Source organism: Rhyacophila brunnea, unplaced genomic scaffold (genome assembly GCF_057557595.1).
Source record: "Rhyacophila brunnea isolate RB1 unplaced genomic scaffold, BYU_Rbru_1.0 scaffold_2, whole genome shotgun sequence".
NCBI lineage: Eukaryota > Metazoa > Arthropoda > Insecta > Trichoptera > Rhyacophilidae > Rhyacophila > Rhyacophila brunnea.
Window position 1 is genome coordinate 25,636,880 of NW_028232859.1, and position 72,089 is coordinate 25,708,968.

Here is a 72,089-nt window from a genome sequence, read left to right on the forward strand (position 1 = left end):
AAGATTATAACATAATATTTCAATACTTTGATTTGGACCCAAAAAGACGAAAGGTAGAAAGAGACCTCAAAAATTATCCTAATCTACATTGTAAAATTATTTAGAATGTTAAAGTTAATTATAACCATGAATAGGTTTTGTTATTGTAGCCTAAATAGCAAAGTAAATGAATTGCTTTAAATCAATACGGTTTCTAAGTAAGTGGGTATTATTCTTGAATAATTCCAAGGTAAAGGAAAAGGACCGTGCCGTCTTATTCTGTAAGTTTTATACTACATAAAGACAAGTCGTTTTTCTTTGTAATTTTGATAATTGTGTTTAACAGAAATAGCTATCGACTTAAATATATCATGTAGAATTTGAGATAGTTTATATTTACCATTTTGTAAAATGAAACTCTACTAATAAATGCTAATATAATTAATTAACACTATAGCCACTGTCAGCTAATAAAATAATTTTAACTGCAAGATAAGATTTCTCATCTTTATAATAAATATTCTTTTTAATACAATAACAGACCTACACGCCCAATGGCAGAAGTGCAGTTTAACAGTAGTGTGTATTATAGTAATAGAAGTGAAACAATTACAAACACCCAGGCTTTGAGAAATTCATATAAATATTTATTATATCCTCACCGGGTCGAACCCGGAGCTCCCGGATGAAACTCCAGCGCCTTTCGTACCAACTCGGAATATAAAAATATAGGCTTCTTATAGTGGTGTAATGTAGTCGACACCTAGTTATTGATTGATTTTATTTGTTGTTATATTTTTAAAGAGCATAATATATTTTAGTTCTTATATACCATTTTAAAAAAACCTCTCAAAATGTAGAATTTTTCACATTCAACAGTCAGTAACATTTCCACTCTGGCGCTCACCAATCGATTTCGTTTGGCTACTTTTCCACTATTTCAGGCATGAGCTGATGTTCATAATTTAAATTCCTTTGCAAGTTTTTATTTTAAACTTCACGAGGAATTTTATTTAAAATACCAAAAAGCTTTTTCAAAAATAACCATGCAACAACATTAGATCAATGACCTTATAAAAATGTTCGCAAACTTTAAATGCGTTTATTTAAAATTTTATCGTGTACTTTTATGTAAACATGTACTCCATCTCATCATCATTATTTTTTAATCCCAAGTTTCGTCATAGTTGATTTTAAGAATAACGATAAACTATTTCAATAGCTTGTTAAAATAATTATAAGTGTATATTAATTTAATTTGTACTACTAGTTCAAATTTTCGTCAAAATACATTATACATAATAAAAAAACATAAATATGGTTTTTTGTTTTGTTAATTATTACAGTATTTTTGGGTATGTACTTATTTGATTTCAATAAGATTATATTAACGTTGGTAATGATTTGGATACCTTACTATTTTTAGGATTACAAAAAAATATTACACACATATTAAAGTAGGTACCTGGGTATCTTATTTATTAGAAGTATTTATCATTACGTAGTTACTGTTACAATTTCCATAATTTTACTTAATGTATTTTAATTTTTATATTATCATCAACTGTATTAATTTCTATTAGTAATTTAAAGTATTAAAAACCGAGCTTGGTTTAATACTAATCATAGACGTAGTAAATAAATAAATGTTCATCGGTACACTTAATCGTGGTATGTGTCGATAATGGTTGATCAGTGACATTACTATGCCAGTCAATACGATTGATATGTTTTGTGAGAAATAATGAATGTAATAATTATTTATTTTATTTTGGAAATTTGGAATGCACATTCGTAACAATTATCATCATCCACGTTTTTGAATGGCCAAGTGTGATTTTTTATTCTTAGGTTGTTTCAGATTAGAGATTGAACCTGAATATAATATGCATTTTGATATACAGGGGTAGAGTGAGATTCGGGGTAGCAAAGCTTTAATCCCAAGGATTAAAATTTAACAATGCAATGAAAACTACACTTATTTACGATATCTGTGATTCTCAAAAATTAGCACACAATCAATTTCCGTTAATTTTTGTATTAAGGGACGTATCTACGTATTTTTTCTTTACAACAATGGACATCCAAAAAATATCGCACACGCCTTATTCTTGTTATTCTTTAAATAAAATTTTGGTCAATCATTATACTGATTATTTTTTTATTTTTTCTACTTCTTCGTGCAAACCTTTTCTATGCTAGCAAGTATTAATTTTCAACCAATATAAATTATTATTCTACGATTATTCATCCTCCATTGAAAGGTGAATGTTTTATGATGCTGTTTCTCATGCGGTTAACCTATTTTAAAATAATTAATGCAAAATATTTTTCTTTTTACCATACCATCCCCTAGCAGAGGTTGGCCACCATTTAGACGATCTTTACCTTATCGTATGATATACGAAATAGTTTGTTGGAACATTTAAGCCACAAAAATTGGCGTCGTTCTCTGCTACGCTTACCGTTATTCTTTCCAAAAAATGGGGACTACTTAACTAAATTTTTAACCTATCATAATGTGGTGTAGTTATTCATTCAAGGGGTTACCATTATTTGTAGTTGCTCAACTACTAAGTTTAATTTTTTATAATATGTGGATCATGGGCCCTACATCCTGAAACGGGCCCCCAGGCTAGGATCTTTTGCGGACCCCCTACCTATCGCTAAGAATAAAGGCAGTGTGACGCTCTACAGTAATGTTTTTCTAATGGTGTACGCGGTAAAATTAATGTGTACCTATATTCCATTAATATACCATTTGAATTATGGAGTTGTCGAGCATTAATACACAATTAAAATTGCATCGTACAACTACATTACTTTAAATAATAACATTATCGAAGGAGAATAGCACCGCAGGCGATTTTTTGCTATTAAAGCAAATTTGTGGTGTGTGTTTATCTCACTTATCTGGTCGACTCGCCACGCCGGGCCCCTCCTGAGCCCGGGCCCCCAGGCTAGAGCCCTGTCAGCCCCCCGCTTGTGGGGGCCATGATGTGGATACATTACGTAATTAATTGATAGACAGAACTGTTTATAATGGTTATTTTATGGTATTCACTTGTACACTGCATTACAATTAGTGCATACAGCATTTGAGGATGTATATGTTTATAATATTAATAAAGTTATCTGTATGAATTTAGTATTTAATAATTTTATGTCATATTAGGACAAACACAATAATATTAGGTAGGTATGCGCAGCACGACTATTTAATTGAGAATTTAATTTTGAGCAGCTTGTTTTAAAGGTTTAATATCGAATAATTAATATGATTTTCAAGTGACTAGTACTCAATTATCGTCTGACCACGTTAGTTATAAAACGTTGATAGATGTTATTATATTGGTTTTGATACTAGGCATAACTAATCTCGGTCCTTTCCCATATTCGATTGAGAACGTCAAAATCTGTCACTCGGTTAGCTCAAGAAATTTTGAGAATACGTCTGTATCTCACATCTCGAGAGCCTTAACTCTCCGTAACATTGCTTGGACGAACCATGTACAGTCTCACATCTAGGTTACGGTATCAATTGTTTAGGAGGTGCTTCATTTGAGAAAGGCTCTCTTTAAGATTATGTTTGCTCTAATAATATTATTATAACATTCCATATTTCCTAATATATTTTAATGTAGGAAGTCGATGTGATAATTAAGTTAGTTAGGTACATATTATTTAATTAGTTTATTAATAAAATTCTCTATAACCCTTTATAGGGCAAAGGTCAAAAACGGTTTATTTATCGACCACCTAATTTATGAGCTATTAGTCATACACTAAATATGGAAATATCAACCTTAGTGCTTTAAGACGTTATCGAGAACATTCTCTGGTTACGACATAAGCCATCTAATATATAATGTACGTCAATCGCTCGCAAAACATTATTTCAACGATTGGTCGATGTATCGGCCATTGCGCATTTGCAGTCGGGACTCGAGGAATTCGTGAGTTACACTTGATTTTGCAAGTCATTTTGTTCCCATTTATATTATGTGTTGTGAAAAAGGTTATATACATAATTATTTAATATGATTTTATTTATCGATTTACATTATATTTTTTACAAATATATTATTTTAGAGTACTTGTTTTATCATTCTATTGTCAAGCGGGAAGTACATAACCTCAAATTTGCAATTCGCACGGCTAACTTCTAGAATTATTTTAAACATAAAAAAACGGCTAAGGCAGTTGTGTATAGTTATATTTTATTGTGAATACAGTATACTATCATAAATATATTTTATTTTTACTCAGAATATTTGGGATCGGAAAAATTCTCAAAATATCCGAGAAGAAATGGTGTTTTTTTGTTAGTTGTGACATCAATAATTGAATGCTAAAGTACTCAATTACTATCAAAATCGAACTTTCATGGAGTTGTATTGTATTATATTTGACTGTAGAAGTAACTTCATCATCATCAGCGGGGTCTATCTACTGCTGGATGAAGGCCTCCCCCATCATACTACATTTTTCACGGTCATTTAGTGATATGGTAATGTTGTATGTCGGTAGGTACTGTTTCGATCATATTATTACGTTTTATTTTTTCAGTTCATTATGAGTAAATCTAAGAAAAAGAGCGGTCGATGTGCTTCTAGTACGGCTAGAGAGCCAAAACGCATATCTTTTTTTGTAAGCAATGTAATGTACTGCTTTGCATACTATGTTTTGAAAAGTATTACGTAAATGGGTATAAATTAAATTGTAAAAAATTGAATTGTAACTTTTCTTATGACTAAATAAATAATATTTATAACCATTATTTATTTTTGTTTTATTTGAAAAAAATATATCATAAAATCAAAAAAAAAACACCTGAATGGGCACTGGTTGATAAAAAAACCACCATAAATTATAGTTTTTCCAAATTTCTGATAGATATTTTTTATTTTTATACTGAAATTGTTTTAAGATATGAAATATCTGATGGAAAATTGTAGAGATCGGTTTGAAATGAAGAAAAAAATGCTTTGCCCTATAAAGGGATAACCAATGTTTCACTTCTTTATTGTATATACGCATTGTATATTTACTGTTCTTTGGTACAGTGTTATAATGGTGTTTTATGAATGAAACTATATAACTGGTAATAATTAGATTTTCTTTTTAAATACATAAATAAAAATTGAGTGACGATGGTAATTATATAATATAATTTAAGCGTTAATGTATCAAAGAAAAAAATACCTATTGTCTATGCAATCGTTCTTACTTACGTTATCGGCTTAGTTGTGCCGGCACTGTTGGAAAGTAAGATTATTAGGGTAATCGTACTGTACACTTTATTATTATCATAAAAACGTTAAACCAGAGCGGATTTTTCCAATTTTTCGTATGAAAAAATCGCAGAGGTAATTTTGGTGAAAGCTACGATAAGCTAGTATATTCAGCACAGTTCGTTAAGTCTGCGACGCGGCCGCTCCACGAGTATTTATAACAGTAGGCTCTTGTTGTTTCTGGAGCGGGAGCAGTCAAGATGTTATGTAGAATCAAGCTTTTTCTTTGAGAAATAACTTCTATACCATAACATAACATAATATTAAGTGCAAAATATCTCGTCATAAGCGTATTTTATGAATACTCAATTCCACGCTCTTTGTGACATTTCGATCGTTCTATTAATTTATTATTTTTATATTTCATACTGGATATACATAAGGATTAAGAATTGTATCCCCTTATTAATTAGTGGAATTTAAAGCATCTCAGTTAAAACGTAGTTATAAAAAATAATTTAGCTTAGAGACGAAACTACTAACCAGGAAAGTGTAAGACGTTCAAACGCTACCAAATCTAACTTTATTATTATGTAGGTTTTTTATAAATTATGTTGTTTTTTTATTCTATAAACATTCAGAAATAAACAAGACGTATATTATGTAATTATTTAGGCTTACTTTGGATGAATGAACGGTTTACAAAGAACAGCCTAAATGGTGAATTATTTTGGATTTAAATGTGGTATGTGCATAAAATGGCCGCCGGAACGCAGTTCTCAAGATCTATTTTCATAGATTCTTCTCGCTGACGTTGAAGATCAGATCGATTTAAACTTCATATTTACATTTTTTGTCAGGGGATTCATTTGTTTACAGTCTACAGAGTGGTATAATTTGGTTTTAGGTATGTTTATTTTACAAAAATTATACCTACGCGATTATGAGGCAATATTTATTTTTTGGACACCATTACCTAGGTCCTAATACTTGGCGACTTAGTTGCCGAATGTAAAGACGTAATTCTACTCCAAAAATATGTATATCTTCAGCCGCCTATTTTATAATATTTTGTAAATTTGGTTTCATTTAAAATAACTATTTCCAATACTTTTACGGTTCGCGTTTTAATCAAATTGGCACGCATAAATATAATGCTAAATTGATTTTCATACTATAGGGAACTGAATAATTTGAAGAGATTTTCTCTTCTGTCCATATATTATTTTCTCAGTAAATTGAATTATTGTAGATTATCAATTTACTTAAGAGTTTAATCATCCTTCGAAGATGTTTGTGTAACAAATTTAACAAACCCTTGTCTAAACAACATCAGCAAAGTTAAGTTAGACAATATCGTTAAAACGGCTTCCTATTGGTAAATATTTAAATTTGATGACGCTTTTAAACACCCACCCTATTTGTTCTAGACGAGTTTCGATTATAATATAGGTATTAAAATTAATAATTCACATTCCAAGAACATTAAATTTTGGTAATCACGAGTACCTCCTCTACTTATAAACGAGAAGATTTTGTTATAAATTGTAAACTTAATGTAAAACATTAATATTTTTAATCTTTTCAAGATCACTTAGTGATAATATTTATATTAAATACTTGTTTGGCTCAAATGCAAAATACCTATCAATATAGATATTTTTTTCACTACTTGATTATAAAAATAATGAGCATTTAAATGATTTATTATATTTTTTTTTCATAGTTAAAAACACATTGATAGACAAATTATAGTTAATTAATTATAGTTGTTATTTGAATGGATCCTCCCACATTTTATTACACATTCTAAAAGTTTTTAAATCATAATATATCATTAAAATGAAGGGAAAAAATATGATGTGCGATATAAATAGAATTTATAGATACCGAAAATAAATCATAGGAAAAAGTATGAGCACGTAGTGTAGCTTTTCAAATTTTTTTTTTGAAATCCCAAAAAAAATATTTAAATTAGCATAATTTTTTTTAAATTAAATTGTAGACTATAACCGTAAACTTGATATTATTGACTTTTCAAATAAAGTATACTGTTTTTACTTTTCCCCAAAAATTTACCAGAACCTTTGAAGGTCTGACGTGTTAAAATAAGAGAAATTATTTATGAAATATACCTACTTACATACCTAATAAAAACCAATAACAGAATTACAAGGAATAGTTCTTAGCTATTCTCTCAACTATGCTAACGTAGGTGATAGTATTTTGTTTAAAAAAAATATTTGCTATTTTAATATATTTTTTATATATTATCTAAATGTACAATTTTATTCGTGTCCAAAAATTTAATCATGTTCATCATACATGATAATATTATAACCGTTGAACAATGATCAATTTTCAGGGTAATCGCTATAATAAAAAAAATGTTTTTTCAATATCTTTACGGAAAAAAAATAGTTACGTAGGTTATATTGTTTTGTTATTTTTATTATGTTAAGTCTTGAGATACAAAAAGATATCTAAAGGTACACGACTATCCAATATCATCATATTGTAATATTAATTATTCAAATTATAGCATATTAAATTGTTCTTACAAAATAATGTATGCTTGAACAGAGTTGTTAGTCATCCATAATAAATGTTTATATAAATTTAATACATAGTACATTTAAATCATTTCTTTTACAAGATTTTGAAATCGCGACACATTCAAAGTTTTTGCAATTATTTTTATGCATGCTGATATTTTACATTCACAAATTGAATGTTCATGAGAAATGAAAAAAATAATTTTAATGATTAAAATAATTACAAAGTGCTAAGTGGAATTATAAAACGTTATAAAATGGGAATTAAAAAAATCTTAATTCGTTTTAAAATTGAAGATTTACAACATGAGTGCTAAAACGACGTGACGGGAGAGAAATTTTATGCAAACTCAGCCACGCGTTCTTTTAGATTTTGAAGCTGCCGTTTAATGTCTTTTCTAAAAATTCTTATAACATTACATTTTTTAATCTTATTTTTGTTAAGGGTTTAAATTTTATTCTTTTTCATAATAAGACAATTTATATAAGTTTGCTATTATAAAGTATAGATTTTTTATATGTATTATAAATATAGCAGCCGTTCCAATTCAATATACTGTTTTCACTGCGGTTCCAACAAACCGCCCGAACATTGCCGCCCAGACATTGCCGCCAAAAAAATATAGAAATGAGACAATCTTTATTTTTACATAATATTATAAAATTTTACATACACAAATAAAAAAGATATACACATAGTTGATATTCCAGGTATTCCATTAGGGAACTCAGGTCAGGTCAGAACCTATGCAGCTGCATTTAATTAAACTGGTATTAATTATCGGCAATTTTTTTGTACTAAAGTGTTAAAAGCTGATGATTTTAAGTTATTACTTTACTAACAGCTGCAACGGATTAAAACTCAAATTATACTTTATCGTAAATTTCTATCGATACGCAATTCAATTTTTTTTTCAAGCGGATTTGTCCGGGCGGTATTGACGAGCACAGGTACGGGCGGATTTGGTTTGGCGGTAATGTTTGGGCAATATTGAGCGCTGACAACATTAAAAATACGGTTAGAAATGAATATTTTTCACAAATCAACAACACAACTATCAAAATAACTGATCAATTTGTACGAAAAAAATAAATAGTTTTCAGTTGTCAATTTAGATTATTGTATCTAATTAATAACAACAACACGAAAAGAATCGATTCAAAGAAATAATTATACACTTATTTCCTCTAAGGAATTTATAATTATTGTTCCCTATTATTAGATAATATAATGTAATATGAATAAAAACGCAAATATTATAAAAATATATATTATAGTGTTAAACTGTTTTAATAAATTTTATACAAAATAATATGATATGGTTATTTGAACTTCATATCATCATCATCAGCCGGGGTCAATCCACTGCTGGATGAAGGCCTCCCCAAGCTTTCTCCAACTCTCTCGGTCCTGTGTCGTTCGCTGCCACGTATTTCCGCCGAACTTTACCAGTTCATCAACCCAGCGGCTTTTAGGGCGACCCTGTGGCCGTTTCGTACCCCTTGGGTACCATTGGATGACGGCATTTGTCCAGCTGCCGTCCTTTCGGCGAGCAATGTGCCCCGCCCATCTCCATTTCAGCTGTTTGGCAACGTCTATTACATCGCGTACTCTTGTCTGCTTCCTAACCCATTCGTTTCTCTTGCGGTCCTTTCGCGTGATGCCCAACATGCACCTCTCCATGCCTCGCTGTGTGACTCTTAGCCTTTGGACATTTCTCGTGTTGAGGGTCCACGTCTCGCAGCCATATGTCAGCACGGGTAGCACACATTGGTTAAACACCCTACGCTTAAGACATAATGGTAGGTCACTCTTGAAGACACTATTCAGACGTCCGAAAGCACTCCATCCCAGCTTTGTTCTTCGAGCAATTTCATCGTGCATGCTTCCGTCTATGGACACCTGCTGTCCGAGATAGACGTAGCTGCTGACTTGCTCGAGTTGGGTGCCAGAAATACAGATAATCGCAGGGTCCGAAAAACAGTTACTCATCACTTTTTCATTCACAATTCACAATCATCATTCACAACTTCATATAAATGCAGGCAATCTATTGACAAATATCCACAGAATAAATTCGTCTATTTTTCTTCACTTTTTGTTAATGAAAAAATGACGATTAACAGGATTAATGTAAAAGATTTTGACAGTTCTGATAGTAAAACATTCCATAGTGCTTTCTAACAATTTTGTAATAATGTGTAATTTAGTTATTAGTTAATATATTTCATTGACAAGTAAAACAACTTTTACTCGTACCATCGTTTAAATTGATCATGATAGAATTTATCGTTAATTTGTCAAAACCATCCATTTATTAATGTTTGAAATTATTTTTAATTAAATGAGAACTATTTTCTAAAACTTTGAATATTTTTTAAGTGAATTTTAAGTAATGAAAATATGATAATTCTCACCCGTTTTATTTTATTGATATTATTGAAAAGCCTAAAATTTTAAGTTTCCTTTCGATACTTTTTAACAAAATAGAATTTACCAGTATTACAGTTCCATGGTTTTCTATTACAATATAATATAATATAATGGATAAAGCTATATATAAATAAATTAAATACATTATAGACATTACTGAAATTTCTAACCGTATGCTGAATTCCACGAATATATAGTTGAAAACATGCCTTAGTAATTGCTATTACAAATTTAGTCTTCTATAGTGATGAATAATATAGATCCCCACATTATATGGTTATATTAGTCTTTTGCTTTAAATTATCAATCAGTATTGTTTTAATTTCACAATTTAAGTCTATACCTCAGCTGAGGCATGGTCTAAAAAGATCGTGACTAGGCGATGCGCGGATTGTTCAAATGACGCGAGCCGAACGAAATATAATTTGTCATAAAAATTCAACATGCGTCCTTTTTATGTTATGTGTATTATTATATTAGTACATTCATTGACTGTTTTTTTTCAAGTACATGAGGAACGTTTTTTAGTCATCTTTACACGAATTAAGAATATATTGCTCCGACGCCATCACAAAACAAATTGACGTGCAAACATGTCGACTATCGCTCTCCAAATAGCAACGTGGCCGAAATTTCGTTCCACATACAGTTGAAAATTATTTGCCGTTTCAGTTATGTACGCTCTTAATAAATTAATGAAAATATTATACTTATTATTGTGATAAATTATTATTAACATAAAATTGTCAATGATTGAAACTAGTTTGGAAATATTGAAAGATACTGTAAACTCAATCGTATCAGCCAATTTTTTTCAAAGAGTTTCGGTCACTCCTTTAACGAAATTCTTTTTAGCACCGGATTTTTTTGAAACATACACACATTTACATTTAAAACTATAATAGATGTACCTAGTTTTTAAATTATAAATTTTATTTTGAAACCAAAACAACTTAGAATTACGCACTATATTTCTGACCATTGTTATAAAGTTAAATAAAATAATAATTAGTAAGATGAATGAACCTGATATTGTGCTACCAAATTGTCCATAACAGTATACATTATATTTCTTATTGAACAATCGGTCTATAATGTTTTACTACCACTGGGGCAATAAACGCTCCCCTAGTTCCCTCCAACGCCCACAAAGAACGGTAGCGTCCGCTTTAAGAAACTATGATCAAAGCGAATGAAATCGATCTTGTGTATTATTAAATTATGTGGATTGACTTATATGTATAGTATAATATATGTTTTATTATTAGATATTATTATCTTCACTTGGAATACATATTATGGTGGTATATAATTATATACTATACTAGTGAGACTCTACATCTTCGAAGACCCAGCTGAGGTACCCCCCCCCCCATCAAGAAGCTTCATCATCCGACTGTCTATGGACCCCGTCCTCCAACTCTACATTATATTTTTACTCAATAAACAACGATAAATACATCACATCATACACAAATACTTTATTATCTAGATGGGGATATAGAGAATTCTGATAAATTCTAATTGAAATATTATAATTTAATTTTACTTACATATTTACGATTTTTGCGGATTAAATTTTATCCTTTTTTAAATATTATAATTTACAAAATTATTATAAAGATTAATAGCGTATCATCTATGAATTAATCATACACTAGACCCTTTAAGTGCTTTTAAAAAATCTATCTAAAATCGAAGCCTTTTTTTAAGCTTTCTTTTCAATTTTATTTAAAATTTCAGACCAATTTGTTCTTTTATCTAAATATTTCGTTTTTTGTCACTACGCGTCCTTTTGTACTTTTTTTAAATTATAGATTGGAATTAACGAACTTTACTATAGGTATTCACCTGCATTCTTCATGATATGCCGTAAATACTTCGCTTAGTACTATAAAACATTCAACATTAGACAATATTATATGATTATTGAATTTTTAGTCAATGTATGTAAAATGAATTCATAAATAAGTCTGCGACGCTTGTACATGAGCTTGCCATACTATTATGAAGTCTCCCGCTACTAAATTCAATTTTCAGTTGGCAGACACTCCCTGCAAAAGAATAAGGTGAATTCCTATACCATAAAATATCCGTTTCGTTTACTGTAATAATACTTTACCTTGCATTTCAAAGATATTTTATGAAAAGTTCTTTCAAATAAAAATGGTTTCGTAATTCATATCACTAAATTAAATAATAAATAATTTCAACTAGGTACAGTATCACTAAGGCCTGTTTCAGACGGGACACCGGTGTCGCGCTCGTATAAAATAAGGAGGCCTTTTTATTCGAATAAAAGGGCCTTTGTATTATGTTTAAGAATGCCCTAGAGCTAATTATTCAACGCTTGTCTGGTACACTTTTCCGTCGGCCACTATATTCTCAAGCCGCCGATACACCTGTTTTTATTATCGCAGCCAGTTTTATGTTAACGTGAAATTATGCGTTGACTCATTAGCTCTGTGGCGTTCATAAACATAATACAAAGGCCCGTTTATTCGAATACAACGGCCTCCTATGTTATATCGAGCGCGACACCGGTGTCCCGTCTGAAACGGGCCTAACAATCATTTCAGAAACCAATTTCTACCACATGAATATAAATTTTTGTTTTATTTCAAAGCCATATTGATTTTTGTATGTAAAAGAAAGTACATCAAATTTAAATGGTTAGTCACTCGTGACTAGTATATCATTTTATATGGTCTTTACTCTTTAGTGATCAAACCATCTGCTTCCGTACAATTTTTCTAATGATATTTACCGGTAGACACACACACCATACTTTATTTGTTTTTTTTTTTAATAAATGAAACATTCTGCTTGTAGAAAATCAAATATCGCATTTTAAATAGTGCTTCAATATAATATTTCCATTTTAAATAACTTTATAGGGATTCCTCAAGAAATATAGGTGTTAAAAAAAGGTTTGAAAACTCTTCTGTAGATAAAATTATAAATCTAAATAAAAATACTCTCTATAATTTTTTTTAAATAATTCTATTAAATTAGGGCACCTGAGTATTAAATTTATTTGTAGTTATAAAAATAATGCTCAAAATTTGTATTATTTGCACGATATATTTTGTTTTGTATTAGTTTAATGGCTATATATTATGATCCTTGTAGTGTATAAATGTGAGTCTTGGCCACCTTTTGATGAGGTTTTTTTACAATTTTTTTTACAATAAATGGGCTAACAATGTAGTAGTTCTATGCTCTCGAGTCAAATACACAGTGAAGAAAAACATTAGTTATACGGATGCTGGATTCAAATCCGCGGTTTTAAAATCAGATACTGTCACTCGCCCACCGTAGGTTTTAGAATATATTTCCATAAATAATTATTGACAACCAATTTCATTCAAGTGTATAATTTTATAATATGCATAACTTTATGTGTATTAAAATAATGATATATACATTTTAAAAATTTTTACAAGTTTGATTAAAAGTTCGTAAATAATTACATACTTTTACGAGAATTTTAGGTAGGTAAGTATATTAACACCCACGGTGGCTGCGCGGCTTAAGCGTTGGACTATAACGCCGTGGGTCTCAGGTTCGAATCCTGGATCTGGCAAGTACACATGTTGTTTTTCAATTTGTGTCTGTCAGGGTATGGACCTAATAGGTTGAGCTAGTGGCTGACATCCATTTTTCCTAAAAAAACAAAATCTGTTAATCCAAACCTCTACTCTGTGGAGGCCCATATGATCCAATTAGAATCGGACATGGTCGAAAAAAAAAAGTATATTTATTAGACGTATATTAAATATTGAGAGATCCCAATGCCACCAATAAATTAAAGATTACACCAATTATAAATACTGAGATTCAAACTTATAAAATAATGTGGTTGTTTATATTTGGGAAATTTTAATTAACAACAAAGCTGTTTTATTTTATATTGATTGCATTGATTTGAGCTTAATTGGTAAAGCATAATACTTGGATTACAATGGTTATGTCATATCCTATCTGCTACATATGCTATATTGCTATATGGATAAGGTGTTCTAAATTATTTATATAATGATGCATACTTATTTTTACGATATTTTTCTATGTGATGAATGTAATTTATAAGTATCTACCATATCTACATATTTTTTGATGATTTATATATTTTAATATATTATTTTATATCAATATTATTAAAGCAAATTTGCAGTATTTTATTGTTTAAGTATTACGAAAGTAGTATGAGCGAACGTGATAGCAAGCTTTATGGTCGACAGAGCTTTATACGCCAATTGCAAAATACATAATTGAGTTTTCAATTCGGGAAAGTTATTCAGTTGACGAAGGTTAACCAACGTAGCAAATGCTTTAAACGGAACTGGTTGAGTGCATCTAACAGATTTTACTAGATAATATGCTAAATAGTTTCAATATTGGATACATAGGTTTGACTGTTACCAAACTGAATTTATAATTCAATTTAATTCACAATTTTTTATTGAATAAATAGGTACTTTTCAGGTTATCGTGTATTGAATCGGACTTATTATTTATTCTTTTTAGTATATTAGGTACCTATACTCTTTGACAAGCATATGAACACCACACACCTTCTCAGTTCATGCAGTGTGGATATTATTAATTTAGCAGTCATTCATGAAAACCGAATCTATGTCAATATAAAGCTAGTTCGACATCCATAATACGTGATCAAGCCATATTCAACTTTATAGTTCCTTCAGCATTAAGTAAAAATTATTATTTAAATTTAAAACATTTTTATATCACATTTTCGACAAATTTACTTCAAATTTGTGCTTATTATGAGTACCTACATACATCCAATATTTACCTGCTTTCAATGTTTTTAGCTGATATTCTGCTACATAGTAATTCTACCAAATGTAATGGCACCGTTTACGCCACACAAAAGGGTGGATATATTTCTCATTCTTAATGATGCTTGCCACATACTAACGGAATGCTTGAAACTTACCCTAGTTACAAAACTGCGCATTATGGCTGAAATCGCACCACTGAATATATGTAGGGAAATAGCTGCCGATATGCATCATTCTTCCCAAATGTATGATGAAATACTCCTATTGTATAAACATACACCGACACAGTCAAGTCTGAAATCCAATAAAAGCTTTCTTAGGTCATCCAAAGAGATCCAGAAGCCGTATATAGTGGAAAGAATAGCAAAATGCACAGCCTTCTTAGTGATGACTGACAAGAAGCTACCACCTGGGGACACGCAGGATTTGTAGTTATTTTGTTACGATTTTTTATCATTAAGTTATTAACAATCAAAATTACTAATACTATAAAACATATTATCACTATGTCGATTTATTTAATACAAACGATTTTCTCACAAGATTGATTTATCAGATTTGGTTTTATAGTCATTTTTGAATGAATAACATCTACCTAATGAAGACACGCTTTGATAATTTGCTGAGAGAAGACTTTAAAATGGTTCGCTTTTTCTACGTGTCCCTAGAGGACCTATGTATGTGTATGCCCGCAATATAAGTAACCGTGTTTTGAAATTCATTTGCAATAAATCTCTTTAAGTGACGGCTAGAGAATGGTTTATTTCAGCGCGTAATTATGAATCATGTACGAACGTAAAAAATAACTATGCAAGAAAAGTTTAAAGCCATATTGTAGAAAGCCTGCATTATCTACATATTCTCAAAACTTCTTAAAAATTATGTGGTTATATAAAAGCGTTTATTTTATATGAGAATATGTAATTCAACTATAAATTTTAAAAACCTTTCGGTTATACATTTATATCATTATCAGCCTGAATCTATCCACTGATAGATGAAGACCTCCCGAATCTGATTCCACTTTACTTGGTCCTGTACATTACGTTGTCATGTACTTCCGTAGAACTTAATCATTTCATCGATCCAGCGGTTTCTAGGTCCACCTTGCGGACGTTTTTTTTACCTCTTGGGTAACACTGGGTGACTAGATATGTTCAACAATTGTCACTTATTTTAGCTATATATCCAGCCCATTCCCATTTGAGGTTTATAGGAAACTCTAATACATCGCTAACCCTTATCTATTGATGAGGATCTCTTTTTGGCCCGCAAAGCAGTTGAACATCACTTTCGTCTTTATTACAACATTTTACCGACCATGTTCACCAATTTAAAACAAGCGTTTTTAATAATATTATTACACACTTATTATAATTAAGTTATATAATTTAGTTAGGTATTAGCTTTTTTTTAATAAATTAATTAGCAATCTGATTGCAAAAAGTAAATAATATTTCCAATGTCTTTGGCGTTTGGATGTTTTTGGTGGATTATAGACTATAGATATAACCGACATTGAATTGATTGCTTTATGTATATTTTAATGTTGGTCTGATTAACTATAAAATTTACTGAGCTGATATGAAACCATCTATTCACCCTTGCGAATAATAATTATTATTACGTGTGTATTACCTAGCCGACAAGATACGAACCGCAAACTCTTGTTTCTATATGCTAAGAGCAATATCCATGTTTTATGGTGATTTGCAATAATTTCCAATCGTCAACAAATAAAAATATAAAATTAAATTCATCAAGTATAATAAATAATTTATTAAATCGTTTTATTTATCTTTAGTAAAATCTAAAGTAATTGGTGGTTCTTTGGAATTAAAGCTAATACATTTCCATAACTGTTGTAAATAAAAATTTTAATATTATGTTATAATAATTCATTTTAAAAAAACTTTTCATTAATTTGTATGTAAGTAATTGTTCATTTTAATTAAAACAATAAAAATGGCACTAAGCAAAGTTAATTCATGTTAAATCTACAACGCTTCCGAAACGTTCGTTTTATGGCAAAAACTTTGGAAGTTGATTATTTTTCTTTGCAGAACACGTGTGGGTATAGGGCAATAACAATATATCAAGCTACAATTTTTCCTGATAATCATTGTGTTTTCCACGTCATCGTTGCATGCAAGAGGTAGTCAAAGCTAGGCTTTATTTCAGCAAACGAATTTCCATTTTTAACCTCGTGATTTACGGCTTTCTTTGCATGCTTTTGCTCAGATTTAAGATGCAAAGTAGATAAAGGTGGCGTTAAAAGCACGCAGCGTTTAAATATTACGCATTAGCATATTTTGAAAACAAATAAACTTATACAGACAATTTTAGACATGTTGCTATTAATGAAAACTTTTACTGTAATAAAAATAAAATTATGGTCTCTGTAAATTAGAACTTCAAAATAAATTAAATTCCAGCTAAGAAATAATTCTTCTTTAGCTTACGAATTTATTAATCGTTTTTGTAGATAGAGGAATTAATTATATATAAATTTGGAATAGAATCCGTTATGGACGTCTAAATGAAATATATAAAAGTAATTCCTTACTTTTCTTGTAACTATAATTGTTAAACCAATATGAACCGAAAATTAAAAAGTTTCAATAACAAAGAAGAAACATAATATACAACTGTAATAAAGATATATATATATACACATAGCTTTTTTAATACAATATATGCCATAAGATATCCAAATACAAAAGTGAAACAATTATTATAGAATCACCTAGGCTTGAAAAACAACTTAGTTTATATAGTATTTTCACCTTACCAGAAATCAATTCCGGAACTTCTGGTATGATAAACTATCTTGTCTTGCGTATTGAACTACGAAAGTCGTCAAGTATGGCATTGAATGCAAGGGTTTAAAGTAATGAAATGGGTCAGGGAGGGAGGGGATTAGACAAGTATTGGATAGGATACAAAGCATAAAGACTTATAAATGAAAATGGTAAACCTACTTTTGTCGAAGAACAACTCCTCACTCGATAAATCTCATGATCCAGTACTACTCACTCAAAATACCTAAATGCTAATGGCTGAATCCATAAAATAATCAAGTTTAGCATACGTAGAACGAACGAAAGATAAAGGATCAAAAATATGGATAAAGCAAGAGAGACCTTCATCCAGCAATAAAGTTACTGAGATGATGATAAATTATTTTATTTTATCACTGGTCAAAGTTTATTAGTCACCTCCGTACATAATATCTGTGACGTAATGTTTGCCAGTATATATTACATTACAAACAAAATTTTAATGATTGTATTTCTCTCAAGAAAGAAGAATTAAAAAAGAGAAACTGGGTAACAAAATATATCTAAAAATGTTAAGATGCACATACTAGTTTATTATTTTAAATAATGTTATAAGGATAAAATATAATACGTTAAAGAAAACTATCGGCACTTTAACCCAATATGGATCATGGACGCGTCCAAGGAACATCTCCACTCCCCTATGTCTGCCGCGAACTCCTTACACCGTCATAGTCTCATATATACTGTATCTCTTTCTATATAGTCTAGTTCCGGTAATATAGATCTCCCTGCCCTCATTTTTCCTTCTGGTTTATTAAAAATAAGCCTCTTTGGTGGTTGGGTATCTTTCACCCTTCAGACATGGCCGGCCTAACTAAACGGAGTCGCTCTGCTTTCACGTGTTAGGCGATAGGGAGATCATCGTAACATAATATACATATTATTTAAAAATGTTAACCGTAAAAAACATTTGATTGAATAGTTACATAAATATCATACTAATCGTTTGGTTTAACTTAGTCCAGCCAACAGAGAAAATAATATAACCATAGTTTTTGTATGCAGTTAGAAAGTTTAGTGACGTATGTTTTTTGTACGAATATCCAAAACTTAAGTGGAGTTTGCGAGTGTTGCTAATGCTGCAATATATCTTAATCATACAAACTTATTCGATTATTCTTTTTGATTGTTAAAGAAAAAATATTTCACTTAAGGTGCGAAATTTTTCATAGTGTTCATGGTTCGACAATAAAACTTGTCAGGTGAAAGTAATTGCCCTCAAAGGGCACTTTATCGTTGGTAGCAGCTCGCCTTGGGGGTATATTACATGAGACGTGCAAATTCAAAAACAGCCGTTTCGTATTTTTCTAAATTACATATTTATTTTTATACTCACATTGATTGTACTTTGAAAAAGTGTTACAATCTTTTTCATGTTGGTTTATAATATAAAATTATTTAAGAAAGATGTAAATTATAATATATATTATGCTTATCATATATTTAAGAGAGATTAAATTATAGTAGACTACTATAAATAGTAAATACTACATAGTATAATTTTCAACACAGTGATTTCATAGAACAGTGGTCGATAACATGTATATTTGGACGCATAAGGTTTTATAGTGGCATGGCCTAGAATCTAACGATAAATGATATTTATCTGCAGGTACCTTGATAAAAATATTTTATTGTACCAGTACCTATCGAATTGGACCACAAGAGCCTGTTTCAAATTAATATGAAGTTTTTTAATTTAATACGCCTGTTGTGGATCCAGAGCATGGATAGAACAAAATTGAGTTTTTTCTAAGAAATAATCATTGTAAAACAAATATTCTAACACATATCTACATCGTAATATTCTCCATCTTGGATTTTAACTGGCTCTATACTTTTTATTGTCAGATTAGTTTATGAAGAATCGCTGAATAACCTATAAAGGCCTATCTGTATCCAATAGTGAATACAATATACTGCATATAAAACTAAATGAATCTATTAACTTTATTTAGTTATCGTGTCACATAATTATTTAATATACGCTATAAGAAATATCCGAAGAGCTGCATATTAAATGAATCCAAGTGTTCCTATTTTGTAACCATGCTAAATACATCAATTTCAATATTTGTGTAATCTAGAGATATATAAGTTTTTATATAGATATAAATACTTACATAACTATCCGTGGAATATCATTACATGTGTAAATATTTTAAACGATTAAAATTACTATATGGTGATATGAAAATTACTCTTAACTCACAAACTTCTCAGTAATTATTAGTATCCTAATGCAGTACATAGTAATATAATATATTATATTTAAAATTTACTATAATATTTATTGTGTGCTAATAAATATTAGGTAGTTAGTAAACACACATTTCTATACAGTGAACTATTAAGGGTAAAACTAGGTACCTACCTATATATACTTATAATCATGTTTCAATGCGTAATTTGTTCTTTGCCATTATATTGCCATGTATGTTTATATAGCTAATACAGACTAAAGGTTATCTGTAACACCCTATCTTGATGGTTAATACGATATGAGGGTCTTTCTATTGGATGTATATTTCACCGGCTTATCGTGTCTTCCATCCTGACTGAATACCGTTGACGGTTCCGGAGATACCACGAAACACCACCTTTGGCTTCAAAGGCTTCAGAAATTCTCACATTCTTATCTCAAAGATGACAACTCACCTTATCAGTATTTTATAGAAGACGGATATCAAAGGAGTGGTGTTTCATCTGTCATCAACGTGTTATCACGTATGTATCTGTATTAAGAATTTCCTAGTAATCTAGATTTCTAGAAGATTAATATTTAACAATATATTACTACGATATTAACTATAAACTGGAATATAACGTAAAGTTATTTTTGTATTAATTTTATGATAAAAATACTTATGTAACGCATATTATCATAACAGCTTTGTAGAATTTAAGTTTTTTTCAACTAATTTAGTTAGAAAACAACCCAAGTCCTACTACAATAGTCAAGGATGTGAAATGAAACTCTAAACTTCGATGGTTGTGGTAGTTATTACCTATTAATTTGAATGCAATATTGTAAACTAATTATAGAAAATGATGATTGATGCATATTTAAATAAATGGTAATAATTTTAACGAAATATGCAATCAAAAATCTTCATCTTCAAAAAGGTTACTGCACTGCGTTAGAAGAAATCAATAACTATCACTACTATCATAATTCGCAATTCAGTGCCACGGCCGGAATATAGTCGGTCTAAGAAATTACCGATAAGCTCTGTGTATTATTAATATCGGTAAAATACAGTACCTCAGTTATATTATGTATAGCAATTCCTAGCTCGTTATCTAAGGAAAAAATAGCAGTAAACATAGTACGTCACCGTATTTCACGGCTTAAAAACCTCCGTGATTGGTACTAGTGATACTTCACCAAATTACTCCGATTAACACCTGATGATAAAGAAAAGGTCCATCTGATGGTGGCTGAACTCCAATAGTGGATGGCACAAGAAGAAGAATAACTGCAAGATAATATATTTCTCACATTTAATATTTTATTTTGTAACGATATTATTCAAGATTGATTACCTGTTATTTTTATACTGTAACAGGCCCAATTAAATTAGGGAAACACATCATAGAAATACTCAGGCAGAAAATTAGAGAGCTAATATATTAAAACTAAAACCCCTGATAAGAGAAGCAATTTGCCTTACGCATTGGTCTACAAGGGCAGCAATAAATAATATAGCACATCTAGACTATTATAACGATTTCACATCACCTCCCTTTTACCTACAAATGCCAAGAAATAAATACTTATAATTATGATTATATACAAGTATATTATATTGTCATATTATTAATTATTAGCATCAAATTCTCTTCATTTATTAGTTAATAATTAATAATATTATTATTATTATTAATATACTATGTTATGTGCAGTATTAAATTTAATATAATGTAACGTAATTAAGATAGCAAGCAAGTAACGTGTTTTTAAAATACACAGCTTTTTCTTTCTGGAGCACATTTATTCGATCGGCTAGATTCGATGGCGAGATTTCCACGTCCATAAAAAAGGCGATCGCTTACATTCAAATTTTATATTAAAAATCGTAGCTTATTCACTTGGTCTCATGATATGTAGAATTTTAATTAGAAATGGTCATGAATAACAGTCTAATTTTTGTCTACGTTTTACTTTAAAATACAGCTATTAGAAAATTTATCTAATAACTTATTATTAATAAAATATACACATCGAATATAAGAACAATATAATCTAAGGTTACCTAAATGTCAGGTAAGACGAATTTTAGACATTTATTTTTTTTATAGCGAGCCTACTGTGTTAGGTTGTAGACAACTAACGAGTTTGTATAATTCATAAAAAATATTTGACAGTGCATACCTTATATATTATTTTAACGTTTGGATAGGGAAATAATATTATAATCCTACTTGAATATGGAAACAACTCAGATACTTTTTTCTAAATACTATAGCATTTTTTGCACAGAATCTCACTTCAATTTAAAAGCAATTTGACTTTTTTCTTGGTTCATAATAAAAAAAATTAATCAAGAAAGGATATTTTAATTTGACGTCACATTCAAAAAGTTTTTTACATGTGCCTTCCTTGAATAAAAAAACATTGTTTTTTTCTGTTATTTGCACAATATAGATAGTTTTGGTCACAAGATAAATATATAGTTAATGTTATAATATAATAACACATTAATTAAAATAACGATTATTTATATGTATCTATACAATATAATATATTTTTTAGTATTGTTTCAGCTTTTGAAAAATAATATCTTATTTTTAGCAAACCCTATATCTAGATCTCATAATCTAATAAGTATTATTTTTTCACATTATATTGAAAATAGCAATTTTTATTTCATAAAATGTTTTTATAGAGTTTCATAGAAAGTGTTAATCTGCTGACTTGGCAAACCGAAAGCAATAAAAATATACAAATAAAATATTTTTTTCTCAAGCACACTTTTATAAAGCGCAAGAATTCTCTAAGCTCCTTATAGTTCGACTGGCAGTCACAGATAAGCATTTCTTAGCTCGAAAGTACGAGTATATTGCCATTGCTCCCAGTGAATACATCTGTGAGCATTCTTATGATAGTCAATAGACGTGAAAGTAAGTATATAGATGTACTAGGATTATCAGACCTTAAGAGGATGAATTGATATTTATTCAAGGCATACAAATACTGCATTCTTCTAAAATAAGCAAAATTTAATAGTTAAGTAATACAGATTGATGAGTTTTTTTTTTGTTTTTAAAACAATTATTCATTTACGTGTAAAGGTATTATATTATTATCACTAATCTGGATAATTTTTAAATAATAATAATATAGTACTTATAAATACAGCAAAGACCAAGGTTTTAAAACCAATTTTTATTACTTTATTATGATCGGACCATAAATCGCAAGAAATAGAAAGGGCACAGACTTATAGACATATTCTTAAATATAACCAATATTGAATGCGCGTTCCGTTTATAGAAATATGGTCCTAAAATTTTACCGAAATACCAGTAATCAAATTTAACTATATTTACCGGTAAACCGGATAACCGAAAACCCATAATTTATCTTCTAAAAAGTACCTATTGATTTTGCTGCATCTAATAATAATTATCTCGTCTTATTTTCGAACTGATTATTATTAAATTTTATATATTATAATATATATAATATGTGTATATTAATAATGCGAAAATCGTCCCTTGTCAATCTCCAAATAAATTGATTATTTTTATTTATACTGTATCTCAACCGCACATGAAGCATACTTGCATGATGTGCATACATGATGCAGAAGTTAGGATTACATCGGTATTCTATATTAAATATGGAATACCGATGTAATCCTAACTTCTTTTGAGTGTGGTGCAATCAAAGTCAAAGAGCATATTGTTGAAACTCGTTGCCTGTACAGTTTACATCTTTCCGGGGAACATCCCGCTATTCATAAGACTGATACCGGAGGTCGTGGCCATAGACTGTAGGAACACATTTCTTTAGTTTATGCTATGCGACGTATAAAAGCATAAACTTTGAGATTTTGAATAAAAATCTTAAGAGTAGTTTTTATGATATTAACCTACTCAAAATTTACTATTAATTTTATTTTAATTTTAAGAACTCTTATATTACAAAATGGTAGAGCACATTTCAATTATTGTTCCTAATTAATATCTGACTTGATTGATTTTCAGTTTAATCATATTTTCTATGGTGCTAAATACCAATGTTAACTTACACTTGACATTTTAGAGATTACACGCCCATAAAATACCACGATGGTGGTCAAAATTAAAAATTTTCAGATTTCAATTTTCAAATTAATTTTCACAATGATTTGTCTCTGCCGCTGGTTTAAAATATAAAAAGTATGTATCGGAAATGTGTAATACTGCTTTCGAAGTATCTTATTTACGACGTAAGTATTTTTTAGTACTTCTTACAGGTAGTTTTAATCTTCACGGTTAAAAATTAACAACAAAACCTTGTTTTGTATTATTTTTCTTTTGAATTGTATTGATTTATAAATTTGAATCGATATGCGAAAATTATTAGAGATCAATCAATATGGTTGCGGATATGAGATATAATATAATTAAATTATAGCTTTCCTAAAATATGAATACAGCCATCGCAATCGTGCTTAATTCCAATATTTCTCAAAGGAATATGAATATTGAACATTAATGTTATGTCACTTACAAGTACATAAATTTAAATGCCAAGTATCTATTATAAAGCACCCACAATGATCTAATTGATAGACTGTCATCTCCGACTAGTAGGATGCAGGTTCGAACCCTTGTAAAAATGAATACTATATTTTCAATTTATATTAAGTTAGTTAAGTATAGTTAATAGTAAGAGCTGATATATCTTCATAATATTGAAGTTAATTTGCTTCGTTTAGGACCAACGATGATAATGTACTCTTTATGTACATACATATTTGTCATACTAGCTTTATTAGATTACTTTGTATTAGAATTTGTTTGACCTGGCGATTCTGTGTTTCTCTCTTTTATATTGTACTAACCATTCATGTATGATAATGTATTAAATTTTTATTTAGTGATTGCAATTTATTGTTCTACTCCGTATAAGGTGTCATAATTTTGTATGTTCTGATTATCAGTGTAATTCGTCAAAATAAATAATTTAATACCTGAGAATTAGACAAAAGTACCCAGTGACGTCCCATGGGGGTAGGCAGATTGAGAGTCACTTGGGGGCGGTAGTTACTCGAAGTGCGGCAAATCGAGGACAATCGATAGGTATATATAGAAATAGCTACCTAAACTTAGTAATAACGGAAATATCGTTTAATTAAAAAATCAGGTCACCGGTTAGAAACAAAATGTATTAATTAACATACATGATTTAACAGGACTGTATTTTTTTGTTGTGTTAGCGATGTCTAGTTTACTTCCGTTGTCCTTGGAGGTCACGTCCTTGGTGACCAGCAATGACACATGGAGATTTTATGCAAATATTTTTGCCAGTCACTCGCGAATTTTAGAAGCTGCCAGGTGTATTTTTAAATGTATCTGAAACCGTAGACTCACAATATTTCTATTGGAGCAGAGATGGCATTTAAATTTTATTTAGTGAGTAGTATATATTTTGTCGGTAATTTATATCTATACAACATAATTCTTAGATATTTTAGTCATGAAATGATAATGAAAAATACTGTATAAAAATGGGGCGGTATTTTGTCTAGGGACGTCACTGAAAGTACCTGCTTAATTTATGATTTTTTTTTATTATTAAGTATGATATTGTTTTTCCTATTTTATCCTCATGAAAAATAATTTACTGATATTATTTTCATTGAATAATTACTACAAAACCGGTAAAAACTGTTAATTTTAATAACTGTTAGTACATCATTTTTGAAACAGCAGTAAATCAGCTGCCAAGAGAAATTATTATTTCAATTCTCGCAGTACTTTCACAGAAGGGGTGAAATAATAATCCTTCCATAGCAATGAATGGGGTGTTTAAGCATTTTCACTTAACGCAAAATTTATTGTTCCAACCTCGTCTCTAATTGCTCCGCGCAAGATCCAAGCTAGAGACGCCTCGAGCTCTGTGGGTCATTCAATTATTTTTTCATCTCCTTTTTGTTAACATAAAACCCTTTATTTTCATTTAATTTGTTTCCTTGTTCTGCACAATACTTTTCCTAAATCCTAGCAGTGGCTTACTCAAAATAATGCGCTATTTTGATTAAAATACATTTCGTCCAAATATATTATGAGTATACTTACATTTTTTTGCATGATAATTTAAAATTATTTTTCTGCAAAAGATATCTAGGACAGAATGCCAGTGTTTCCAAATGAAATCAGTAACGTAGGCTTAACGATAAATGTTTTGATAACACATTTCTTTGCTTCCAGTGGGTCTATTCTATACTTATCGAACACTAAAGTAATAAATAGTATCAAACTTAGGGTAGGTTTGTATCAAAATATTAGCACTTATTGTAACAATTACACGAAGCTGGTTTTTATTGTTGCAATAAGTGCGATATTTTAACAGCAGCAAGATAGGTGCTGTTAAAATATAGCACTTATTGCAACAATAAAAACCAGCTTCGTGTAATTGTTACAATAAGTGCTAATATTTTGATACAAACCTACCCTAAGTTTGATAATATTTATCACTTTATCACTTTAGCGGTCGATATGTATAGAATAGACCCACAGGAAGGCTAAACTCGACCCTTATCAGTGGCGTTTAAATAAAGCGGTTAACAACTATGTCTATTTCGAAACAAAGTCTATCGATAGAAATATATATATAATGAGAATTTTTACCGAACCAAATTAGCAGAACCGTATTTGGGAGGCTGAATATCATCTTTAAAAAGTGCCCTCCCATTATCCCTGAATCATAAAAATTACAATTATTAATGCGTTCATATTATATTGTAAAATATTTACCCGTAATGTAAAATAAATTCAAATACTATGAGTAACGTAACGTAATATGGAAAGATGAATGTTGGGCATAACGCGGAAAGACCACAATAAAAATACGTGACACGATAGAGGTGATCAAATTAATGAAATGGCAATAGATCGGATATGGCACGGCGAGTGGACAACCATTAGATATATACAGTCATACAGTGGTATTAAGGGTTATTAAACGATTACATGGCCACCCAAAATCCACTCGATCGACGACCTGATTAAATTAGTGTGGCAATAAATAACTAGGGACCGAGAAGAACTGACGAACCTATGCGAGGCTTTCATCGTCAAGTAGCTTAATTCCGACACATTGGTGATAATGATGAACTTAAAATATAATCACATATTAACTCTTATTATTAAAAGTTTTTGAAATAATTTTATATTAAATACAATATTGTTACCAAAACTTTTTTACTTACTTAAACTTACTAACCATCAAAATTATTGATTTACATAAAATTTTATGTAAACATATTATTTATAATTATACCTACTATCATTACTTTAATTTCCACTAATTTTCGAATTATAATATATTTTTATTTAGCAACAAACAAAGAAAAACAATATTTTAAAAATAAAATTATATTACATAGTTCACTGATCCTCGTATCGTTGCACTTCTCAAGTGCTTTTTATGATTTTTTCAGTCTAGCCAACAGCATTTATTCTATCGCGCATATATCGCGACAATATGTCTTTTCTACTAAATAAAATATACCTACCAACTAATATTTTCTGAAAACAATTACATTTTATAAAGAATGATAAATTATTAAAAAAAAAACTAGATAAGTAAGTATACTTACATAATATATCTAGGTAGGTACTTTTATAATTTTTTACACTCATGAAATTTTTTGCAGATAATTTATTTTATTACGATTTCTTTTTATAAGTAATTTGTACATAGCATATTTTCATTTCACATTCTTAGTACTGTTTCCAGTTGCTATTTAAATTGTTTTTTACTCTTTTTATACTAAATACACTTAAAACATTAAATAATATTTCGGTAGGTAGGTACTTTACGTTACATAATCAAATAATTCTTAGCTTTTTCCTTTTTTTTTTTTTAAATAGTTGGTATATTATCCAAATAGTGTGTTAATAATTAAATGTACATTATAACTTACTATCTTCAGTGTAACTAGTTATTTTTTATTATTATAAGTTCCTTATACCATAATAATTATCTTTGCGTCTCTATACCTAAGTACAAAATTATTTAATTGAAATATAAATTCTGGTATGTTTTTTTGGACTTCAGGACTTGAAACTAGACTTTGAACACCAGTAACAATAGATACATTTATATGAGCAATATGACTGTAGTACTACATTATGCATTATTGATCATGGGTACTAGATAAGATTTACATGTTTATTAATAAGTTGTTCTGTTATATATATATAAACTTATTGGAAATAGTTCAACTTCTTTAGTTCACACGAAATATAAATAGAGTTTTTTTGAAAATTTATTCCATTGACGCTTTGTTATTGGTTCACCTCTTTTCTTTGTTATGTGGAAGAACGAAAGTCGTACTTCAAAGTTATGAATTGAGAAATTCAATTTAAGCTAGTTCCGCCTAAACCAACTCTATTCGCTTGATTTCTTTTGAAAAGTTTCCAAAAGAAGTTTGAATGGCTCAAGTATGTGGCATTTTGTATGAAATTTGATGAAAAAGAAATGATGTGTCAACTTGTATACACATAGCCCCCCTCTAATATTATAATATCATCTTGCATCTCGATTTGCAATCTGTTATTTATAGTGCCTGTGTGCGTGCACGGATTTACTTGCGCCAATAGTGTATTTAAAACTATCGCAATAATAACTGTTTACACGTAAAAGTGCTGACTATCTCTCCAATATCATTCTTTAAGCGTAAGCGAGACACGATGTTGTCATTTTATAGTACTATTTGACAAGTCGTGAAAATTCATTTACCTCAAAATGAGTCTCTGCGCGATGTAGTTTTTTTTTTACCACCAGGTTCGCCACTATTGTTCTACTGCATAGGCGCAAATATCAAATAGTCCAATTGTCGCGTGAAAATTTAAGTTTCTGAACGTTTTTGATGGATGCATGCAATCTTCAATCAATCACAATAATATGTCTTTACACGTGTATTCTTTTATTGTAGCTGCGATAATACGTTCTGTCAGAAGTAAATCCATGCACGTGTAAACAGGATGTTACTCTAAATGAATGAAAGAAAGACGAAATTTCTCACAGAACGAAACTGCCAAAAAGCTCTTTTGGGTGTCTGAATAGTATTTATTCAAAAAGGAATGAATCTACTTGGCAGCGAAAAACTGATGACCAAGAAAAGTGGAAGGAACTAGAAAAATCCTCCATATAATAGTGGGTCTATTCCGGCTGATGAAAATGATTATGATTACCATAAAAACTTGATTGAATCAAATTTTTCAATGACTATAAAAAGGAATTTAATAATTATCATAATTGTTAAATTACGAGTAACAAACGCGTTAGATATGTAGGTATTAAAAATGTACTTGGTGCTTGATTCAAAGCAGGAAAATAACATATGTAGTAAGATATACAAATAAAACGAATGTATTCAGTTGCAGTGGAAAGCTTGATTAAGGCAACGATAATATTTTATCAATTTTAAGGAGTTTAATTGACTTTTTAACAGTATTGAATGCATGATAAATTGCATGAGAAAGTTTTTATTTTCAAATAACTTTTACAATGGTTTGAAATTGAGAACAAGCTTTTGTTGTCAGTTGAATTTCAGGAATTCGAGCATAGGGCTAAAACGTCTTTCCTTTAGAACATTCCTTCAGAAAATTCTATCCACAATCCACATTGTCGTCTCCACTATATTGGATTAAAGTTATATTATTGAAATACTTTAAATTAATTAACATTATGTTTATTTGATAATTTCGTGACCTAAATTATCTTCCATTGTGAAAAACATTATGTCAACATAATTTATGTTAATAATAATAATAATATATAAGTTTGTTCGCAAATTATGTTTATTAAATTAAATTATTCATATCTGAAATGAAATGTTAATTGTCATTTTACATTACTTTCACTAACACCTAGTTAAAATGAATTCCGAAATTTCATATTTTGTCATTTCTATATTAATACTTAATATAATATTAAGATTATATGCATCACAACATCAATCATCCTATCTTTTATCACTCGATAAAGAAAGACATATACTAAGCATAATGTTTATCATGTTATGATTTCGACATGTGGATTTTGGAAGGATGGGATTGGGATAGGATGGGGATGTGGGATAGGGATAAGCATGAGACTCGGGGAAATAGGATGCAGGGTCGTGGATGGTTTGACTTTTACCTCTAAGACCTCAGTTACCTGTCCGGTTACTACACTCATTCGTTGGATGTTCCTGTATAATAATAATAAAGTACATAAAGATGGAATAAATATGAATATCTCGGATTGAGCGCCACTCTATGATGATGCATAGAGACAATAGTGAAGGATAATTAAATGAAAAGCAAGTAGAGAAATTTCAACAATTGTATATTAATAAAAAAGATAACTTGCGGGCTACAGTGTATAGAGAAATATAATTACTTAAGTGAATCACGAGCACCTAATGCGATTTAATATTTAAACAAATAAGAACAAAAACCCAAAAGCTAATTCGAAACAAAGACTACTTCGATGGACCGTAACATAAATGAACAATAAATACCAATTACACAAAAGGCTCTCCAGCCTTTTCGCTGCCCTCGATTCCTTCCAGGACGGAATCGAGGAGTGCGTCTTCAAACGTGTGGGGACCGTGGAGTTCCTCCGATCTCCTGGCGTGGGTGGGACGTCCTTCAGATGGCCATCGTCCTCGTCTCCAAAACGTCAGGAAATCGAAAGCCCTGTGTCCAGGGTCCGAGGCTCGGAACTGGCCAAGACGTCTGCTTCCTTCGAACGATCAAGACTGAGAGATCAACTCCCACTTCACCTTCGTGTAAAAAGCCCGCTATCTCCTATAGCGCCGGAAATAGTGTCACGAACTCCGTACAAACTATCCCGTGCGCAGGCGTGGTCCGGTCGTACTTTTGCGTAGTGTTGCCCTCGTAAAGACTTCCTTGACTTAGTGTGTTATGTTATAAAATAACATGACATTACCTCCAACCTCGGTAAGAGAAGGACAAGCCATAGCGAGGACTTCGACTGTCGACTTCTCGGGGGGGTCTTCTGATAGCATCAATCCTCCCAGGGGTTGGGCATCATGGACGGCATGCTTAGAGATAGCGCGGCTACAGGCGAAGCAAAGGAGACATATAGATGAAATTTCCACTCTGTTATTTGGTGACAGAGGGAGAGGCTTATGAAGAATCCAAAAAAACGAAGAAGATTATTTGCTGAAGAGTGAAGAGCTGGGAGAGGTCTCGTAGATTTACCCTACCTAACCGGTCCACGAATAAGTTATAAATTTTGAAAAAGATCTAATAAATATAAAAACACCTAAGCTCGTGTATATAGAAATATATAAAATATTATAATTTATCACAGATAATTCACATCAAAACAAATAGTGGGGATTCAACCCAGCAGTGTAAAACTGCAATATTTAGAATATATAAAAATTGATTTAGATAAAGCTTCCAAAAAGACAGGAAGAGTTGTATAATAATTATTAGTTTGAAAAGATTTGATATCAGTATAAAAAATTGAAATATTAACCAAAAAAAATTACATAAATGCACCTCAGATAATAATAATATATGAAATGGTATAATAAATTAATATATTGTATATAAAGGAATTAATATTTTAGTTCAAGAAATTTAATTCAATTCATTAAATTGATAAAATTGCAGAGATAGTATTATATAATAAAGTAATTAATAGAAATTAAAATTGCTTCCATGATTTGAGTAATAATATAAGCATTGAGTAATTAAGTTGAAAATAATAATATATCAGCGAATGATTTAATAAATTGATTTCAAATGATATTAAGTTATAAAAAAAAAGATGAACCTTTAATAGTTGGCAAAAGTTATAAAGTGCACAAAGCAAAAAAATATAAATCCTTAATCGTATAAGCCGTGGTTTTTGGCAAGTATACATAATAAAAAATAATAAATACAATAAATTCACCAACTTGGTTCGAACAAATAATATAATAATTAATAAACAATGAGTGCCAATTTGCTTTCGCGTGAGGGCGGGTCTGTCGGTAAGTAATAAATACTGTGCGTCAAGCACCGTCCGAACATTTAAAAAGAACATTACTAAAATATACTACTTTCAGATGTCTAATCTGAATAAAAATAACAGTGTGGCTAACAACCAACAGCTGTGATGTGGATTCTCTGTTAAGCCTGTAAGAAACAAATGACGTGTGATGGTATTCCAAGCCATGATCCGGATCTCCAGCAGCGCTCCCACAAATAAAATAACGCGAACAAGAAAAAAAACTAAGCTAGAAAGTAATTCCTAGTACAAAATATATAATTAAAATTAATCATCGATTTTAGTATACTACGTTAAAGTCTACAATGATGTAGCAAGATATCGTCCGTTCCAGAATATACGGCTCCGCTTCAAACTACTCTAAAACCTCGCGATAGCAAAACCAGCTATATCTCTTTCATACACACTTAAAGCTAACTACTTAAAATACTCCGCCGCAGATTCTGGACCAACTCAATCCCGCCAAACCCGAGACGCCATCTCGAGACAACTCCCTCTTCGGTGCCTGTGTTACAGCAAGAAGAAAACTGATCCGGATGAGCTAGAAAACGAAGTTAAGGAAGCACCACACGAAAACCAGGCAACGACGAGGAAACCATGAACACATCGGAAACTAAATGTAATTAAAAGAACAACATGGTTCGCAACTGGTCCGACATTCAAGTTGGAGCTGCACAAAATAAAAAATGAAAGGCTAAAGAGATCGTATAATAACGTCCACTTTCTTCCCTCAAGGAATTTTGATAAGTAGGTTGATTTCTTTCATACAGTCCAGGCCGCTGCACAACATCATCAGTGTTGACAGACGATCGCTTCTATTATTCGCATCACGCCTGCCAACTCACCACCATAAACATCAGAGTGCGGTGGAATCCACACAATCAGCGGCAGATTCCACCGCCAAAAAGAGAGGGGACTAACGGAACCGCCTTCAGTTCCGATAGTTCAACCCAAATACCAAAAGGGTTGACTGCAAGGGAAAAAAAATCAGACGCGTCCGAGGAACATCTTCGGCACCCCGGATCACTAAAACAAACCGGACAGTAGTGAGACACCTTCAGTTCCCACGACTTCCAAGGAGCTAGCAGCCAACAAATAATAATAAAATCTCCCCGCAACCTGTACCGACAAAGATACATTGAACAGAACAAGTATAACCAATCACTACAATCAATAAAAAAAAAAATATAATAAAAATAGCAAACAAAACCGTCACGCAAAAACAAGTACAAAGGCAGCTGGTATAATTAAAGATCACATGATCCCCAGCGCGATGTACTTAATTAGACAATTGTAGGTAATTTTAAATATAGATATTTTATCACTAGGTAGCTAAACTGACAGGCCCTTCCAAACGCTAAGGCAGCGGTTGGACCTTCCGGGGACATCGTAACACTCATCCTGGCTCAATGGTAGTATTTAGAACTATGCTTGTTTACCAAAAGTTGGTCCAGATGCTGTTTGTGTGGTATGAATTTGCGTGGGTCTCCTTTCCGAAAGGTCTGCAACCACCACCTTTGCGATGGACGTTCACCGGAACAAGGGTGTATTGCCATGTGCAGGAAAGAAGTCAGTAGCTGAAATAGTTTACCATAGGTGAGTAAAAATTCACTAAGAAATTGAAATAAAGAAATGTAGAATTTTATAATAGAAAGTATTACTCAATGACATAATATATGTATAAGATTTTCAATAATTAATTTGATAATAAAAATCAATCCAAAAAAGAAGCTTGTAAAAGAGCAAAAATAATAATTATAATTTATAAATATCTGAGGTGTGTAATAGACAAAAGACCAAACAGTACAAAATTCCTTCACGAAAAAATTGAATATTAATAAATAGGCATTATTAAAATGCGGCCCTGACAAAATTCAAAATAATTTATTGAGTGTGACTAGCACGGAAACACACCTTTCCATAATAACAAAAGAAAAAATCTTTGACATTGTGTGTAATAATGAATGAAGGTTTGATAACTCCTAAAAGTTTCAAACATAGTTGATAATAAATAAAATAACAGCATTTTTAAAAAATTTTGCCCAGTGAAATAAGCACGCTGAACAAGCAAAAAAAATAATCAATTATTAAATTCAAGTTAAATTGAATGTTTATGAATAATAAATAGCGGAGGGCTAGGATTTGAAAAGAGAAAAAAGAATTTAAAAATATTAATTAATGTTAGCTTATATGCTTTTTAAAAAATTAGGAGAGGACGGAAAGTTGCATATACTTGAGTGAAAGCATCTAGAATGAAATCAAAAAGCTTTAAAAAAAAACATGTCTTTAAATTAGAAAGGATTTGACAGGAGAGAAAAAATTAAATTGATTCAAAAAAATATGTAGACGGAAGTTTTATAAAGGAAACGAGAAGGAAAATTTTATTAAAAATATTCACCTGTAAAAATAATTATTTATGTATAAATAATCATTCTCACGAAAGAACAGAATCTTGAAATTAAATATTTCAAATAAATTCTATGAAGGTGTCATCTAGCGGCCGCAAATGTAAGCGCGCTTGACGTTTAACGTAAACAGAAATCAATTTGAAATATGAATATTGAATAGGAATTAAAAATGACTAAATCTATTTTAATGAACGAAAGATTACTTCAATTTTATCAATAATGAACGCAAAATTAATAATTTCAATTGTCTACATTATAAAAAGAACAGATTTGAAAAACTAATATCGAACTGTCAAACAAGTAAGAAGAAACAATGTAAAAACATATTATCCGAAATAAATGTATTCTACCGTCGCAAATAATTAATTGTAATAGCAAAATAAAATGAATAGAAAGTTAATAATTAAGAAGAAATGAATTCAGAATAATTTAGTGTCAAATTTTAACAAGAATGAAAATATATCACTCAAATAATCGATGACAGCGCGACTGCCGACTAAAATGAATGACCCGATAATGATTTTATTCGAGATATAGAAATTATTAATTATTCACAATATAGAAATGGAACGAAAGGACCTTTTGTAAACTCCATTCCATAATAAGGTTCATCCAGCTGTCCAATTGATTTGGTGTTACATCCACTTAGTATGTTTCAATCCAAAGGTTCTGTCAAATTTGAGGTTAATAATTCGTGTCATCCAGTAGGTATATAAATGTTCATGTCGATCTCGTCTAAGTTTGACATCCTTCCTTCTCCTTTGAAACTTTATTAAATCACTTTTAGCACCATACTAAATATTAAACAAACTTTTTGCTGAAACAATCAATGGTTAACACAAATTCCGATGCCCAAATATTGACATTTCGCCAATAATGTGGGTACCAACTAAATAATTATACAGAAGAAATATTTATTGATGATAAATGTGCAAATTGTATTTCAAAATTAGGTGTAAACCATATAAAACACTCTTAATATTAATTTGCGAAGGAATAATTGTAGCTTACAACACAAAATTAAATAAATTTCACAAGGACAGTGATAAAATTGACATGACGTATTGATCCATAGACTAATATACCTTTATTGATCTATCATGGATCTATCATTTAGATCGCCATTCTTCGCGTACAGCAACGACTAGTCCCACGTCTGTTGCAAGTACCGCGTAAGTCAACAAAAGACTATATAAATATATGGAAAATATAACACGCATAGTAACGACCACCGAACCAGAAAAATTTAAGAAAAATATAACGCAAATAATACGTTTTAATTTGTCAATATTTAATTTTTAAGTTTAATAAGTACTATGGATTAAAAAAAATATCAAAATGCGTCTAAAATCACGCCGTGCGGCCTAGCTTGTACTACACGACGGTAACCAAAAAATTCGAAAAGTGAGCCGGCAAAAATCGGTGTAATTAGAACTAATGACTCTGAAAACAAAATACCGTTACGGTAACAATTATTGTATGAAATCGTGACTAGCAAAATTTAAAGTTTTATAATCGGAACAAATAAAATTTAGAAAATTAGGACAAAATAACGAACGAGTTCATAATCCGAAACAAGCAACTGGAGTCCTTAAGAGGTAAGTCATCGTATTTTAGAAAAGAAATATTCAAAAAGAAACACGATGCTCGTTGGGTGCCAATGTCACGTTTTGGTTTTGCCATGTGGATTTAGGAAGGAATAGGTATGGATAGGATATGGGATAGGGGTAAGCATGAGACTCGGGGAAATAGGAGGCAGGGTCGTGGATGGTTTGACAATTACCTCTAAGACCTCAGTTACCTGTCCGGTTACTACACTCATTCGTTGGATGTTCCTGTATAATAATAAAGTACATAAAGATGGAATAAATATGAATATCTCGGATTGAGCGCCACTCTATGATGATGCATAGAGACAATAGTGAAGGATAATTAAATGAAAAGCAAGTAGAGAAATTTCAACAATTGTATATTAATAAAAAAGATAACTTGCGGGCTACAGTGTATAGAGAAATATAATTACTTAAGTGAATCACGAGCACCTAATGCAATTTAATATTTAAACAAATAAGAACAAAAACCCAAAAGCTAATTCGAAACAAAGACTACTTCGGTGGACCGTAACATAAATGAACAATAAATACCAATTACACAAAAGGCTCTCCAGCCTTTTCGCTGCCCTCGATTCCTTCCAAGACGGAATCGAGGAGTGCGTCTTCAAACGTGTGGGGACCGTGGAGTTCCTCCGATCCCCTGGCGTGGGTGGGACGTCCTTCAGATGGCCATCGTCCTCGTCTCCAAAACGTCAGGAAATCGAAAGCCCTGTGTCCAGGGTCCGAGGCTCAGAACTGGCCAAGACGTCTGCTTCCTTCAAACGATCAAGACTGAGAGATCGACTCCCACTTCACCTTCGTGTAAAAAGCCCGCTATCTCCTATAGCGCCGGAAATAGTGTCACGAACTCCGTACAAACTATCCCGTGCGCAGGCGTGGTCCGGTCGTACTTTTGCGTAGTGTTGCCCTCGTAAAGACTTCCTTGACTTAGTGTGTTATGTTATAAAATAACATGACATGTTTTTAAATATAGACAGGTATTATCTTATTTTTATTATTTATAAATATTCACTCTGCAATCATTATCTCATAAATAATTAATTCCAAGCTCTTCAATTCGATCTTAACCATCCCTAGAAGGTCTGTTGTTTTTAAGTGTTTTTTTTACAAGAAATGGATGTTAGCTATATAATTAATCTATTGGGTCCAAGTTCTGAGCCCAATTTAAATTCGCGGCTACTAATAATAATAAAATAAATTAATCACTACCTTACTTTTTACCCAAATCATTTTGTATTAAATTAGCGAATAATATCCCACGTTATAATAATATATCCTTTAGATTTCATATGGTATAATAAATCAGACGCATCCCTTGTTTGTTATCCTAATATCCTAAACTAACCTGCTATTGGTGATGCCAATTTGCTGGAATTGGATACCAATCTATTTCATTCACCTCAGAGTAAGCCAGATATTATTATGTTATAGATTATTAAAAAATAATGAATTCAGCGTATTTTCATTTTATATAATACATTTTATATATATTACATCATTTTATACATTTTTTTGAAACTGCTTTTTGGAAATATTTTTTAATTCCTATATTATTTCACTGTACCTATCTATTTTTAATTTTTAATTATATTCTTTATGTTACAAACATCTTAAAATTATAATATTATTATATATTTTTCACGCACCTAAATAAAAAAAATAAGTGAATTGCGTGATTGGTTTTAAAAAACATTGTTTCAATTTTCCACTGCAAATAATCAATAAGTAAAGTAAGTATGGCATTTATAATCTATAATTGTACATTAAAATATGATGTGTTCTATTATTTTTCTAGCCAATAAACTCATTTTTATGCAATTTTCAAGCTATAAATATTGTCAAGTTTAGTCACTAAGCTAATATATAACGTCATTTTGGCAAGACTCCCAACTAGTGTGTTGTCTCATACCTGCTCCTAGTACCCTTTCCAAAGCATAAAACGTAACTCTATTGTAAAATATGGAACGTCTTGAAAAAGGACTCTTTGAGCATATACTCAAAGGAAGAGTCCAGAGAGATTCTCTGGAAACTGACGCTTCTTTGTCAAGCATTTACATATGACTATATTACGCCTAAATAAAAGTTGGCATAAGAGGGAAGCACTTTGAGAAAATGAAATACCGTTAGGAAAGTGTCTCCAATTATTAATATGAAAATGCATTACTTTTCTTGTTTTGCAATAATTGTAATGCCGTTATTATATTTATTACATTAAATTCGGCGGATGTGCATACTAGCTAAGAATTTGGAACCAATAATAGCGGAAGCAGCTGGGCGAAGCTTTCATCCAGCAGTGGATCCACTCCAACTGATGATAATGGTGATGATAATCTTCGTAAATATAATAACACTATTTCAATAAATAATGTTTGATAACAAATTCTTCTGAAAATTTTGATTTAATTCACACCTACAGAAGTAGATATTAATTTATTTATTTTACAAATAAATATTTATAATGATAATTTTGAAGGTTGTCTGTTTGGACCTAGTAATATGTTGAGCAAGTGGCTAATATCCATTTATCGTAAAAAAAGAAAACAATAATCTCTAAAATATAATCTTTTCTCTGTGTAGGCGCATATTACAATCTTCATAAGATCGGACATGGTCTAAATAAATAGGTAGATACAAATTTTCGAAAAAAGAGAGATTAATTCAAAAAAATACAGCATGAAATCACCAATATCAATTTAGATAAGAACTAAAAATTATAAGACTTAAGATCCATATCATAGTATCGTGTTAATTATCTATTAACAAGAATACTTTATAATAATATCACCATATTATATAAGAAGACGATTATTATTATGAAATTCTAATTTAATTATTGTGTTATTAGTTTATAATTATTACATTTTATTTTTAATTCATTTATTATTATATTTTGTAGACTATAATGATGATTATGAAATAATTCAATAATATATATAATATCAATAATAAACTATACAATATACTAATTAATGAAAGAAGGGTAAACTATTCGAGCATAAATTAAAAGAAAATATTAGAATATCATAGACAACGTAAAGACAATAAATGAATAAACACAAAAGGGAAAGAGAAAATACATACTTATTATATTTTTTCATTTCTTGGAGAACCTTGTCAAATACATTCCTCAACATTGCCATGTCAATAGTGACTGTTATGTCAGATGATGTGGTTTTTACCATTTCTTGTCATCAAATGAAACAAAATGAAATATAAGACGAATTTTGAGACTGATTGAATTTGAATAATAAATTCACTAGGAGTTTGTTTACGTTGTATTATAGATGGAGACTTGAGTATCGCTGTGCCATCGAAAAGTAACTTGGTAAAGTCAATTGATCGAGCCATTTCACGGTGTAGCAAGTCTCTTATCAGACAAATGTTGTTTTAGGAATAAAAACAAAACGCTTTTGCAGAAGTTTGAACCAGTTTTACATAAAATAGATGGTAATTTTAAGACAACACTAAGTAAATTTCAAACAAACCTCCTTTTGACATTTTACTTTTTAATTGTTTTTTTTTACATAATTGGAGACCTTACATAAAAAGGAGGGCAGACCACATTTTTAAAAAGCTGAGTAAATCAAAAAAGCTGTTTAATAAATTAATCTTTATAATAATGCTTAAAATATATATATACCTACTTCAAAACAATACCGTAATTTAATAATTTTTTATAATATAGTTTTTAAGTTAAAAAATATATGTTAGAATTTTGGCGAATTTTGAAAGCTTGGATCTGCCCCCGTTTTCCACCAAACTGTCAAAATTGTACTATAATGTTTAGTGTTATATATAATAAAACACAATAATATTAATAATGTCGTATTTCAGAAACTATCAATCAACACTTAAATAACTAATAATGTATAATAAAGCAATACATGACGAGTCTTAAATTGTCGAGCAATTAATGTCTGGATATGCTCTTTTGTTGCACAAACGGACGTAGATGGCACATCCAAATTCCGCAATAACACGCTTGTTTTTTGACGGAATTGTCTCTGGTATATTATGAACACCAAAGATAGCATATTTTTTTGTTAAATTGTGGGTGAAAAAAAGTGTAACGGCCAAAAATTGGATCTACCTCCTTTTTCATGCAATTTCCTCAATTAAACTGTTTTGTTTCTATAAATATCATCATCATCAGCTTTGATCGATTCACTAGCTTCTTATTCCTTTATCGGTCTTAAGTTCTTTGGTATAATTTTATGAGTTCAGCTATCCAGTTTAAGCTTTTAAGGCGTCCCTATAGTCGTTTACTTTTAGTGCCCCCTATGTGTTACTGTGTGACAGTATTTTTTCAGCTATTTTTCATCCATGGAGTAACATTTACAGTTAATTGCTGTTATATCTGCTTGATGATTTCTATCACATCGCATACCTACTCCTATATCTATTTTTGTGTATATTTCCGAGTTGTACCCAACATGCATTTTTCAATACAATGTTTCGTTACTTGTAATTTTTGAATTACAAATATGCTAAATGTCAATTTACACATGTATGCGTGAACACTGGTAACATACTAAGAAAATTAAGACATAACGAGAATTCACTTTTCAAGATATTATTCTGGTAGCCAAATGCACTCTATTCCAATTTGGTTCAGCGAGAAATCTCGTCATACATACGAACGTAAATTTTATTGACATCTGTTGGTCTTAACTAGATAAACGTTGCTATTGATCTGCTCAATTTAAGTTCCATTGAAGAGGATAATATTGGTTCCACAAAGCATTTTATCTTTATTCTAGTTTTAGAGACATTCATCTTTAAACCTACTTTGGGTCGTTCATTTCCAAGCACTTGTATCATATTCTGCATGTCTTTTGCTGTATTGAGGTACTGCTGACTTGTTTATTAATATTTAATTACCGCATTTAAATATCATGTTAATTGTATCTAATGGTCAGGTAATGCAAATGCGCCAGTCGCGTTGTTAGCACTAAATGATGATTCCACTTTTTTCCCAGTCGAGTCGCCCGGCCCGTATAGCTGCAGTAAATAATTTGTGTGAGATCGTGTCGCCTTGCTGGAAATATAAATGGCAGTTTTCTAACATTATAAAGACTAACTTAACATAAATCAATTAGGTGGGCACATAATTATTTCAGTAGATATACATAATTTTAATTTGTTGAAATAATTACCTGGTAAAAGTGTAAAAAAAAGGCAGATTATTTATAAAAAGTTGTAATAATTTTAAGTTGTTAATGATTTATTAAATTTAGTTATCAATTATATTGTTGACAGTATGCGAACGTGAAATCAGGGCCGTAAACAAACAATAAACCATAGAAAAGTAATAGGTAATATGATTTCTCAAAAATATTTTCATAAAAGTTAGGTGTTCATGACAGAATAATCAATAAAGTACTAAAAACAAAACTTAACACGATAATTTATTTAAAACAACATTTTGTCAGGAATTTATTATAGTTTTTGAAGAGTTTGGAAAAAAAATCCTTGAACCGAACAAAGAATTTAACCCGAAACCCAAAGTTAAAAGTAGAACAAAATACACTACCTACCTAGTACGTTAGCATCGTTTTTAGGTGATGAATATAAAAAATAGTCATTAAAGTATTGGTTTCACGTTATTTTATAAGTTTTTTTAATATAATTAATCTCAAATTAAGCTATTATTGTTGTGAAAATTCTACTTACATAATGTGTGGGTACTTACTAAGTAACCATCAGCCGCTTATGGTTAGTCGGAGGCTTCTATCACGCGAGAGCTCACTCAATGGCCATTGTGTTGGTAGTCCACATTCATCAGTCACTCATGCATACATTGTTAGATTTTCTATAAGACTTCTAAACAATGTTAATATTAAGACATCATCCGACTACTTTCATGCCTATGGGAAATATGAACCGTTTATACTATATTGGTTTTGTAATCAGCAAGACTACTATTACGGAAGTATATATTGTGTACAATATCTGTAATTACCAAACAAATTGTGAGCTATCTACATCTATAACAAAAAAATCGGTGTGTGTACTTATGTACGCGCGTTAGAAGTTATACTTCTTTGGCGTAACAAAACAAAATATTATTGCAGAATGTACCTACTTTGGAAGAAAAAAATCTGAAAACCTGTGTTTGAAAAATTTAGCAAACCACTATTTCGGCTATCTTTGCTTAAACAGATGACTTTACAACTAGTTTCGTTAACAATAATAATTTATTACAAATCAAAAGTAAAACATAGCCTATGCCCTATTTAATGGTTTAACTGAAACGTGATATTGGCTTTTGTGATGAATCATAATAATTATATTGTCTTTAATTATTACAAACCGCTAATAAATAAATTAAAATGAGATATACGACAAATATTATCCTAAACTGTAAAAATATGTATTTTTGTATATGAAGTTTCTAAATATTGTAAATTTACAACATACCATTGTTTGAATTATTTATTAACTCACACAACATTCACAAAATTTATTTATTTATTGATATATAATTTTACTCATAAATAAAAGTTGCAACATTCAGTCTTTACCTAACAGGCCCAAGCCATAGCCCTGAATATCACAGCTGAAAATAACAAACCTCCAGCACTTAGAATACCCAAACGTCGCCGTGCAAAATAAGTTATGTTGCATCGTCGGGCAAAACTTCCGTCCTACGCCAAAGTAATGCGTTACATTTGCGCGCGCAACTTCGTCCCACGCCAAAAATACACTCTGATCGGTTTTACCAAACGCGCCTAAAGAAGTATAACTTCAAAAATAAATAAAAAAATCTCACACTACGCTACACTTTCTCTCATAGGGTGTAATACCGGGCAACTAGTGTATTATAAAATATTTTTACAGGATATTTTTAGAGTTTCCTTTTCCGAATTCCACATTCAAATGAGACGTGCCAAAAGGAAAACATTTATGTCAACATTTAATTACAAAACCACACATATAATTAATTTGACCCTATCAATCTGGTTTCAAAGAAAGTTTATATTTAAAACTAATTTTGATAATATTATAGTAGCCTAGTTGTAAATCTTCTAATCCATTTACTCAATGGTATGATATTTTTTCTTGGTCGTTTCCTCATGACGAAATTCGAATTGTGAACGCATCAACAGCAACATCTTCTGTGCAACCAAGTCTCTTCACTTCTCATTTTCCGCTGGTTTTTTCATATTTTAAGGATGGCGTCCAGAAAATAAGAAAACAATGCCACAGTAATAAATTATCTAGGTACTACTTGACCAAATTTGTAATAGCACGAATGTTTTTCTTTTATTATACTCATGTGTATACGTATGTTATTGTGGATCGATGGTTACCATTAGTGAATGAGATATGCCTATACATACTTTGATATTTTCTATAGTTTATGCCGTGAAATATCTGTGTTATTTGAATTATTGTGTATACTATGAACATACCAATGCCTATATTGCCTGTAATGGGTCACAAAGTTTTAGGTTAAATTCAGCACACAGGTGTGATAAAGGTCACCGTATTCTAATTCAGTAAAGGTTTACAGAAACAGACACATTTTAACTTACTAAGCGATAATTAATGGGGACAATATGTTTATACTATTATGGAAGAATGTCTATAGTATAGAAATTCTTCCACTATATATAGACTTTATACATTTTCTGTTATTCTATAATTAAAAACCTGTTTTATAATTTATTATGTAGTAAGTCTTATATTATACAATATACAAAACCTATTTTCTACTGGTAGTAAATGAAAAATAAAATATTAATACAGTTACAGGGAGAATTTAGTTAAAGCTGCAATAAATATAATATAATATATTATTTACTGTGTTTGATAATGGACAATATAACTTTTTAAATAAATATACAAATGTATAGGTACCTATATTATAATTATGATTATACAAAACCTGTGTCTGTTAGTTATATACCAAACACCAACACAGATTTTGTTATTGACAGCGAACCAATTGAACGTGTGACCCACTATAATATATATTAAGGAACTTGGGTCAATGAGAAATGGAGCCAGTCTCAGGAAATAAAAAAACTAGAATTCAAATCGCAGAGTGCCTTCTCAAAATGAGACGTCTCCTTAGCAATCGAGACATCAATTTAAGTCTGAGACTTAGAGAGAGAGAGAAAGAACCGAGAAATTTTGCGTAGTACCTACCTATGAAAACCATAAAACTACATTTTGTACCTCGGTAACTTTATGAGAGAACAAGAGTATAGCATCCCCAACTTTTCATCCAAGAAAAGATCAACGGTAAGCGTAGCAGAAGACTACGACGTATTTTGTGGCTTAAGAACATCCGTGATTGGTACAAGTGCAGCTCCACTGAAGTGTTTGTTTCGGGGAAGAGATGATAAGGCAAAGATCGCTTTGATGGTGGTCGACCTCCGCTAGGAGATGGTACGATAAGAATAAGAAGTTCGTTATATCCCTTGGATTTCCGGCCTTTTATTATTAAATTAATCAAATAACATCTAAAATTTTCTGGTGAAATTGCATTTTGAGATTATATTATACTAAATAATATTCATTGGGTTCTTTATTGCAAATTATTTATAGTCAAAAGAGTCAACGCATATAATATCTACCACATTATGCAAGTCGTTTCGACTGATTGACTAATAATAAACGCAACTCATGCAATGTTTAATTAATATTAACAAGATAATTTTCCTTATATTTGTATAATAATTGTATTATTTCAAATAAGTACCTACATTTTTTGAATAACTTAAGAATAATTTATGTAGAAAACAGTTCATGAATAGGAATGAAAATCATTTAGTGAAAACAATACAATAGAATAATAATTATGTAATTTAAATAAATCATTTTAATATTACTGAGTAATTTAAACACTACCTGCATTTTAATGGTTTATTGTGAAAGTGAGTATAATTTTATCGCTTTCATTTAATCACTTAAGGGTGGCAACAACCCGAAATAGTCTTCAGCGAAGATAAACATTGCTGTTGCTTCACCAGACTATTAATTTAATAGCTGGCCACGTTAATGCCCTAATTATTCTTTAACAATGCTTATTCCGTTCGACTGTGAATTATTGCTTACAGTCTCATAAATTTTACGCTATGAATAAAATTAAATATTTTCACGGAAAAAATTGCCACGCAAGTCTGGAGCTGATGAATTATGAATAAGGGGCATTTGGACACTAACTACGAGTTTTTTTATTATCATACGCGCTGGTAGTAGTTTCACAATTTTCATTAATTTTTTCGAGTAATATTCATAACTATGTACCTTAGATTAGATATTTTGAAAGTTTTAAAGGAAGTTTATTTAACAAAAATAACTTCCGATACCTACTTAAGTAGGTACATATAGTTTCATAGTCAAAATCAAATTATTATAATATTAAGTTATCGATTAACGAATTCATATATTTTATAAAGTATATTTTATAAAGTATATATTTGTTTAAAAAAAATAATTTTAAATAGGTACCTACGTATGGTTGTTTTATATACAAATATATGTAATATTATGTATATGTACCTATAATCTTTTTAATACTATAATAGGCCATGTAGCCTAATGACAGTAGTTTATTGAACAGTGGGTGGTGTATTTATTAATAGAAAATAAATAATCACAAATACCCAGACTTGAGAAAATCACATAAATATATTTTGACGTCACCTAAATTGAACTCGGAGCCTCGGCTGAAAGCCCAGTAACTTACGCACTGACTACGATAACCGCTTATTAATTAAAACATATAAATTGTCAAGGTGTCTTAATTGCTGGCTGAACATTCACCTTAATCTGTGGTAAAACTTTAAAATTAAAAGGATCAAACAAACATACAAACATAGGTACTTACTTTTTTATATTAAATTTACTACAAATATAATATGTATTATTAAATTGTACTAATACCTATAATAGAAAATGCAATCGTACTATTGTTACAAAGATAATTTCTGACTTATTATTCTAGTTTATTTTATTATTTGCAGTTTCCAACAAAGCATTCCCAAAACTAAAACGTTTTGCAGACTGCTGACTCATTAACATGGAATATTGTTCATTTTATTTGCACCAACCACAGTGTAAATGTTACCTAGCTACTATAATTGTCATGCTATAACAAAAAGCTATGTTTTCATAATGCAAATGAAACTTTCAACATTTTGTTTCATATTATAGTAAAATTAATACAATTTAGTTGTGTAAAATATTACACATTATAATCTTATTATTTACGTAGGTTTGAAGTAACCGAAGTTTGGCTAGTTTACGTAGGTATTTTGAAAATATCTCATGCATAAATACACACTAGAAAAAATCTTTTTGTAGAAAAAAAAATACAACACCCGACCGGAAGCACACTGGCTCAAATCCAGGGTCAAGTCCCGCCGGGTGTGGTATTTAAAACTAAATAATGGAGTAATCCGCGACGTCGGTTAGTAATTAAGGAATTAATTATTGATACCTACCTTAATTTAATATACTAAAACCGATATCCAACATTATAAAGCAATTCGATAAGCATTTCATGTAACAACTACTAGTTAAAATCATCGTAATTAAGTAGGATGGCCGTAGCGCGTATGGCGCGAATCCAGCGGATATAGATGCAAGTCCCATCGGATGTCGTATTTTTTATGTATATGCATGAGATGTTTTCAAATTATATATGTTCAATATATATAATGTTACATTCTCAAATTGTGTATCTTATTCGTTGAATAAAAGAAAATAGTTAATTATATTACGTAGGTATCTTTTTTTCAATATAATAATATGGTTAGATCAATATCATAAAGAGGAAACTTTACAGTTATTTTTTTATAAAAAATGATTATAAACCGTTTTGGTAACAAATGCTTTGGATTTAAATATACATTGAAATAATTACAAGATAAAAAGAACTTTTTATATACCACGTTTTTATATTTTCTGTTGAATCATATAAACTTGACAATTCTATGTATTAATAAATACTTGTTTTGTACATGATAGAAATACTGAATAAATATAGAATACTGAATTGTCATTTTGACATTTCATATAGATTTCCATAGAAACGCCCGTATATATTAATAATTTAGTTGTTAAGACCCCCTTAGCAACCAATAATCGTGTTTTACTTTTTACGAATATTTTCCGAAATAACTTTTCATACAAAACAGAATTAACTGAAAATGAATTCAATTCTACTGTAAGATGGCTAAAAGTATTAAAAGAATGTATTGTCATCGTGTTCTGATATATTATATAGGTTTAAAATGTCTAGCTAGTCGGAAAGTTAGTTAAAAATCTTCAATCGTCCAATACGAATCTTGGATAAACAAGAAAAAATTTGTACTGGACAAACAAGAATACGAGCTAATAAAAACGTGGTAAAATAGCGTGTGTTTATGTCAACGCGGGATTCAAAATCACTACCAACCGATTTAAAAGCGAACATTCTGCTATTATATCACTGTAGAAGCCACTATAGTAAACAAGGTTTTTGTATATTTATCTACATGTTTTTAATGAGTATATTACGTATGTAGAGACACTTATTTATTTTTACGCATTCACGCAGAAGGGTACCTCAACATTTATTATGATGAATGGGTGCATAGTGCTTTTTATGATATTTCCTAGTGAGCCTACCTCACTCCCGCGATGTCTCTGTTAGTTAGCTATGGCATATCATGATATGGAGATTTTTTCATACAAATATAATTGACAAATTTGACATCTTTGTACAAGTCAGTGGCGAAGGGTAGAGGTAGGCAATTAAGATCAGACACAATAGTGCACTCTAAACTTTGTTTTCATTGAACTAAGACTACAATGTGTAGATAATTTGTGTTAGTTTTTAAAATTCAATTAATCCCTGCCTTATTCAAACCTTAGTAGATAATATCTAGTCAAAAATATAAAATATCTACAATTATGCCTCTAAACTATACATAATTTTATAGATTGAAGAATATTTTTTATCGATTATGGTCTGATGTAGACAGGGCTTAATAAATTTAGAAAATTAATCAACAACATCTGTAATATATCATCTAAATTCAACAAATAAGACGTATGACTGACAAAGCTTAGTGTGTACTATTTTATGTCGAATCTTAACATCCTACCTCCACTCTTTGCTACTGGTACAATTATAAATAATCATACACTATACTTATAATTGACTCAACAAAATCATTAATAATCTGCTAATGATTCGTCAGTATTTAATAAAAATGATACTTACCGTTTATTTAGCATTTTTTTATAAAAAATAAACTTCGGAATAACACTTTACTTAAAGTATTATCGTATACCTTTTTGTCCATTTTATTTAATATAAAGCGTATAAAATAACAAATTGCTCGGGATTAGATATTTTAATTCAATATAATTTAATATAATTTAATCAATTCCCTTAGGCACGGAATAAAATTCAATGAAGTAAATTTCAATGAGAGATACTAACTAGTCACACGTATATTTTTATATATGATGATATTTCGTAGTTGGTTATAATAATAAGTACCTAAGTTTTATAAATAAATTTTGTAAATACAAAAGTCATGCTCAACTGCTTTGTTGACCAATAATTATCCTCATATATGGCATTTTGCTATAACAGATGAAAAACTACTTCTATCTTGGACAGCAAGACATAATATCGAGAAGTGGGTGTTTATTCGATTTCAGCTGGTCTGAAGAGATTTTTGCTGCCTTAATAATTTCTTTGAAAATGCTTGCCAACTTTACCTAAGACGTAAAGCTTATGAAAAGCTCACGTGCAAGTACCGCAATTCTGTATTCAATGTATATTATATACATTGGCCAACAATTTAACAACGTTAAACTATCTAATGCTAAATGTTAATCCCGGCCTTTTTAGTACTAAAATATTTTTTAAACTAAATTTATCATCCCGTATGCAGTGAAGTATGGCAAAGCTTAGTATTGCCAAAGCGTAATTTTAATTGGTAAATCAGGGAAGATTAAAACCTTAATATATAATATCTAGTTAGACCTAATAATGAAATAGATAAAATGAACTCTGAAGTAAACGAAAAATTCAGAAACACTAACAACATGAAAATATAAAGATGTGCATACTGACCATAACGTGTACAGATAATAAACTAAATTGCGAATTGAATAAGATAACCGAAAAAGACATATTATTACGATGTGTTGCAAGTTTAGCAAAATTTTAAACTGAAAACGAGGTATATATGTAACATGAAATTTGTACATATTATTACATTTAAACTCATCACAGTCCATCGTAAGCTTTGGTACCAGAAAGAGATATTATAGAGTTATATAATTGAGATCAAAAAAATACACATCATTCATAGAGCATTGCGTTGCATTAATAATTGTATATTGACTGGTATCAAATATCTCGCTGTCTTATTAAATATTATTTTATAGGTGCAACGTGATATTTATATTTCAGTGATTCTATTACGTATTTTTAAAGTATTATATTATGACATGAATTTGATCTCTACATTAAACGGTCATATATTTTAGATACAACACAACACAGTAAACTGTGTACAATTCTGGATACAAAGATAGATAATATATAGTTTGAAAAAAATAAAATCGATTGCAAATTTCGAAAACATCCTAAAAGTAGATGAAGCCGTTGTATCGATGAAATAGGATGGTAAGTACGTGGCAACGCAATGCACAACACCAAGAGAAATGGAACCAGCATAGAAAGGTCTTCACCAGTTACTTAGATTATTTCAAACTGTTAATAGTAATAGTATATGTCATAGTGCGTTATAATAATCATTGATTGTGACACACTGTCGTAGACGGCGAGCGCCTACGGCAAGCGTAGAGTCCATACCGTAGAGGCGTAGCGCGGACCCGACCCGCCAAACCACCGGAACATCCCGACAAATTCAATTATTTCCGGCGGGCATTAGCTGAGTGTGACCGAATACTCAAAATGCTTTCAAAGCGCCCGAATGCGGCGACGTCATTTGCTGGGAAAGTAAAGTTGTTAAAGTGGCCGTGCGAAAATTTAGCATGGGGCTGGCGCTACATTTCCGCTGGCGACCCATTTACACCGATTTCCAGTATCCACATGTATGCATAACCGAATTTTTGTCGTGCTTCGGTAATAACATAATTGTAGGGCGAATGGTTTTTTTATTGCCCCGCACGTCAAATATAAAATGAAATATTTGCTTTTAAATAATACTAACGAACACGCATTGGAATGTGTATCCAATAGCGAGCGGTTCAAACAATTGAATCGACGTACGGATTCTTTTCCAATTCGATTTATTCAATTATGTACTAATCACTGCTGGGTAAAACTTGTATTACATAAATATATTATTCATTCCTCTTATAAAATAGTCAGCTGACATGATTATACTTATGACTGAATGATGTAAGAATCAATTACAGAAACTACAAGTTTTCCCAACAAAATTATTGTATCTAAAACAGTCTTGGTTACTCCATTAATTATTGGTTTAGGCCAGGGATGGCGAACCTTTTTACGTACGCGTGCCAAAATTTCCCAAATATTATTTTTATTAAAACCGGATAAAATACCTATGGCATCATTATTTTTTAATATTATATAACTTTAGTACTTACTTATATATTTATTTGTAAAACTATTTTATATTAAACTTATTTTAAATATATATAAAATAGTAATTTATTTTTTCTTCTTACATTCGTGTGCCAAGCAAAATCATCTCGCGTGCTATAGGTTCGCCATTCCTGGTTTAGGCGCTTTCTTTGCAATCTTGCTTAATTTAGAAAGCGCACCCCAATGCACATTTCTTCATTTGACGTCACTTATGATTACTTCTATCTCTCTGCTGGGATATATTCTAATAAATTAATTTTATAATTAACATCGTGATAAACATACTTACATTTAAAAAAAATACACAGATCACAATATAAAACGATTATTTTATTTATCTCTCAATTATGTTTAGAGTATCGTATTCTGAGGCTCTGCGTAAATACGTTATATTTACGTAGGATCGTAACTATGTAACCATTTATATTAATATTGTTGAATATGAATATTAAATTACTTACATCACCATGTTCGATTCAAAGAAGACCATAATATAGGCCTTAACCGAGTGGAAATTGTATAAATAGATTTTTGTTTTTACTACAAACGGATGTTAACCATTTGCTCAACATATTAGATCCATAGATCCGGAATTGTTACACAGACCCATAACACTGTACATAACAGAAGCTAAAGTTAGGTGAAAATCTATGTATTGTATTAATTGTTAGGTTATCAGTCTCTAATTACATATGATATTATAATATTAATGTATTTAGAATGTACAAATATTGAAACCGTATTAATTTGTTGTAATAATTAATATTCTATCGTCTTCTTTTCAAACTAATCGAATAATAATGTCATCCTTATAGTGGAAATATAATATAATATATAGAAAATCTTTTCGTCGCTTGCTCAAAAATATGATGCATGGATTTCGTGAGGAGTGGAGTGACCATTAAACATAATTTTATCATAGTGCCTCCCTCGTATTATTGCATAAACAGGAAATGTTTATTTACACAACTAGTTTATCACTCATTATTCATTACATACAATGTATTACCATCAATTGTACAAAAAACCAATCTCTTGGAAAGTAGACGTGTTGGATGATTTTAAATGATAAAAACGTTTAAAAACACTTTCCGTTATAAAACATTTATTATAACAGCTTAAATAGTTACATTATAATATCATATTGATTTATTGAATAAAACCATTCACTTATTGAAGAAAACTTCATGTACTTTGTAAATAACTGCTATTTTCCGACTAACTTATCGTAGCTTCGATTTGTATGGCGCACAAAGCGGATATAGTCTGGTCAACCACCTTCCTATATACCCCACGATCTGTTCTGAAAAGCTTTCCCTACATTACAAGCGCATATAGCAGGATATCCTGTTTGACTCACTCCGACTTACAGAAACAACTTTACTTTTCTGTTCATATTTTTAGAATCTTGAAGAGACATGGAAAGTTTCAATAAAATTTTACATTTTATAGAATCGTTTTTTTTTTATATACAAATATACATTTCGCTATTTTCTTTAGATTCTTGCTAATATTTAAACTTATAAAATATATAATAACTTGCTTCAATTATAATGATGTAGACTTTGTTTAAACAAAAGGAATTCACTTCACTCACAGAACAAATTTTACAGGAGATACAAAAAAATATTTTTGATCAATTTTAGTCCAATGTTAAAATATAAATTATTACATAGAGTATACGCTTATTAGTGATCTGGTATTAAGAATCTCTTACAATTGCGTACCTAGGTAAAAGGGTTTCTCTACGTTTCTTAAATGCACAACAGTCATTCTTTGATGTTCAAATTAGACTAAATAACTTTTTATTTTTAATTTAAGTAATGGTCAAAGTATCTCAGTACACTCTTCCAATATAATATTATAATAATACTTTTTTTTTACTCAAAAACCACTCAATACTGTGTCTTTTTTTATACGCATATCTTAATGTGTAAGTGATAGTTCATTTTTCCTTATCAAATATATTATTGCCAGCCTTATTGGATTTAAAAACCTACGAAGGTTAAGAAAAAATTATCAGTGCACTGTAACTGTTATTATTGTCAGATGCAATTTTTTTCTGTCATAATATTATCTTCTGTTCTTTAATAAGTATAAAAATTCATTCCTTTTGTCGATAGTGTTTTCACTTTACTATCCAAAGTAATATATAAGTCCTTTAAGTTTGGTGTTTAATTATTTTCTTGTTAATAGTTTCTCTATAATAATTAATAGGTAAGATTATACATATTATTTTAATCAAGTCTCCGCCACCCAAAATTGTACTATCCGGAATATATCAATATCACATACATTTGTAAACCACGCATTTCTCAAAACTCATAAATCACTCCTTATGAAAACATAGAAATGGTGTGACGATATAATATTCAATCTACATAATTTAACAGCGACAAAGGCAATGCTTGCCTTTGCAGATAAAACCAGTCTTGATCTTTACCAAACTTTTATTTTTATGCAATGAAATAATACAAAAGACTATAACATAATATACACCAAGTTTTTGTTATATTTGTAATTTTAAACAACGTCAAAAAAATAATTATTAAAAAAACATCCTTGAAACCTCTCAAAGAGTGGTGAAATTTACTATATTTTGAACAACACATCAAATGCATAATAAGAAATTTTTCAAGAGACTAGCAACTGTCTCATTCATTACCCTAACCAGGTAAAGTACGTTGCAAGACTTGATACAGATTATGTCAATTAAATTATTTCACTGCTATGTTCTCTCAATCTTTTTCTATGGTATGTTAATATGGATACTATTATAGATCTACCATCATAAATTGGCATTTCAGCGAGGGCGCTAGTATGACATTGAGAATATTACCATAACTAACAAAAAAATGGTAATTTATAATTTTTTATTGATAGTAGATTTCTGAACAAATATTATGCAATCCATAATTCGAGAAACATGTTGTAAAATTAAATGGCATTTGTAACAAATCTATCCTCGATAGACAATTTTAGTTTAAAAATTCGACCGGCTGCCAACTTACGATGGTAGATCTTTACACCAGTAAATCTCACGGCACATTAAGGCTTTAAAGATATGGCTATAATAAAGATGCATTTTTTAATTCCTTCAACTTGTAAGGTGACAAATATTGACATTCTTAAATAAATAGGAAATACTTACATATAATTTATGAGTAGTATCAAATCCAGAAAACTATTAATAATACGTATTAATAGTAAGTAATGGTAAACGTAGCATGCTGCATCCGTGATTGGTGTGAGTACAGCTCCTCCAAACTATTGCGATAAGCAGATCAAAGATCGCCCTGATGTTGGCCAACCTCTGGTACAGGATGGCATGATAAGATGAACTTAAAAAAAACAATAATAATGTTTGTTTTTATTATTTATTTTAATTATACATAAATTATTCTGAAATATAAATAGAACTAACTAACAAATAATACAACAACGTATATACTTTTTTTGCAATGAATTACACAAAATACCTGTGAATATTTTTTCTTCGAATAAACGCCTTTATTTTCTAGCATATTGCATTTGAAATAAAGAAGAAGAAGCGTTAAACTTATTCGAGATTTTTTCTAACGGACAGATAAAAAGTGTAAAAAAAGAATACAAAGTAACGGAGTCGCAAGTCTCTGTTGTTGATGCGGATGTAAATTGCTTGAAAATGCTGCAATTATTCGACTTCGGAAGTGCTCTCTGTGTAAATACATTCTAAAGCTTTGCAACCAAATGAAAACGTTCGTACTTATTTATAGGTCGCAAAAGATAGAGCATTAAGGAGAACAGAAAAAATGGCCTGGAATCAGTGAAGTGATATGGGAATGAAAAATGCGAAAAGTGTTTACTCATATGAGATATCATCTAACTATATGAACCAGTACCGCATACGCGGTTTTTAATATGGTCACTGACCTGGTAAAACCTTCAATGTGATACATTTAAAATTTACAGGAGAGATAAAAAAAAACTGTTTTAAATGCACAATAATGATGAACAGAATGTATGGACATGTATAATATGAACTTAACAGTTTTTTTATGAAGATTAGTTGAGAACCATTCACTCAGCCGGACTCTCCGAATACATTTACTGTTGATTTAAAAAAAATTACATAATAAATAATGTATCACTCATCCAATAGAATTTAGAACCACCCACACATAAATCATAATTCGGTCCTCGTAGTCTAATGCTTGAGGTGTTGGCCTTTCATCCGGCGGCTCCGGATTTGATTCCTGGTGAGATCATAATATTAATAAGTATAATTTCTGAATTAAAGTCTGAGTGTTTGTGATTGTTTCACTTTTATTAATTAATTACACTACTAACAGTACTAACTACTGACATTATGTTTCGTGGCATGTTTTAGTGTTAAAAATAGAATATACGTATATAATTACTTACATTTTTATATAGTTATACAAAAAATAAAATAATAAGCAAAACATAATAATTATGATCTTAGCAGAGAGTGTAAAGTTTAGCGCGTTTCGTTTATGGTCTATGAGTCATGATTTAGGATATATGTGTGTGTAACTATAATGCAGTTGTTAATTAGTTTCCAAAAATAGTAAAACACAAATAAAATATACGGAGAAAGTAAACCATCAAATGCAAATACGTAGGTAAATAAAATATAATAATATGCATACCATCCTACCATAATATTGAATTTACTGCTCGGTTGATTTATTCATATAATATATGGATCATTTATTGTATATTATACCATAATATATTTTATGATATATGCATAGATCACATTAGACTTCGGTCATAAATTACTATATATCAAAGCAAGAAAACAATCACTAGAATAGGGGTTTACCCGTATCAGTATGTACAGATGGCAATTGCGACCAAGCCACACAAAGGGTCCGGAACGCTTCAAAGTAAACAGTTAGTATCATGGTTGATTAACCGCGCAGAATTATTGTGGGGGTCAAAGGCGCCTGTTTATCGCTATTGTATAACTACTACTGGACAGTCCCATCCAAGAAGTGCTATAACAACTATAATAATATATCACGCAATATTCAGAGTCGAATTTGAAATGAAATGGAGAACTACTGTGTTTTTATTAACGGCATCCAGTGACAGAATAAGACTTTAGAGGAAAGACAACTTCTTCAAATCAAATTACTTTGCGACGGTGTTAGTGTCATTTGTAAGTGTGCGGCAGTGTTGCCATACATACTGAAATTATTGTCAGGAAAAGATGAAAATGTGATTTTGTTATCAAACAAACTGATATTGAATATATTAAGTTACTTTTTACGTAGTGTTTCTAAAGATCCATTTAAAATTATATCAATATGCACAATTTCATCAAAGAAAATCGTTGATTTCCATAAATTATTGTCAATCTACTGATAATTTTGAAAAAAAAAAAAATACTTATTTTAAAAAAATCGTCTGACAACACTAGCGTGCGGTGATTTTTGCTTAAAGAGACACTGTTTAAATAATGTAGTTTAAATTTTGTAACTAACTGCATCATTGCGAACAGGCCATTGATAACATCTGAGTTTAAATTTTTTTATCATTTTCAATACAATAACAGAGGGATGGGAAGAAATTTAGCAGAAGAGGTCGGAACCATATTGATTATTTAAATATTACTTACCCATTTACACCAAAATTTATTTGGCTCACTATTATTTATTATAGGTACCCATATATTTTATACCCTACTTCAAATCTCGTAATCGTTGGGTTACTCTTTACTTTTTATTTTTTACATATTTTACTCATAGCTTTCTTCTTCCACGGCGCTACATCCCGGGGTGGGATTTGGCCTCCTCCACAACCGCTCTCCACTCATTCCGGTCTCTCGCCACACTTCTCTAGTTACCGGGTCTTCTTATATGAAGCCAGTCCACTTCTATAGCGTCAGCCCATCTCCTTCTTGGACGGTCTATGAGTCTCTTCTGTTGGGGTAGCCACTTCGTCATGATCCTTGGCGCTCTAACTTCAGGCATTCTCTCCACATATCCCGCCCATCGTAGTCTTTGGGACTTACAGTATCTTATTATTGTTTGCTGTTTAATCAGCTCTTCCAACTCGTGGTTCATTTTTATTCTATAGTTCCCATTTTCCAACGTGGGTCCAAAGATTTTTCGGAGTATTTTGCGCTCGAAGACAGCTAATTTGTTTTCCTCGTTTTGAGTTAAGCACCAAGTCTCACAGCCATAAGTGACCACTGGCCTTATAATTGTTGTATATGTTAGAAGTTTACTTCTTCGGCCTAAAATTTTTGACTCCACCAGTCGCTTGCAGGCATGCCAGCATTTATTCCCGGAGATAAGTCGGATTTTTATCTCCTCTGCTGTCTTATTTTGGGTATTTAGGCTGGATTCGAGATACGTGAACTTGTCCACCTCTTAATATGCATGCTGCTACTCATAACTTTAAAAGATGCTATTTTCATCTCTAGTTATTTTATTAGGCACATCATTTTCAATAAATAAGTAAACATGTTAATAAAATAAATCAAAAACATGAACGCGAATTTTTAGTATAGGTATCTACACCTTAATAAGAATGTAGCTAGAATGCGTTTTTCCTATACATACAATGTAATAATATATATTGTAGGTACATGATAATAAGTTAAGTTAATATATGTTGACTGAATAGCCGAATACTGAAAATACAAGAATGAGAGTTTATAATATTCACTCTTATTTTTGTAATTTAGGTAGAATTGTTTAATGGTGATCTATTTATAATATAATATAATACCATATATTTATGTCAGATGCCCATAGCTTGCTCTTTTTAAATAACAACTGTATACTTTTAACAGATTATTTGAACATAATATTATAACATTATACCTACTTATTTTCGGTCTGCCTGTCGAGCTAGTGATCAAGTTTAAATACGTAGGAGCTCAGTTTTCCGCGCGGGCTTAGCGGGGCTACATGGAATGAGTTTAGAGTCACCGGAAAGTCGACGCTATCTTTCGTGAGGACCAATCTCCGGTAGTTTTAATACGTGCGTACTACATGTGCTCCTGTATAATAACTATGAGATGTAGCATATTACCGAAGCTTTACAGCCACATCTTTTAAAATTAGAGTGTCTATATAACCGTCGAATATTAGGACGTAACTAATACGACTGCATTACAAATACTCAAATGCGTAAATGAACATACCTTTTTTTATTGACTAATCACGAAGACGGGCTTTATGTGATTCAAAAATATGAGCCAGATGAGTATGCCACTCCCAGCCTTTGTATGAATTTTATCATAATAGTCGGGCCCTCTTTTAAATTGTAGGGATACTATAAAAGTAAGCTACATACTTCGGATCTTATAATGTCAAAAACGAGAGATGTGACGAGAGAAAAATGACTATATTATGCATAATATTATATGCTATTATCAAACGCTAGCAGCAAGAGCTAGATAAGTAGAAATAACTTTGTAATTTCAACAGATTTAACAATTTAATCCACAGTTAAAATATGTTACATACGTATAGATATATTGTTTGAAACAATAGGGACTATTTTAGGTTTTGTTAATATAATATTAATAATAACTTTATTGTTAGTTAAATAGTGCGGCTCTGTATATATCGTTAAAGTTTCCGGATGTACCGCTATATACGATGCCCGCCATTGAGGGTCCTCCAGTTTGGGAAACTTATTAGAGATAGTTGTGCGTTGTGAAGGCAAAATCAGCCTAAACTATGTGATAATAATTGAATAAGTTTCCATCGTTGATCTTGCGTGGGCCTGGTATAGCTTGCGATACACCTCGAAATAGTTAGACAAATCCTTCTTTATGTCTGTATTTTTGCGTCACAATAGATTCAACTTTTACTAGATGAAATTCCAATAAAAAAATATATATCACTAAGTATTCACCACACCTAAAATTTATATTGTGACGTAAACTTCACTTCCGCCTTTATAAATAGTATGTTATAATTATAATACTACATGAAACTACCTTGTAAATTATTTATTCTTTCCACATTCAAAATTATTTAAATTTAAGTTTATATGACTTTTTTATATGACTTTGTCTACACTTAATATTGTAGTATGCTAGATACCTAAATCTACTAAGTATATATGTATATTGAATGAAATTGATTAAAAATAAATTAAATTATCTAATTTCATCTAAAACTGATGAAATTTATTCAGGCTTTTGTCAAGATATCAAATAATTATTTTTTTTGGTAATAATTCTTCAACAGACTACCGCCAGCATAATTCTTGAGTCACTGAAATACATAAGCTTTCTCACCACGACAATCTAAATATCAGATGAGGATCTTCCAATTTTGATCATTCAAGCTCATAATTCCCCATTTCCCAAAATCAATAACTATTTCTTCGAATGTGACAATAAATTTGTGTAGGTACCCTAGTTTCTAAGTAACCAGCAAAAATTTCATTAGTAAACTAATACAATGAATAATCATAATAGCAAACGGTTGCTACTTTATTTAAAAAAATAAACGTATGTCTAATATTGTCCCCGTTCTATAAAAATAGTATTATTATCTTGTCTTTTACTCAAATAATTCACTTGACTATGTGTGACAATTATTATTGGTTCTAAAATTAATAGTAATCTAATAATATATGATATAAATCTAATAAGTTATGCGTTACAATAATAATAATTAAACAAATTGATAAACATATATTTTTTAAATACTATTAAATTGTCTTTTATAAATGCCATCTGTCAGTAAAATCTTCAATTTGAAAATATAACTGATAAGAGACATTAATATTGATGTATGGTACTACACGAGAATTTTCACTTAAGTCTCGTTGCGGATATTGTACATACTTAACTGTAAATATAGTTTTCCAGGATCATCCCTTAATCCATTAATACGTATACAAACGTTCGGTTATTATCTTTTACGAATGATTTTTAAAGAACATATTTATATTGAAAAATTATATTCCATTATTTCGTAAATTCATATTAATAAAAACAATTACGTATAAGTTCAAATGGTTTCTCTTTCTATATTTATAAATGGCTATGTGAGGAATGTAATATCACTATGAACATTTACGAATTCTTCGAATAGAAAGAAGTGTTACGACGCTAAAACAAAATTTTGACAAAGTGTGTATTCATCATACTATATATTTAATTCGTTTATATTTCAGTAAGGTAAAGGTATTTTTACAAACTATTTTTTTTTGAACTGAGAAGAGTGATGAAAGCCTGAGGAGGCTTTAAATTAATTAAATCTTATTAATTTAAACAAGGATTGTCTTTGGTCTCATAACTCATAAATATCAATGCCACTTCCATAATTATGTACCCATCACATTCCATAATTTAATTTATATTATAAGGCATTATCATAATACCAAAACTCTATTGATATACATAAAATTTCAAGATTATTTTCAACTAAATATTTTTACTATAAAAATATATTAATACTATGAATAATTAAAAAATCTCCAAGAATCAAACTATATTTAAACGATTTATTTTTAATGAGAACTTTCAGTTCAATATATTCTTTTCATATAAATTACAGGCGTTGCCAACAAACACATTTCACCTGGAGCGATCCTGCTCTGATCTTGTTGCTTCAGTCGCTTTCTTCATGGTATCACTGTGTGGAAGGCGCACGCCCTCGCGACTTCCTCCCTTCGACACCACTAGTGAACACTTTCCGATCCAGGCTGCTCATGTCAATCCGATATATTATTTATGTCTTTATATATATATTATGAATACATTTTTTAAATAATTTACACGTAAGCTTGAGACTATTTTTATTTTCACAAAAAACTCCAACAGTTTTTTTTTCCTATTTAGTTCCGTTTCTTTTAAAAGGGTCAATATATTTGCAGGCTGATGTTTCACATATATCAATACCTTTTCATAACTTTGGTACTTTATTAAACCATCCTGTCATTCTTCTCCGGCTTTATATTATCCTCGCAGTTTTCTATTTTCTTGAGTTCTTTGTTATTTCAGAGCATGACTTTGTACGATATCAAATAATATATTCGCTATAAATTTTCTTCACACGGAATATTATATAATATATATATTGTACATATATATTATTTTATTTGGTACATATATATTATTTTATATAATACATATATATACTGTTTGGTAGAATGGATCAAAACCTAAGTGCAATTTGTATTTGAAGTTTCTGATATTAGATTTTAGTTCTTGGTTATAGAATTCGCTTGCTTTCAGCTATTTGAGTTGATATTAATTCTAAACGGAAGCAATAAATTGTTTGAAACTGTTAACAAAGTTTCCGCGTAAGTAGGTATACAGGATGTATACAACAGGACGTATTGTACTCATCATATAAAATTGTACATATATCTACTAAACTAAAAAGACGTTCCAATTAACATAAATTATAAAACATTGTTTTTCGTAGAAACACCATATCGACTCTTCCAACTGAAAATATTAATCGGAAATCAACCCTCTGAAAATCATGCACCTAGGTATCATTAGAGTTATTTAAAACTGAAAAATGAAAACACAAAACTTTTCCCGTTATAATAAGAAAATACATTTTTCATAGTATTATATTATTTATTAAAATTCTCAAAGATATGCTACATTTCACTACATCGATGTTACATTTCAATTTTATTTAATAGTTATTTGAAGTACTAACCGTTTAAAAAAAATCGATTAGATAGATGTTCAAACACGCACGTTAACATCATTTTACTCCCTACTTTAATTATAGTTTGTCAATTTATGGCTGCGGCCGTATGTTGTAGCTTAACCACTGGGGAATGCCAAAAGAAATGGCGTATTTCAAAAAACACTATCTTATTCTTAGATCAATAATTATTATAAAGCAATCATTATTCGTAGGATGTTTATCACACTTGAAAGATCAAATACATAGCTAATAATTAGTATCTTTATAATTATCTTCAAATGTGTTAATTTTGCCCATTTTTTGAGAAATACAATGCCTAATTCTTGTCAAATTTGGGATCACAGAGATTATCAATATATTTTGTTATCGTAAATATTTTACTAAAATTATCTCATCATAAATTATACTGATGGTTTTATAAATGCATTTAAAAATTAATAAATGTAAAAAATCTTAACACCACTGCACATTTTATGTACTAAAATATGACTATATTCTAAAACATTAGAGCGAGAGGTTTAAAAGAATACTATTTTATGTAATAAAAATACTTTATGCAGTCATCAAATGTTTAAAATAAATATAAAAGATAATAAGGCTTCAAAATAATATAAATAGATTATCTACAATGTTTAAGGAATGTCCAGGATCATGCTTTGAAAATAGAACAAAAGCTGCATTTTGGCCCACGCTGAGCACGTCCACCCTTAAGTTTCTCAAATGTATATCTAGGTTTCTAATAATATCATTACTCAATTCAATCAATAGTTAGTTATAAATTTTTGAGAAAAAATAAAATGATTTCATTACACTTAATGCCGAATTTTGACATTATACTGTTCAAAATAAAAATGCATCAAGTTCTTTTTCTGTTTTCGTTTACATACGAGATAATAATATGATGGCTGTTGTCGGTGGTTGTCAATCTTGTCGTTATTATTTAAACATATTATTCGTTTTGCAGTTGCATCAGCACCGGATTTCAATGAATGTGTTAAGCAGATTATCTCTATATCTTCATAATAAATAATATACGTGAGCTGGCTACACCAGTCCAGACATCCAAGTTCTGCATATATGCATTTGGTAGCTTCTCGACATTATTCTAATGACTCTAATATATAAAGGCATCTCTCGTCCCCCGTCAGGCACTGCAGACACTTATTAAATCGTATTATTCGCCCAAAGGCGTAATAGCAGATGTCTTTCATCACACATTTGGGTTGTCCACTTCACATCTGTAACTGCGGTGTTCAGTGCATATTCAGTACTGCAACTCCGGCCAGAATATCCATATTAGCTAGTGAAAAAGGGATATTCAAAGATATTTTAAGTATACGTGCAAAATGCATCAGGTGACCATTAGATATAATTAGCATGTTATTTAAATGTGGTAATTAAATATTAGGTAATTAAAAGGTAATTTCTGCATCGAATGGGGTAAATGTAACTGATGCTGGATTGCAATGATATGTTCGTATGCTTTGGTGGATGTTTTTTTCGGTTAATAATAAAATGTTAAGTATGTTTCTACTTTTGCTCTGAATCATTTACCCTTTATTTTAGAAGTAGTCCGTGATTAAAAAGATCGCTCTGTCCTTCCAATTTAATTTTCTCCGAAAAGCCTTAATTTAATTTTGATTTCATAATATTCACTTTATTTTCATTGATATATTCATAAGTGGAAAATTAATACTCAAAATAATAATACTGTACATTCATAGAGACACACAAATCTCTTTCGTCTAATTTTGAGAATATTATTTTTGATTGCCAGTTGAAAAAACATCTGAAGAGAAAATTTTCAATCGGCCACTCAGAACATTCATTTGTTATGGCACTGTAATTTTGTACACGAAAAACGCCGTAAAATGAACAAGTTTGAAAACTAATGACCTGTATAAACACTTTGATTTTAAATCAGAACATAAGGGTAATAGTAGTTATTTTTAAAGATTGTGGTCGACATTATTTGGTATCATTGATATATTTCCTTAAGCACTACGTAACTTTAACAATTTTCAAATTATTGATAATATCTATACATTCTTAAATTTGTGCAACACCTTCTGTAGATATCTTGTATATTATATTGCTTCCGAATTCAGAAAGAGATATTCATTTCGTATAATATGTAATAATATTATGTAATGTAATGTAAAACTTTATTACAATAATACATTATTAAATTTGAAACACAATATGAGAAATACTATAAAAGTGTGTCAGCTTATGAATTAGAATGATATAAGAAAATGTAAATAACATGTATTAATATAAATTTTTTCTCTTTAGCGGAAAACAAATGTTTTATTATAAAAATCCCGTTTATTCTGTATCGTGTGTTTGTCTCTCAAATTGAACAAATAATATTAACTATTTCTTTTATTCAACGAATAAGACACAAGATTTCAGAATGTAACATTCTATATAAATACTGAATATACATAATTTAAAAACATCTAACATAATGGTTATGTAATAATGTAACATGAACTTCATGAGACAATACCTTACGCAGTTTTTTTTGTTTAGTTGAAATAATTGCTATAACAAGATCTTTAAGTTTTTTTTTTACTTATCCAGAAATTCAAAAGTTTCTATGCAGTTATATGTATATTTTTATTCAATAAATCAATAAGTACGATTATGATTTCAGAATATTATATTGAATCAAAATTAAGATACATTTTAAATTACGTTATCGTCATAAATGAGTGCATTACCTTTGCTCATTACATCGGTGTCGACTCAATATGATATAGAATTATGGCATTTATATTTAATTTAGAATCTATCAAAAATACCAGACTGAGAGTATTGGCTTGATAGCACGATTTTTTTTTATTTTAAAACTAACTTATTTGTTCCGGATCGCCTTCAAAATTTAATAGACGTATTGTCACCGCATTTAGGCAAAATATTAATAAAAAAACAAATATTAACTAATCTATGAATTAGTCATAATTTTTTTTAATACATTAAAGAAAACTTAATACACGTAATAATATAAGGTAGGTATACTTTATAAATTGACATGATAATACAATAATAAAATGATATAATAACATGGGAACCTTCAACGAATTCACATCTGTTTTTTATAAAGTTTTTTTTCAATTGTAAGTTTGTCTTTGAATTAAAATAGAAAATAGTTTTCTTTTTAGATACGTAAAGTTGTATTTTTTCATACAAAAAGCTCTGTGAATATGGAGAAACTGCATGATTCAATAAACTATCAGATTGGTGTGGTAAATTAATTATTTGTAACATAAAATAAAACAGAGTCGTCTGGTGGTCAAACATTAAATCAAAGGGATGCATAGTTATTGATTATGAATTAAAAGTATAAATCAACACTAAAATTTGTAAGATTCAGACAAGAGATGTCATGTAGTACTATGTATTCGTATGAATACGCCATGCGTTTAAAGGTAATAATTATTATATCTGAGTATTTACATATTATTATATAAACTAGTATTATTATATAATAATTATAATATGTGTATAATATTATAGCTCAGCTGAAGTAAATAAAATGGGAATATAATAATAAGACTTTATTTAGTCATTAGTTCCGCTTATTACTTCAACTAATCGTCGTGACCGCAAATTAACTAAAGTCTTCCACCAATCGTTGCGAATTACAGAGAGGCATTTAGGAAGTGATTCGGCCCCTCTGTATAACTATGAGAAAGATCAGATAAACTTCCCGCACGACCGTCCCGCAATAATACTTACAATAGTAGTTAGGTGAAATACCCTTGAAACCAGAATTGATTGTAATGCATTATTTAGACCCAATTCACCCTCATTCTTTGTTACAGACAGCCAATAATTTACGAAACAATGTTTCTTTTGATGCTGTTACTTTCTAACTATACGCAAGGCTAAAATCTTTAACCTAACATCAATTAAATACATAATAATTATAATTGAAAATCAGCGCAGGTTGTATCTAATCAGAACAAAAATACGTTTGTTAAATCAGAACAATATCTTTGTTCAATCATATGACTAAACGATGATTCTTCTTTTTCGTAAAGTACTTTACTCTTGGAGACTTCTAAACCATATATTATCTTTATTATCATTGATCTCCATCAGCCTCTGACATCATACGCCTAGAAGTTCCAACTTTCCTTTATCAAACCAGTGAAACCAGTTTCTTCCAAGCGATGTTGGTATCCCGCAGTGTATAAGTAAATCATTCTACAGGACACCACAAGTACGGCAAAGCAATTTAAAAATTGAAATCATATTATTGTTTTTTAGAATGGAAATATTCACAGTAGTAAATACTACCAATATACCTACGTGTTGTCTATGTGTACCACTATAATAATAATAATGATTTACCTTCACAAAGGATCAATCCAGAACGAAGATAGCGGTAAAATTACTACGGTATACAATTTATGAAAAATGGAACTATGAAAATAAATACACACGAATACAATAAATTTTAATAAAAATATATTCGTATATTATTAGAGGACATTGGAAATTCTGCTGTTTTTTTATCTCTACGATTTATTAAGGATCTAGAACGTCTCAAATAAACATAATTTAATACACATTATTTTTAGAAAGTGTAGTTATTATTTATTCATTTTTGCTATGACACGTTAAGTCCACGTTTTGGAATCAAACACGCTTTAAAATCTCGTAGCACGATAATAGATACAGGGGACCTACGGGTTTAGATACGTCTATTCTTTCTACTGAGTACTTAAATGCTAGTTGTTACTTATAAATTAAAATAACAATTTAATATGAGATGCATATCTAATGATCTCATAATGAATAAATATTGGTTATTGTATTATAACAACAGTTAGCAATGTTTTGGGGTGTAGCTATAAACTTTATAATTACCTATTGAAAATTTGCTTTCTTCTATTTAAATATAACAATCGATTTACTTCAACAGGAAAACGATTTATTAAGCTAAAAATGGGGTAATTTTCTCTAAATTACAACTGACTTCCGACGTTTTGTGGTAAAATTAAGTTTTGAAAATCGTGGAGTTTGAAAAATAATATATACGGTTCTTTGCTTTCGGATATCCGGTGTCCATCTCACCTGCGTGTAACGGCAATTGGTTTGGATTTATGGTTTCGTTTTTTTTCTTTTTGCTTCGAAATAAGTTTCACCGGCAGGAAACGAAACATTTCCCATGAAACCTGTAATTTTAAATTACCTGTATATAAAACGCAACTTCTGAATAATTATAGGATAAACAGTAACTGTGGTTATGTCTACACAGCAAATGGATTTTATTAAGATTTCACATCTAACCTTTGTTTTTTTAAACCTGGCGAAATAAGAGTATATTTATAACCTATTATTATGTATTACCTATACACATATTATATGTGTTATAATAATACTATTATCAGAATAAAAAAAAAGTTAAGTATATACTTAAGTACATATAATTTTTAAAACAAAAATTTTTTTTGCGTTATTTTCGTTTGACTTTCTTATTATTTTTAATTAAAAAAAAACAGTTTCTTGCAAACGAATACAATCTAAATTATAACACTAAGTATATATTTTAATTAGCAAAATATTTTATTAAGAGCATGCATAAGTTAAACGGCAAATAATTTTCAACAGTAGGTGGAACGAAATTTCGCAGTCGTCGCTAATCGGAGACTGACAGTCGAAGTGTCAGCACGTCAATTTGCTTTGTGATGGCGTCGGAGGAATATATTCTTAAATCGTGTAAAGATGACTAAAAAACGTTCCGCATGTACTTGAAAAAGAAAACATGTGAATGAATATACTATTATTATTACGAATATAATAATAAACATATCATTAAAATAACGCATGTTGAATTTTTATGTCAAATTATATTTCGTTCGGCTCACGTCATTTGCACAATCTGCGCATCGCCTAGTCACGATCTTTTTAGACCATGCCTCAGCTGAAGTACAGTCAAAAGTAAATATTATTAAATGAGGTAGATTTATACAGTTTTAATTTATTAAAATCACTAAATTTGTATTGTGAAAATATGTAAGGTAACATAAAACACTCAGGTCGTAGAGTTTTTAATAAAACTATGACATAATATACTCGTGACGCAATCGTGACCATCCTCATTCAATCTAAGATGCTGATCAGTCCTGCATCCAAGGCCACAGCATCTATCCACCAAAAACATACAAATTGAGTTAAACCGAAACTGGTTAACCGAGTAATTTTATTCCCTTGACATACCAAATTTTTAGTAAGCAAATAATGGTGTAAAGTGAAATAAAAATAGAATCATACAAAAGAAAATATCAACGATTACGCAGCACGAGTAAACGTACCTATGTTTATATGTTTTAATTATTTACAGGTGGTTGAGCTTTTGTGGACTGTAATTTTGAAGGATGCTTGTGGATTCCAGATCTGGGGACGGGGGCGATTTACACGAGAATACCAGGCACTGACATTATTTGATGTTGAGAGGGCTGGTGCGCGCTCGAACTGGCACCGGGTCATGCACTCACGCACTAGTGGGTAAATAGTTTTGGAGTGTCACTCACATTGGGTTAATATGGATGATGATGATGATGTTTGAATAATTGTTCAGATTGACTGAGTTTGTATTGAGTTTTTGCTTAAACGACGGCCACGTTGTATCAAGTTGACTCTTTCATTGTCTACTAATAACTCACTGTCATTAACTCACGGTCTAATTATGACCCGTGAATTTTAAGTGCCAGGATGACAATAATAATAAAGGATAGTAGGTGTGACATATATTTGCGGGGTTAAGGATGGAACTGAGATCTTAATCGGCCCGACGAATAGGCATATTTTATTATTTTTCAATAAGGTCATTATCAATCTCTATTTTTGTAATATTAATTAATTATAATAATATACTAATATATTATTATAATATAATATATGTGTGAACACTATTTATGCATGTTGTCAGTTACATCATCATCATCAGCCTGAATTTATTAACTGCTAGATGAAGGCCTCTCCAAGCTGATTCCTCTCTTCCTATTCTCTCAGCCCTGTGCGCGTAGTTCCGCAGACTTTTATCATTCCATCGATCCAGCGGCCTCTAGGCCTACATTGCGAATATTTTTTACCTCTTGGGTACCACTGGATGACTAAATTTGTCCAACGATTTCCATTCTTTGAGCTATCAGCCCATTTCCATTTGAGGTTTTAGCGAACTCTATTACATTGCAAATCCTAGTCTGTTTCCTTATCCACTCATTCTTAGCATGCACCTCTCTATACCACGTTGTGCTACCCAATGTTTCTGGATCACTCTAAGGGTCCATGTCTTACACGCATAATATGTGATTACGGGAAGCACACACTGGTTGAACACTTTGTGCTTTAAGCACAGTAGGAGGTCACTTTTGAAGACATTATTCAGGCGGCCAAAATGGTTTTGACCAATTAACTGGTTAGTTATTTAAAGTTATTTAATTAGAAAGTCGTATTATCCCCTTGTTAATTGGTTATCTTGCAACCACCGTAACATGAATCACCCAATCATTTCATCATAAATCTTCTTGACTGATTGATCTAAGTCCAGTCAGTCATTAGACAAAAAGCCCATCTTCGTCAGAAAATATTAGAAAATAAATTATGTTGTGTTTCCTAAATTCCTCGAAAACAATAATTAAGAAAATTAAATTAAATTAATTAATAAAACAATCATCAAGAAAATTGAGTTTACGACAGTAGTAAAGGCTTTTGATTGAATTGAGTAATTTTACTTTAACTAATAATAGTGATGTCTTCCAAAATTATAGCGTCCATTGTTTGAATAATTTAATTAAAGGCCGGAGAAAATAATAAAATCATAGTAAAATTTCTCTGTCCCCAAAAGTAAACAGTTATTCGCTCAACGTTTCATTTCCACGTTTTTAGGCGGAAACGTAATAAAAATGATTTATGCAGGTAACGAAATACCAAACTTCTATCCTGTTCTCATTCATACCTGTAATATAATAATATTATGTAGATTAATATAAGTAATATAAATGTAAGAATTCTTTTATAGACAGCACATTCTTTCATCAATAAATACGTATGTACTAATTATTAACTATTTCTCTCATACTGCAAGCTTAATTAAAATTAAATACTGGTTTAAATAGAGTGGTAAATTTATAAAGTCAAACCGATATATTCAACATGTTTTAAACTATCGCGATAATAACTTACTGTTTACATGTAAAAGTCCTGACTGTCTCGCCAAATCTATTTTTCAAGAATAAGCGAGAAGCGATGTTGTCATTTTATAATACTATTTGGCAGGTTGTGAAAATCGGTTAACCTCAAAATGAATCTGCGTGGTGTATTTCATTTTTTACCGGCAGGTTTGCCACAATCGTTCTACTGCGCAGGCGTAGATATCGAACAATGCCAACTTTCGCGTGAAAATTCAGAATCATTCGAACTTTTTTGATTCATGCAAGCAATCTTGCAACTTGCATGATAATACATGTTTACACGTGCGTTTTCTTGTTATGGCTGCAATAATAATACGTACTGTCAGCAATAAATCCATACATAAGTAAAAGGGGTAAGTATAAGATTGATTTACTTATTTATGCTGCAATCTTTGACAAGCTATCTCCCTTGTCTAAACTCCGCTGCCTATTTTTAACATCACACATTTTTTTTATAAAATGTTGAAACAATTAATTCAAATAGTAATTATCAAAAGTGAACAAAAAGTCCTTGTGATGATAAATTATATTATTATTATGTTAGTAATAAATAGTAAAAGTAGTAAAACAATATTAAATTGATTAACAATATTAATAAATTCAGTCATGCTGATTTATGAACTATGAATTTTTTAGTTAGCTTATATAATGTAGAAATTTCTGAACCTTACGTATTGCGGCGTTGGCTATGTTCACAGGTTCACACAATAATGCTAGTTTCCATTATAGACCAAAACTTTGATATTTGATCATTGATGATCGATCATATTTTATGATAATCGTACTGTGTTGAGTATTTTTTCCTCTGCGAAATATGAGATGATAATATTATACGGCACAATTTTCAAATTATAATTGGGTAGGTATGTAATATATTTTTTTACACTTCTACTATTAAAAGTCAATGACCATTTGAGCGATTATTTTTCATTGTTTACCACTTACACTATTAATAAATTATCCATTCATATTATAATGCAAGAAAAGTATTAATATGGTGCTAATCAATAGGATAGTCACATTATATTTTTGTATACTGCATACTTATTAAAGTTCGTGTTATTTAGCTGATATAATAAATGTACTTACTTCACCGTGACGTGTGGGTTACACTTACATATTACGTAGTCAGCGAAGGTAAAGTGGATGGAACTTTATTCCATTTTTCGCTCACCTGGTCTCCTTTATTTCAATTTGAAAGTAAAGAATCAGCCCCAGGCAGGCCGAAGGAATGGCTGCACATTTCTTTTTAAACTCGACTCGTTTCTGTTGCATATAAATGCCGAGGATGGAAATGCGCGCCGACGCCGTATTATTTCTCCGCGAGGATAAAAACAATAATTAAATTGCTGGGATTTTTTTAAGCACCGAGAAAATATGCGAAATAAATTGAATGAAAACAAAAAGCGAAATATGAGGCCACGCATAAGAAGAGAAATTTATATTTCAAAAAAAAAGCTCATAGCTATAAATTAAATTGCTTCAATGTAGTATTTTCAAGCATATTATTATTACTCATTTAACTTAGAACGAATATCATAAATATGCAAAAACAGAGTTTACAATTTATATTATATACTTATTTTATAATTCGAAAATGTACATATTATTATAACTATAAATTAAGTTATATTGTTCAGAAAAAGGGTCAATTTGAGATTGAGGTCCTAGAAAGAAAGTTGGATCGAATGGCCATCGAACTCACATCTTTTACTTTCTGGGTGAGTGCTCTCACATTTAAGCTATCGATCCGACATGCAAATTATTTTTTATGACAACGAAACTGAAGTTTTTTTCTAAATTAAATATTCTAGCATTTTTAAATCTTTTGCAGGTATACTCTGTAGTGATTAAAAAAAATAATTAAGAATAAATGTAAACCTTAAAATTGAATTTATACAATAAATAAAAAATCTAAAATTGCGGTAGGTATGTAGTTTGTACCTACAACATTATTGGAACTCCACCAAAGAGTTTTTAGTATAATATCAGCTAGTGTGAGTCTCGATTAGTGTGAGTCTAGTGTGAGTCTCGATTATGTAACGATTTATACTATAACTATTGGTGTCGATTTCTCAACTTTCTTAATGTGCCTAAATTAATTGACATACAAAAATAATATTTCGTACGTTGGCGCAATAAAAAAATAAATTAAATGTATGACCTCCAACTTTCGACGTTTCATTATTATTAACATACGATTTTTAATATTGGTCACACGTTCTAGTTTCAAGAGTTATCAGCACATTATTATTTAATAGTTTTGTGAATTATTGTTGAAATTTACAATTTAAAATAACTTATGGATAATCTTATTATAAGTCGTGGTTATGCTTCTGAGTTTCAATTTCACTTTCATACATTTGGGCTACGTTTATATATAAAAAAAAAGTTTTGACGTTTTTTACTTAAACCTAATGGTATAATATTATTATTTGAAAATTTCCATAAATCCAATTAGAAAATTGGTCGCTTAAAATAGGTACTGACATTATTGAAAAAACCTAACCATTTCCGTTTCCTT